Here is a 67500-nt window from a genome sequence, read left to right on the forward strand (position 1 = left end):
ATGTGTGACACTCCACTAGATTGGCAACGATGAGTCATTTGTTCCGACTAAGTACAAACCGTCGGTTGTCTAACAAAAGGATATCCGCGGGAACGCGCCGCCGCTACCGCATACAAAGAGTTCAAACTGAATCGCTGTACCTGGGTCTGGGGTAACTGCGCGGGTGAGCCCGGGCCAGCTTGGGTAGGTCATTGTGATACCATTCTTTTCGCGGTAGCCGTCGTGTCAACACCTACTCCTTCCGCCTTGACCCGACTTGAGATAAACAACGCATGACCGCCGACTGTAGTCTTTCTTTATCGTGATATATCTTTGACATCCTGTGCTTGAGTGCTTCCCCAGGCCCTATTCCTATCCTTTTATTTATCCTTTAGTATTACCTAGCATCCTAACTTCCCTGTAAGTATGGAAGGCGGATCTATGGTGGGTTTTTCGGGAGGATTTGTGTGTGTGTGTTTCCGATGGCATGCGTTGCGGTACATCTTTGCCTTCGCCAACCTCGGATCCTCATCTTGGTGTATTGCTGTAGGGGTTTTGAATGTTCCCCTGATGCATCGTGTTCAACCTGTGCGCAGTGGAATAATGATCAGTGGAGGCTCTATTATGAGGCGCATGAGAGTGTTTCAGTGACGCTAATGTTGATGCCGATAAGGCCTAGGGCCTAGGCCGACTACTGTGGGCCTAAGGCCGTGTGTGAGGGGGATAGTGCCCAATTGGAGAACACTAGGCCTAGTAATCCTTCCTCCTTATTAACGGGGGACCTAGTTAGTGAGCCTAGTGTCCTTCCCAAGAAACTTAGGCTAAAGAAACCTTCGTCGTCGGGGGCTAGGAAAGCAGGTAAGAGGAAAGAAGCTACCTTAGGGGCTGGGATCCATGTTCCTGCTCGAAGCGTAACAAGAAGGGGTCTTCAACCGAGAGCTTGTTCCCGCCTAGCCTAAAGGCCGAACTATCTAGGTATGACCATAGCAGTACCGAGACACAGCCGGGTGCCAAGGTAACCCCCTGTTCCTCTCGGGCACAATCAGTCCAGCCCCAAGAGGGATGCCGGTGACGGACCTGATGCCTCACCCTCCCATCCTGAGGACAGTGCTAAGGAGCCCGGAACGGGACCCAACTCGCAGGAGCCGGAGGCCCCCTCCCCTCCAGAAGTTGCGGCAACCCGACGCAAGAAGCCAGCCAGCCACAACGCTCGGAGGAGGAGCATCAATGGAGACCTTTCGATGCCGCAAGGCCTAGGTCGCGCTGAGAGACCAGTGCCAGCGTTGATGCCCGAAAAAGCTAGGCCTAGGCATGAGCCTAGTACCTCCGCACCACCTCCATCAGTTAGCCTAGGTACAGTGGGGGCCCAGGTCCTCACTCCCGCACTGGACATTGCGAACCTGGTCAAACAGGCGGTGGAGGACTACTTAAGCTCCAAAAAGGAGGTTTCCCAGCAAATGGAGAAGAAGAACACCAGTCTAGAGGAGTCTGCCCGTAGGATGGAAGAAGCCAGGAAGAAGTTCCTTTTGGAAAAGAAGTCAGAGGAACTGTTTCCAGATTTGGGTGACAGTTCTGACTCTGATTCCGAGCCCGATTCATGCTCCGAGGGGGAGCCCGATTCTGACCCCGATTCGGACGGCAGTCAGACTAGCCTCACCTGCGGAGCCCGAGCCCTTATCATTCAACCAGATTCTGTCGTTGATTAGAAGCGCCCAATATGGCCCTAACAGAAACTGAGGAAACTGAACCAGGAGTTTCAGTTCAGAGCGTGCATAAGGTGCTCAACCTGAAGAGAATTCACAGCCCCCCTCGTCAGCCTCCCCTGGAGCAACCAGGTAGGTCTAGCCATGGCTAGAGCGTCCCGAGAAGCCACAAAGACTTCACCAACTAGGGTATCTGAGAAACAGAGGTGGCTTCCTATCCCTGCTCAGGGGGCCAGCAGGTATTATAGGCCAACAGGTGACAAACTAAGGAGTCTACATATTCCAGGACCTTGCAGATCTCTTAGATGTCAGTCTGGACGCCTTCAGAAAAAGCACCTCTTGCTCTCTCCCTCAGAAACCGAAGGACTCATTCGCGCTCTAGCTCTGGCCCTCGCTACGAATTCGTGGATGGAACGTCTACTGGCAGCACTTCCGCAGTTCTTACCCGAGCTCCAGCCTCAGCAGCAGCAGAACTTGTCTTCGTTCATGCAGTGTGGGATCAAGACACTCTCGCACCACGCAGACAACTTAGCGGTCCTGTGGGCTAATATGGAGGTGAAAAGGAGAGAGAATGCCTTCAAGGAGGCCAAATCGCCAGTGGTGAGAGACCTCCTCCCGGACTTACGGAAAAACCCGCTGTTCCAGAAAGAACTTATTCCTGCGGAAGAAGTTCGCAAGGCAGCGGAGAAGAAGGAGCGATCTCTCCAATCTAGGGCTCTCTCCAATTCCGCAACCCCGGGCCATAGACCACGGCCAAGCACCAACAGATTAGCCAACAGGTAAGAGAAGCGCAGAGACCGGCTTTTCCCGTGCGTAGGCGAGAGGAGAAAAGAAAACCTTACTCTGTGCGAAGGACAAGTTCCATAGGGAGAAGACTCGTCCTTTCCCATCAAAGGAGCGGAAGCAGAAGGGGCAACAGAAGAGAGGGAGGTCCCCCGCAAGAAATTCTAGGCCTTAGATCCTGCCGTCAGGGAAGGTAGGGGGTTGCTTGGCTGCCAATTGGCAAGTGTGGCAGCAAGCAGGAGCGGAAGATTGGACCCTGCAGGTTATCAAGTCAGGCTACCGTCTTCCTTCCAGTCTACACCCACTCTATCCCCTACCCCCATCCAAGTCCCTACCTATCGACCGGACTCGGACCGCGGACGGGCCCTGGAGGAGGAAATATCCAAGCTACTTCAGAAAGGGGCGTTTGGAAGAGTTCAGGATCCAGGTCCAGGGTTCTACTCCAGACTCTTCCTGGTAGAAAAGGCAACAGGGGGTGGAGGCCGGTCATTAGACCTTTCACCCCTCAACAAGTTCCTTTCTCTGACAAAGTTTCGGATGGAAACGGCAGGACTCCGTTCGAGCTTGTGTCAGGGAGGGAGACTCATGGCCTCAATAGATCTTCAAGATGCCTACTTCCAAGTCCCTGTTCACCCCTCCTCCAGAAAATTCCTCAGGATTGTCAGCAAGGGAAAGACTCTGCAGTTCACCTGCCTGTGCTTCGGCCTCGCCACAGCCCCACAGGTGTTCACCAGGGTCTTCAAGATAGTGTCAGTTTGGGCACACGCAAGAGGCATCCGTCTCCTCCGCTACCTGGACGATTGGCTCATCTTAGCCGAGACGGCTGCGCAGTGTGCGGAGCACCTTCAGCTAGTTTTGTCATTCGTTCAGGAACTGGAGTGGTGGTGAATGTCGACAAGTCGGATTTCACTCCCAGGCAAAGGATGGTGTACCTCGGAATGACACTAGATTCATCCCTCATGAAGGCCTTCCCTCGGAGAACAGGGTCTCCGGCCTAGTATCTCAAGTGCGGAGAGCTTTGGGGCCCAGCCCTCCCACGGCAAAACTCTGCCAGTCCATCTTAGGACACATGGCCTCAATAGAGAGACTAGTGCCTCACAGCAGAAGGCGTATGAGGCCGCTTCAGTGGCTGTTCAAGAAACAATGGTCTCCTCAGGAAGGGGACCCAACAACAGCAAAATTCTTCTCTCCCAAGAAGTAAGGAAGTCCTGAGTGGTGGATGTGCCTTCCACCTCCAAGGGGGCATCTCTCTCAGTCCGAGAACCCCAGAGATTCTTCTCTTCACGGATGCATCAAAAGAAGGGTGGGGGGCGCACCTGACGGAGGAAGAAGTGAGCGGCCTGTGGTCGAAAGAAGAGAAAGCAGCTCACATCAATGTCTTGGAATTGAAGGCAGTCTTCCTCTCCCTTCAGGCACTTCCTGTCTCAACTCCAAGGGAAAACGGTGGGGCCTAATGTCAGACAACTCCACGGTGGTGGCATATCTAAACAAACAGGGGGGCACAGTCTCACTGGATCTCTGTCGCCTGGCAGTACAAATCCAGGAGTTAGCAGAGGAAATGGACATCACCCTCAAGGCAAGATATATTCCAGGCAAGAAAAATGTTTGGCGACCATCTGAGCAGGAGGGGACAGATAATCAAACACAGAGTGGTCCCTCCATCAAGAGTAGCAGATGGCCTGATAAAGAGGTGGGGCTCTCCGTCGATAGACCTCTTTTGCCACCGCATGGAACAGAAAACTGCCAGTGTTCTTCTCCCCACTCCCAGACCCGCAGGCAGCGGGGGAGGATGCCCTCCTGCAAGATTGGAAGAACCTGGACGCTTACGCCTTTCCGCCTTTCCCCCTCCTCCAGAAGATCCTTCAGAAGATTCGCTACTCGCAGAACCTGCGAGTAACCTTAGTAGCTCCTTGGTGGCCGGAAGCCCCTGGTTCCCAGAAGTGCTGGATCTTCAGTTAGAGGACCCGGTAAGCCTACCAGACAGAATAGATCTCCTCGCCCAAACCCAACAACGGATGCCTACACCCAAATCCGTCGGCCCTCCGCTTACACGGGTTCAGACTGTCATCAAAATCCTCCGCGATAGAGGTTTTTCCAGGCAGTTAGCTGAGGCCATGGCCAATCCTGTGAAACCTTCCTCAGGCAGATTGTACCAGGGAAAGTGGCGACGGTTTCAAGATTGGTGTCAAGATAAAGGCATTGTCCCCAGACGAGGCCACCATCCCTCAACTAGCGAGTTTTTCCACCACCTCAGGAAGGATAAACGACTATCCATATCGGCAGTGGAGGGTTATAGAGCGGCTTTAAATCAAGTATTCGCGTTGAAAGGCATGGACCTCGCTGCATCTCCAGAAATTTTGTTGCTCTTCAAGCACTTTAGGAAGACCTGTCCCCCGAGAGAGCTACGGACTCCCCACTGGGATGTAGCCTTAGTCCTGGAATCCTTGAGAGGTCCTCCCTATGAGCCCTTACATTCAGCTTCCTTGAAGAAACCTCACCTTGAAGACCCTTTCCTCTTAGCCTGGCATCTTCGAAGAGGGTCAGCGAACTACACGCGCTGTCCTACGAAGTGTCCACACACCAGGCGTTGGAGGGAGATGGGGTTCTCGTTTGTCCCTGGCTTTGTAGCCAAGATCAAGACCCATACAAGCCAGAGGAGATGTTTTCCTCTTTTACCATTCCTTCCTTGGGGGATTTTACCGGCTTTGACAAAGAGGAACTGATTCTATGCCCGGTCAGAGCCATGAAAGCCTACCTCAAGAGGACGAGACAGTTCAGACCGGCTATCAAACGGCTGTTCGTGGCCATGGGCAAGCATCCGAAAGAGGTGGCTAAGAATACCATCTCCTTCTGGATCAGACAGGTTATAAGAAGGGCCTACGAAACAAGGAAGTACCAATACCAAAGGTGAGGCTCACGAAGTTAGGGGCATAGGCTCCTCTATGCTCTTCAGGAAGAACCTCTCAGTGGGTCAGGTATTGAGAGCAGGCACCTGGAAGAGTCAAACCACCTTCACCTCCTTCTACCTACGAGAAGTTACGTTCAAATCTCTAGAAGTGTTCTCTGGGCTGGGCCCCATTGTCGCAGACCCAAGAGATCCTCTAGGCGTTGGTCACCCGCACTGCGTACCTCAATTTGGAAATACACACACTCACACTCCCAGCAATTCCCGCCTAAGTCTGGCCGAATGTAAGGGGTATGAGTGAGTTTTCCTGGTAATATCCTACGTATGACTGTACTGTCCATGACACGACTTGGCCACTACTGACTTACCTGGAGAGTAGAATGATGGCTAAGAATCCTTCAGGAACAGCTCTCTGAGTGAGTATTAGTACCATAGGTTAGGACAACAGCCGGAGCCCCTTGGGTTCTCCCCTATTGAATCCTTACCGTGTAAAGTGTCATGAGGAGTAGGGGGTCTGGGTTAACATCAGGTCATGTGAAGTTATTAGGCGGCTCTTCAAAACAAGGGTACATTCAGGTCACTCACCTTCCCATCCTCAGTTCGAGTCTCCTTTTGTTAGACAACCGACGGTTTGTACTAGTCGGAACAAAAGTAATTTTGTCGAAAAATTATTTTTTCCTATATACAAACCTAGGTTGTCTAACAGATTAATGGCCCTCCTCATCCACCCCTCATTGAGTTATGGCCCCCATTTTGAAGAGTGTCTGTTTAGACTAAGTATTCTAACGGCTCAAAGAATGGTATCACAATGACCTACCCAAGCTGGCCCGGGCTCACCCCGCGCAGTTACCCCAGACCCAGGTACAGCGATTCAAGTTTGAACTCTTTGTATGCTGGTAGCGCGGCGCGTTCCCACGCGGATATCCTTTGTTAGACAACCTAGGTTTGTATATAGAAAAAATAATTTTTCGACAAAATTACTTTTTTTGTTTCCTAGCATCGTCTGCTCGTAAAGTATACATCCGAAATATTTGTAATTTGGGGTTTGGGGGCTACTTTGGTTGCAAAAAAGGGATAATAGACATGAATTAATGAACATTTTGAATTAAAGTTAAACTAAATAATGAGTAAAGTAAACAATTAAGGGAATAAAGCTTGCACCCATAATCAGTGTTGTCGTCTGCTGCTCGTAACTGTGTTTGCGGAGTGAGTACTTAGGAACCAAGAACAGCAACGTGGTTCAAGTGCAATGTGGAGTGAATTAAGACCAAAATGTGTAATACAATCAAATAAGTACTGTGGAATTTCAGTTGTGATGGCAGTAAGGATAAAACCACTGATTTCAAGGTAAAAATAAATTCACTTCAAACCATGACCCCAAGAATGAAAAGTTTTCATACTTTCACTAATATAGGCAACAAATGTTTTATTGTGCTGATTACAACTGCAATCTTGAGTAGGATCAATAATCGTTACATATATACGCTAACATGTTCAAATGAGTGCTGGGAAAGATGGTGGATTGTCCGGGGTTAGACCGGCTAGCCACACGATGGCCGCCATATTGGATTTAAAAACTGCCTTGAAAACATATTTTACGAAGAGCGTCACATGCTTATTTTAGTTTGTATGGGGTTTTCATATATCACATTATGTTGACGAAACTTCAATCTTTTAAATGGTATGCTTAAAGTTGTAATTGTATTCTTGTTTCACCAATTAAATATCGAGTGAATAAGGCCTGGCCAGCGTGATGACGATGGATCGTCCGTGACTGTTTACCCTATTTCCGCCCCTCTTTTGCCACTGCCATCAAATAACACACTCACTGGCAATATTCCATTTTACTGGTGTAATTCCCAACTTATTTTCATATACTAAACAATTCTTTAGTATCCATAAGAAAAGATTTTACTTTTGGCAATAGCTCTCTCTAAGTAAACATAAACCTGAATTACCTTTTGTAAGTTTTCAAAGGCCATTCTTCCCCAAAACTCAAACACTCACATAATTTTGTGAATCCAATTCTATAGGGTAAAACACTGCGTGGACTGGCCGGACTCACCGACTATACCACGTCTAGGCCACCCTCCCCCAGGCCCACCCCCCTCTGAAAAAGTACTTTTGAAACTTTTAACGCGTCCTGACACTGGAGATGGTCATCAGTCACGAGTTGTTGTTGTGTTTGGAGAGAAGGGAGCTAAAGACCTCTACTCTCCTTTCGAAGTAAGTATTTTCTCCAAAGTTAGAAATTAAGGCCATACCACCAAAACGCTTTCAAAATTTTTACTTGCGATTAAAAAACTTTAGAAGATTGACGCCATCTCGATGTGTTTGCGGAGTCGCTTTGTGTCAACAAATTCTCATTTCCTGTGCTAAATCCGCACACCACTTGTACCCATAGACGCTGGGGCACTTTCAATCACAACAATCGTAGACACGGTCCCTTGGCCACGACGTTTTTTAAGGAAACTACGGTTTTTGGTAGAAGACGACGACGAAGCGTCGACTAGATAATTATTTAAATAAATAGTAAAACATCAATATTTTACATATGTATGATGATTAATTTTAAAATATTCATTATTGAAAAAGTAACTCGATTCCTGACTTAAATTTAAGTAATTATTTTTCGGAATTAGAACGTTTTTTTGTCCTGTATATTGATGTCACGACATCTTGACTTTCGTACCAATTGTAAATGAATTTGCATACTCAACTTTCTTGTAGAACAGTTTACCAGTTATTCATGCAGATTGTTATCAGCTATTCATGTAATTTTTATAATCATAATGCACATATATATCTTTATTATTTACTTTTTGGATATATGAAGATGTTTTACTACCGGATTACCGCTGTAGTGTGACGCAATCGCTTTCGCTCCCTGGGCTTCTTGTCTGTTTTCGCAACATAAGAAATTAATGAGGCCGAAATTTGCAATGACCAGAAAGTCGTTAAAAGAGGAAAGTTAGCATTAAGGAGCATATGTTTTGATTGAGAAAAATAAAACAATTTATACAATAGCTAGCTTGTAAAAAATACTTGATTACAAAAAACTTGATTGACAACTAAGCAGCATACGTACTATGGGTTTCAGAGACAGTGCAAGCACGTTTTTGGGCAATATTTCTGTAACAAACACTCGTATCAGAACGAGATTTTGCTATAGTGTATTACACCCAGTGCTGTAATTTATAAGGGTATCGTGAATCACTAATCGTAAAGAATAATGACCTATATAATGTGGTACGGATTTAATAATAAACTGTAAGTCCCGTTGCTAAGTAACCAATTGGTTCCTAGCCATGTAAAAATATCTAATCCTTCAGGCCAGCCCTAGGAGAGCTGTTAATTAGCTCAGTGGTCTGATAAAACTAAGACATACTTAACTTTTTTACATCATGTGGATTAGATCCCCACTATTATACATACACATACACACACACACACACACACACACACACATATATATATATATATATATATATATATATATAATATATATATATATATATATTATATATATATATATATATATATATATATATATATATATATATATATATATGATATATATATATATATATATATATATATATATATATATATATATCATGCGTGTGCGTGGATATAAATTGAAATGTGAACGTTGCTATAATTTGATTCAGCAGTCCCATCATTGCATCTGATGCGTACTTAGCAGATCGTTTTTTGTGATTATATCAGCTATTTGTTCGCCCAGGGACAGAGCAGAGATTCGTTCGCATATAAAAACTGAAATTCATCGTTTCGCGAACGTTCACCCCTGTCTGATCACTTCTCGATGCGTGACCGGAACCATTGGAGACTCTGTGTGTGTGTGTGTGTGTGTGTGTGTGTGTGTGTGTGTGTGTGTGTGTGTGTGTGTGTGTGTGTGTGATCTAGCGACCTTCCTTGAGTGATGTATTGTGTGTAAAACGTAATCTTCCTAAGTGACGTCAGGGTAATATTTTTCTTTCTCCCAGATGTGGTATGGGGAACGTGGATGAGTTTGTTCGTCACGGCACGTTTCGCTGTAAAGCAAATGTGTGGAAACTATTTATTCTGGCGTTGTTGTTGGAGATTAAGCTGGCCTTATGCCAGCCCGAGCTCTTGCTCACAGAGCAGCCCGTAGACATTCTGGAGGCACGACCTTTTGTTGACGCTCTCTCGAGCTGTGCGACCTACCTTTGAGGGGGGGGGGGGGGGGGGGGGGGGATCCTCCATGTTTGCTGGGAGTGTGTATTCTGAAACTTTTTGTTTCATTATACACTGTGGATTTACAGGTCCAAATGTAATCATATTTTCCTTCTTTGCTATTTTGATTTTACGTTGTTTTTCGGAACCCATTTGTTTGGATGCAATCTTTTATTAGCATGTTTATTTATGCCATTTCAATTATTCTTTTCTGCTTGTTTATGTGGCGAGTCTGTGAACTCATGATACAAGGCTCTGGGGAATGAGCATCAAACAAAATAGTGGTGACGAAAGATCCCACTACAAACATCGCTGCCCAATTTAACAAATCAGTCAGAAACCAAAGGGGAGTAATAAGAAGAACATAGAATTACTAGAGCCATTGAAGATAATCAATCCCTCTCTCCACTATTTTTATGGCCTCCCAAAAACTCATAAAGATGGGATTCCTCTACGCCCCAAAATATCTAGCAGGGGCTCTTTCATGTATAAAAAATATCCAAATGGTTTGCAAACCTGTTATCACCCTTTCTAGGAACATTCTCATCCTCCCACGTTAAACATGGTGAGGATTTTATACAAAAATTTAACAGTTTAAATATTCCCGCAAATAACATCAAATTCCTCAGCCCTCACGTCGAATCATTATTTACCAAAGTCCCCATCCCCAAAGTGTTGTCCTTTCTAAAGAGGACGTTACAACCAATTAAGAACATTTTTATGAAGAACATTTTCCTCTTGGTATTGACAAAACAATAAAACTAATCAACCTCTGTGTAACTAACAACGTGTCCGCTTTCAATGGTAATGTTTATAAACAAAAATTGGGTTGCAGTATGGGCAGTCCTCTACCCCCCTCAGAAAGCTAACCTATACATGGAATATTTCGAAACAGAAATTTTGTCTTCTATTAAGCCCCGCAATATTATCTGGCTTACATACGTAAATAATTTACTTACTGGGATGATAGCTGGGGAGATTTCAGTGAATTTTTCAATCAACTAAATTCGCTAGTTCCCAATATAAAATTTAAAACAAAATGGGAAAAGGACGGAAATTGCCGTTCCTAGACGTACTAATCATAAGAGAACAGAATAGATATGCGTTCACAGTTCACAGGAAACCCACTTTCGTTGTTTCATATATTTATTCTTCAAGTTACCACGATGTATTCCTATCGATCATAGTCGTGTGCAACCTATTCCTCAGGGGGCATAAAATATGTTCAAATGAATACGTAGAAAAAGAATTCAACTCGATCTGCCAACACCTAATGCAACTGCTTTACCCACCATACATTATCCAGAATGCTATAAATAAAGCGAATACAATATATTTACTATTGAGGTCCCACTCACAACGGACAAATAGACTTCAACAATAAAATAAACATCCAAAAAGCCACAGAACACCTCAGGTCTAATAATCCTTCATTTTCCATTATCCCAAATCAATCGGGAGTTCTCTCATTAATGTATACCAAATAAAAGAGAAGAAGCCGGAATTTACAATTGTAATGATATTTACGTTGGGGAAATTTGTAGACCCATCTCGCAAAAGATTAACAGAAAACGAAAGATCAGCGCGATATGCATCAGACGACTCGGGTCTTTTCCTACATATTAGGGACAAAGGCCATACTATTTATTAACTGGAGTGGGGCGGAGCTGGTTTTCAAAAGTAGCTGTCCGTTCAAAAGGAGAATGCTGGAATCTGCTACCAACAATATGAACCTGTCAGGAGGACATTGGAAATCGGATGACATCGACGAACTAATCCTTAGGCCGCTCCTCTCAAGCAGGTGTCCAAGAACATAGACCACCGGACGAGTCGCCAGATGGGAGTTAATGAGGCCGAAAATCATGAGGGAATAATTTAATTTCCACCCTTCCTGGGTCAACAACTGAGACTTACTGCCACACCTACATATGTTTTGTATATATACTCTACGTCGATGACCTGAGTTGTTGTGACGCCGTGGTACATTTTTGCATCAATCAATCATATATATACTCTTGTAAGACATCCTATGTCCATACTTTTACCAGTGATAAGGAGCACAGAAGGAAGTGCAAACGTTCAAATGGGTGTATGGGAATATATATATATATATATATATATATATATATATATATATATATATATGAATAACTTGATCACGAAGTATATAAAACGTGATGCTATGTATAAATAAAGGTTTTTTCTTTCGTGGCAAAAACCATATATATATATATATATATATATATATATATATATATATATATATATATATAAAGGTTTTTGCCACGAAAGAAAAAAAAAAACCTTTATTTATACATAGCATCACGTTTTACATACTTCGTGATCAAGTTATTCATATATATATATATATATATATATATATATATATATATATATATATATATATATATATATATATTATATATCCAAAATCAGCAGAACGTTTTGACAGATTTATTCCGACGTTCCGCAATACATAATTTCATCCTCAAGGAATTTTACAATAGAAACAAATAGAAGGATTTTAAAAGACAAAAAAAAATTTAAAAAATTAAAAATAATAATTATCTATAAGTCAACTTAACAGGAAACCAGACTTAAAACACACAATCAGTTACGTTAAAACACAAGTTACAATAAAAAAAAGTTATAATAAAATTGAACATTAATCTACACATACACAAGGTTTATTGACAAGGTTTTATTTGAAATAAATAAATACATAACTAAAGGAATAGAGGAGCTAACCTGCCAGAGCAAAGTCTAGACTAAAACTAAAAGCAGAAACGAAAAGTAACCAATAATAGGCGTTGAAAACAACAAAAAAGATAAAAAAAAAAGTTGAACAGCTGAGGACTGGGTGTTTCAAACAGGAACAATTGTTTTCTTTTCAACTTCTCTAAAATAAATAGGTCTTTAGAGTTGTTGACCTGTCTAATTATTGAGAAAAAATCTTTGTATCGATGGTGGTTCTACATTTTAAAGAATGATTTTTTATACGTATCTGATGCATCTGGGTTGGACAGGCGACATCCCGTTCTGTGACTAACCATCCCCACCCCCTTTGAGAGTCGACTCGTACCCTAAGAAGACGCTTCGTGGATCCCACATAATCTTGGCTACATACAAACTCCTAATTATAAATTAGCTAAATACCTTGTCCCATTAGTGGACCCTCTCACTAAGAAGAAATATGCTCTGCCAAACTCTTAACAAATTTAAAGATTTAATATTATCTCAAGACCCTGACTTATTCATGGCCAGCCTTGCTGTTGAGTCCCTATCCACTAACGTGTCTGTTAAAGAAATTATTAATATTATTTTAAATAAGTTATTTTCAGATCACGAATCTAAGTTTTGTCATTTTAATCGCGTTTCTTTCAAAACTTTTTTTTTTTTTCTAGAATTGGCCGCACTGGTAACGGCTTTTGTTTTTAACGGATGGTGGAATCCTTGCTTGATGATTGCCCATTCTCTATCCGTCCCTTATTTTATGCTCGATACGTGGACGACACTCTTGCCCCCTTTCAGGAGTGAGTTCCACTCTGATTCTTTCCTTCGATTGGCTAACTCACGTCACTTTAATATCACGTCTAGTATCGAAAAGGAGCAAGAGTGTCGTTTACCTCTTTTAGACGTTTTCGTAACTAAGGATAATAACCGTTTTAACACCACTGTTTCTAGAAAAACATTTACAGGTCTGGGCTCCAATTTTTATAGTTTTTGTTTTTATAACTTCAAGTTAAATTATGTTTATGTCCTTATCCATAAACAACTTTTCCACAACGAAATTTCCTTCCTCTACAAATATTTTAATGACAACTCTTTCCCTACAAAGATCATTCATTAACAAGGACATACAGAAATTACTCAGTAAAATGTTCGGTATTTCTAAAGAAGCAGTCCGCACGGACTGCAAGGAACGTAACCGCGGATACGACATCGACTATGGATTGGGGCGTCCAATGTATTTCGCCGTGGGGTTAATTACAGTCGTCCGAAAAAATATTAATTAAAATTCTTGTTCAGTAGGTAAAACTGCATTGAAAAATCGCAACTGCCATAGTCTAAGCCGCCGCGGATAGCAAGTACCCTACCAAATGTTCTTTAACAGCTCTTTGTATTTTAACGCTCCAAAGAAAACATTCTACGCATCTTTTCCTTACATAAACTGACAACTTCCGTTCAGTCTTCACTCAAATAATTAGTGAACATTATTTAATGCCTTTAATGTCAAATGGATTCCGTCCCTTTACAATTGGCTCCCTTTTCAGAGTAAAAGACCGACTCTGCCCTTTGGCGACGGCAAATGTGGTTTATAAGTATACTTGTCCCAGATGTGATATGTGAAATGATGTGGGATCCGCGAAGCGTCTTCTTAGGGTACGAGTCGATTCTCATAGGGGGTTTAGCCACAGAACGGGATGTCACCTGTCCAACCCAGATGCATCAAACATAAGAAATTATTCTTTAAAATGTAAAACTAGCATCGAATACTAAGACTTTTTCTCAATAACTGGACAGGTCAACAACTCCAAAGACCTATTTATTTTAGAAACGTTGAAAATAAAACAACTGTTCCTGTCTGAAACACCCAGTCCTCAGCTGTTCAACTTTTTTTTTTTATCTTGACTTTGATGTTGTTCTCAACAAAGACTTTGCTCTGGCTGGGTAGCTCCTGTCTCCCTTTTGTTATTTATTTATTTAAAATAAAACCTTGTCTACAAAGCTTGCTTAAGTGTAGATTAATGTTCAATTTTGTTATAACTTTTTTAATGTAACTTGTGTATCAACGTAACTTATTTGTGTTTTAAGTATGGTTTCCATTCAAGTTGACTTATAATTATTATTTCTAATTTTATGATTTTTATGATTTTTTAAAGGTCTCTAAAAATCATTCTATTTTATCTATTGTAGAATTCCTTGAGCATGAAATAATGTATTGCGGAACGTCGGAATAAATCTGTCAAAATGTCAAATTCCTGTATGTTCCTGCCTGCCTTCATCTATATATATGTGTGTGTGTATATTGTATATGATTACTATATTATCATAAAATGTATTAGGCAGTTTTCATCAACTTTATTTACTTGTTTTACCAATCTCATCAAGCATAAGCAAAGCATAAAAGAACATACCGCATTAACAAAGACGGAACTATATCGGAAAAGCTGTAAGCCTCGTTTTCTCCTGGAACTCCCGTAATGATCTCTCAGCAAGTCTTCGTTAATGCCTAGGATATTATTATTATTATTATTATTATTATTATTATTATTATTATTATTATTATTATTATTATTATTATTATTATTCAGTTACAGCACACATTAGAAGATCACTAGGACTAGGAGAGACAGACGAAATGTACCGGAAAGCGCGATCCTAACATTCGCAGAATCATCCGAGTCAAGAGTACAAGTTTGGGAAAATGCTTTTTATCGACTCGTTAGCGAACACTGTACAAACTTTCCGTCCGATATCCCCGGTGGGAAGGCCAATAACTTCTATACAGATGAGACGAACCTTCTACAATTTGAGGATAAGAGGGTACTACTACGTACAGCGTGCTCAAAAGTTGCAGACCTTAAAACATCAACACAGACCTGAGATAAGTTAAACATTTCGTAACCTTTTTGCTGTGTTCATTAATCTAAGACACCGGTTTGCCACAAAGAAGCGATTACGAGAGTCACGAACAAGCACGAGCAAAAAGGGAAATACAAAAGTCGTCAAAGGCCTTCAATAATCTGGGTCATTAATCAGTGCATCTTCAGGACTAAGCAGCTACATTATCATCCCAAAAACTGGGTGAAGATTTCGTTCATAATCACAATAAATCAATCTGAAAAGAGCGCTCGAGCTTATAACTCTGAAGAACGACTGAGATGTTCAACTTGCACACTCACCATAGTACAGCTTTGGAACGTCTTGATCCACTTGGAAAAAAAAACTCCAAATTCCAGAGAGGGCCGAAATGCAACAGGTTCTCGGGACACGGCCTGAGTCAGACACCACAGTTGACACTAACCAGTAACCACCACCACCCGATTGACCCACCTCTAAAAGTCCTCGGAGGCCAGCCACTAAAGGCGTGGTAACAGCTTCAACCAAAACAGAATTTGGCGATAAAGACCTATTTAGGAGCTGGTTAACTAATCAACTTAAGACATAACAGAAGCGTCACAAAAATATAATTGAATATATTAAATCAAATAATCCATTTTCAAGACGCAGAAAAGTAGCGTTGAACGCAACTTTCGCTCAAGAATTCGGACGCGCCACAATAGCCAGGATCGATAAAGCGACAGAAGGAAAGCCAGGATATGGTGGGGGAGGAGGAGGGGGAGGGGGAGGGGGGCGGGGAAGGCGGTGGGACTGAGGCAAGATAGGGAATATTAACTTGGGTGATCTGAGACACAACTGAGAAACACAGGAAATGAACGGAAAACGAATTACAACCCTTGTTCTGATATTTTTTAATTTTTTATTCAGTCGTACTACAAAATGTAGTACAATAAACCACCGCAGGTGCGGGGAAGATGAGCAGGCTGGACTACGTCAAAGTTGGGGCAAACTTCATCCTTAGTACTACAGTCAAACTTCATTCTTAGTACTACAGTCAAACTTCATCCTTAGTACTACAGTCAAACTTCATCCTTAGTACTACAGTCAAACTTCATTCTTAGTACTACAGTCAAACTTCATCCTTAGTACTACAGTCTCCCGACTCTTCTAACAAAAAGGCAGTCAAGAAAATCAATCCAGCTCTTTGAATATATATAAAATATAACAAGACACTATACTTGACATTTGACGAGAGAGAGAGAGAGAGAGAGAGAGAGAGAGAGAGAGAGAGAGAGAGAGAGAGAGAGAGAGAGAGAGAGAGAGATTCATTATCTTAAGCACCATTTCCTTGCGCGAAAGAACATGTTCATTTCAATAATAACATACTCAAAAAACATAATCCCCCCCAAAAAAAATTTATAATTATTGGAAAAAAAAAAAAATACTACTTAATACTCTATATATAATATATATATATATATATATATATATATTATAGATATAGATATAGTATAGAATATAGATATAGATATATAAGATATAGATATAGATATAGATATAGATATAGATATAGATATAGATATAGATATAGATATAGAATATAAGATATAATAGATATGATATATGAATATAGATATAGATATAGATATAATATAGGATATAGATATAGATATAGATATAGATATAGATATAGATATAGAGATAGATATATATATATATATATATCATATATATATAGTATATCTATATATATATATATATATATATATACATAGATATATATATATATATATATATATATATATATATATAATTATTGTATATATATATATATATATATATATATATATATATATATATATATACATCTATATATATACATATATATTAAATTAATATAATTATATACATATATATATAGATATATATATATATATATATATATATATATATATATATATCGATATATATATACGTATATATATAAAACTGTGTGTTCATAATATGTCGCATTAAGTTACAAATTTTGTCCTTTTAATATCTAATTCGCTCTTACCTCGGAATTATTATTTTTCATATATGTTTAACCCCCAAAAGAAGGGTGTTTTTTTAGTTGATAATAATTTCGTTGGTTCCCGGGCGCGAACCTAGGAAACAAGAAATCAGGACGTACAGTGGGAGTCATGTGTTGCGGGATAAGGAAATGGATTATGAATGAAGTGTGGAATGGTTCCTGTTAGAAGGTGAAACAGCACAAAATGGGGATAGAGAAGAGTAATGCAGAGTGAAAAGTTCATATCTGTAAAAAGTAATGCTAAGTGAATATGAGACGGGGTAAGATTATGACGGTAACTAAAGGAAGATGAAGCTATGAATGTTAGTAGTATAAATGCTGCAGAACAGAAGTGCTTGATTTACTTGACAGCAAATGTGTGAAATACACAAACAAAAGAAGTAGTTTTCCCCTACAGAATTGACTATTCACTGAGTATGAAAAAGACTTGTTTGCAACGGAACGTTCCCCACACAGCAGGATGAGCGAAGTGCTTCCTAGGGAAGATATGGCAAGGATGGTAACAGGGTCTACGGATAACACTTGAAAGAGAAGATCAGAGAGTACAAAAAGTTAAGTATATCTTAGTTTAACCAGACCACTGAGCTGATTAACATCTCTCCTAGGGCTGGCCCGAAGGATTAGATATTTTTTACGTAGCTAGGAACCAAGTGGTTGCCTAGCAACGGGACCTGCAGCTTATTGTGGGATCCGAACCACGTTAGATCGAGAAATGAATTTCTATCACCAGAAATAAATTCCTCTGGTTCCGCGTTGGCCGAGCCGAGAATGGAACTTTGGACCACCGGATTGGTAGCCGAGTGCGAAATCCACTCATCCAACGAGGAACTTCAGAGAGTAGGTAAGCAAGTAAAAATGCATTGTTAATAATGATCATTTCAGTAGATGAAACCTATTCACAAGGAACAAGCACACCAAAGGGGCCATTGACTTGAAATTCAAGCTTCCAAAGAACGCTGGTTTCACCATCCCACATCAGACCCCACACTGCAGCAGTCACTGATCATGATAGGGAGCAAGTGAATTCTCATCGCCCTACGGGAGACGCGAGCCCGGTACAACTGAGCGGCATGCCATGGCACTAAGCACTAGCAGACCAGCATGATTGGATTGTTGAGCAAACTCCCTATACTACAGAGACGTAGCGCGGATGCTGAATGCGAAGGAGAACCAAGAATGGAGCTGCTGAGGAGAGCCAAAAGGGCCAGAGACGTACTAAGATATAAAAAAGGGACAAAAAAGGTATAAGAGAAGCAGAAAGCTGGACCAGAGCCTTTAAAGATGGTTTGGTCCCATATAAGTAGGAGAGTATGACAAGTTACAGAACAACGTTCCTCATTTTGATTCGGTATTTCCCCTTGTGTATTATTATGTTCCTCAGTTCCTTCGATAGTTCCTCGTTGGATCTCACGGTCCGGGTTCGATTCCCCACTCTGCCAACAAGGAATCAGAGGAATTTATTTGTTAATAGAAATTAATTTCTCGATATAATGTGGTTCGGATCCCACAATAAGCTGTAGGTCCCGTTGCTAGGCAACCAATTGGTTCCTAGCCACGTCAAAATATCTAATCCTTCGGGCCAGCCCTAGGAGAGCTGTTAATCAGCTCAGTGGTCTGGTTAAACTAGATATACTTAAGTTCCTTCCATGCATTCCCAGTCTTGAACCATCCACACCAGCATTACTGCTCGACCTTCCCGCTTCGTTTTTCTCCTCTTTCAAGCACTTTCACTTGTCACTGCAACTTCTCTACACTATCCCCAAAAAGTACTATATTTCCACTTGCCTTAAGGGAAAGGTGATGATTGGGACTCAGTATTTTGGGGGCATAAATTCATTTAGCATGAAATGGACGGTGCATGGCCAACCTGTGATTGCAAAGGAAATACAGACAGTGACAGAGGAAGAGAACTGTGAGGTTAGACAAGGAGGCTCTTGTGCAACAAGTCTGGGAATAAGAGTAAAAAGTTGTATATGATAAAAATGATCCTACAAAAAATAAAAAAATAAACCTGCAACAAAGTTAAAAAGACGCACTGCAGGCCTGAGTTTTCCAATTACTTTATTCTAATACCCCTAGGAGACCGGTTAGCTTCTCTCGACAATTCCAGCGCGAGCGCAAACGCACACACTAGATTATATATATATATATATATATATATATATATATATAATATATATATATATATATATATATATATATATATATATAGATATTATATATATATATATATATATGTATAAAATCACCAAAACTTCGTTTACGTCTTCAGTAGAGTAGTTAGCAGAGGAACTAACCTTTCAGTTTTAGCCAATTTGAGATGAAGTTACTAGCCCCATATATATATATATATATATATATATATATATATATATATATATAATATATATATATATATATATATAGTGTAACTGTAATAGCCACAATGCCCTTCAAACTTCTCGAACTCCTCGCGCTTTTTTGGATACGCTTGTCACTACAAAGCCCTTAAGATCCTCCAAGTGCAAGTTAAGAGAGCATTGTGGCTATTACAATACGTACACATAAAATAACCAGATGATTCTACATATATATATATATATATATATATATATATATATATATATATATATATATATATATATATATATATAATATTTCAGCCTTAAAAGCAACATAAAAACGACTGCACACTTGGCTAGGATGGTGAGAATGGGTCTACTGCAGCTCTAATAAGTACATTAGAAAAACGACAGGTATAGGTAAGTATGAGAAGCAATAGACTTTTATCCTTCTCGCGGTCAGGTCGGCACCGTGACCTCTTCGTAATTATGGTATCACGGGTTCGTTTCCCGCTACCGGACATCACCATTTCTTCATATATCTTACACTTGGGTCTTAAGGCTTTGTGGTGAAAAGAGCATCCAAAATAGTACTAAGAGTTCGAGAAGGCGGCACTGTGGCTATTACAATTACATATGCATCTAGTAAAAGAACACCAATAGATTCTACACACACACACACACACACACACACACACATATATATATATATATATATATATATATATATATATATATATAATATATGTATATATATCTATATATATATATATATATATATATATATATATATATACTCATCCAGACCAAGGGCAGGAATTCAGAAGCAAAGACACAGTATCGATTTATTCCAAGCTTTCGTGATTCATAATCACATCATCAGGGATATCTACAACAATAAAATACAATATATTAATATAAAATTAAAAGAGCTATAATACAAGACTTTAATTTAAAAAGCGGACGAAGAAAACTGATAAAAACAGAATAAAAAGATAAAATTGTTAAGAGCAGACACACCCAAACAAAGACGCACTTGGAAGCAAAATAGTAAAAATCGGACCACGTACTTAAATACAGACACTTAAAAAAACAATTAAAAAAATATAAAAAAACACTGAAGGTTAACCTACCATTACAGAGGATAAGGACGCACTATGAACAAAACACAAAAATTTTTCCGAGAGAGGTAGAGAGTCAAGACAAACAAAAGGGAACAGCGGTTGTTTGACAGTTCAGAGAAGGAACTCGTTGTTTAATATTTAAGATTCCAAGAATAAGCAGTTCTTATGGGTTGCTTGTAAAACCAGTGATCTTAAAATCTTCATAGCTGATTTCCGTTTTGCATTTAATGGTGTGGCTACATATATTAGAGGTTTCTGGATTAGTCAATCGACATCCGGTTCTATAACTTATCCCCCTAAATGCAATTTTGGAAAATATATTGGATCCACCAGACGGCTTCTCAGGGTGAGGCCCGATTCCCACAGAGAGATAAGTTATAGAACCGGATGTCGATTGACTAATCCAGCATCCTCTAACATACGCAGCCATACCACTAAATGCAAAACGGAAATCAGCCATGAAAATTTTAAGATCACTGGTTATACAAACAACCCATAAGAACTGCTTATTCTTGAAACCTTAAACATTAAACAACGAGTTCCTTCTCTGAACTGTCAAACAACCGCTGTTCCCTTTTGTTTGTCTTGACTCTCTACCTCTCTCGGAAAGATTTTTTTGTATATATATATATATATATATATATATATATATATATATATTATATATATATATATATATATATATATATATATATATATATATATATATATATATATAGTGTGTTGTAATAAATAAAGTTCGGCACGAGGCAGTCGGCGCGAACACAGATGCCAAAAATTTATCCACAAGTGCTGTAAACCCTTCGTCTTTCACATAAAGAAACACCTGTGAAACTAAAAGCACCAGTATTTCTGTCACTGCGGCGGGGAATTGTCATTCTATATCTTTTATAGTACAGTATATATTTTGCTTCAATTGGTGAGATCATGCAAACACACAATCATATAATATATATATATATATATATATATATATATATATATATATATATATATATATATATATATATATATATATATATATATATATATGTGTGTGTGTGTGTGTGTGTGTGTGTGTGTGTGTAATTGTAATAGCCACAATGCCCTCTCAACATCTGAAATTCTTTGCTCTTTTTTGGATACGCTCGTCCACTACAAAGCCTTGAGATCCAACTTCAAAGATATATGAAGAAATGATGATGTCCGGTAACAGAAAACGAACTCGTGATACATATCACCACTAGCTCACCTTGTTGACCTGACCATATATATATATATATATATATATATATATATATATAAAATATATAATTATATATATATATATATATATATTGAAAACTTCCACCCTTCACCTTAAGCCTCATATATACATAGGGGGAGTACCGGCGCCAGGTGTCACTCTTCTAGTTATCGGCGTATCTTCCTCTTTTACGAGGCTACTACTCCCCCGTAATCCTCCGCGGCTTTCCAACGGCTTTTGTTTCGACAGCAACTGGCTTTTATCAGTGGTCATTCATTCAATATTGACCACATTTAATGTGACTTAACTTCCCTTTTTGACCTAACGACCTACGTCATGTGAAAAATGTATTTTGTGGACTATGGTTACGCCAAACTAGTTTCTCTTTTTACACACACACTCATATATATATATATATATATATATATATACATACACATTTTTATATATGCTTAATTACTTATACAATTGTACTGTACATTCACACGAACACCAACAAGACCTCACTTAAAAATGATGAATGAACATTTCTGTTCGAAACCAGCCTGCTTAATTGAGATCATGTTATTCATTCACACACACACACACACACACACACACACACACACACACACACACACACACACACACCACACACACACACATATATATATATATATATATATATATATATATATATATATATATATATATATATATATATATATATATAATATATACACACACACACACATATATATATATATATATATATATATATATATATATATATATATATATATATATATATATATATATACACATATTTACTTTTAATTATAAAAAACAAAACGTCAACAATTTAGTCACTAAAGAAACAGGATTAACAACATGGTATGTACATGAGGCCTAACTATCTGTTCTCAGTAAAGGGAAGGCAAGGCCCGAATAAACAGAAGGAGACAGCTGGTAAAAAGATACAATCTCTCGAGGTTCAGTTTCAAGCCCAGGAGACACTCCTCTCAGTCTAGCCAATCACAGGAGACACTCCTCTCAGTCTAGCCAATCACACAGCAGTTCCATGAGACACTCCCCCGCGCCATCCAATCAGCAGAGAAGTTACCTGAATGACTTAGGAAGGACAGAGGGCGGATGGTGACAGTTTTTGAAGAATTGAAGGAGGTGTAAATACTTGTTACTTCAGTACGGATGGAAGTAAATTATATTTTTATACTTCTTACAGATAACGCAAACAGTCAGGTATCACACTATAAAGGCTCGATGTGTTATAACAAATGGTGTGTACGATAATCGAGTTCTCGAATGCCAGATGAGTGATGGTTTCCACATACGTACATACGTACTACATGTACACTTTGCCATGTTGGTTATCAGCACAAGTGTCAGTGATGAACGTTAGGGACCAGGACACAATAATAATGAAAAATGGAGAACCAGATGTTATCTGGCATACTAATAATAACTTACGATAGAAAATAAAAAGATACGATACAAAGTATACACGATTCAGCTAGTGATATTTTCGAAAATCACTAACGTTACCTCTGAAATGAACATCTCTGTTCGTCTTTAAATCAAAATGTCAATCCTAAGCAGGCATAGGGAGACAAGCATCTAACACTACTTTTCCTGGGGATACACAGAAGGCTGCGAACGACTTCAAACAGAACAGCTTATGATTCACATCATTTCTTTAATTAACGTCACGAAAGTCAAACGGAATTCACTCGCACAAATCCCTGACGGTAGAATACTCACCATTTTCCTCTTCGTAGCGTATGAACAGGACAACGGGAGAAAGAGATCCGAGGAAGGCCTGCCAAGCAAAGGAAGAAGACACCGTCCGGTGGATGGTCTGAGCAGTGGTCCTACTAAAGGCGCCAAACGCCTGGTAACCACGGAGAAGGAGGAGCAAGTAGCCACCAAGGTCGACATGTCCCTCGGGCTGTTGGTTGGGAACTTGGGAGAACTCGCCACAATCAGGTAAACATAGCGCTGCTGTCGTCACTCGGAAAACCTGGCAAAGTAAACAGGACCCGCAATGAGATGTCAATTTTCTATTTCACCGGACTCCTTCATTAACAGAAACTGTTCCTATCATTGCAAGCATTGGAGTGATTCAACCCTTATGACATCATCAAAACAAAATAAACCAAGTGGCAGTTTTCCTAAATAAGACAATTAACCACTCTGCACTGCGATCATATCAATCTCTTCATCAAGAAACTATTGTTGTTAGTCATTTTATGCGTATTTAGACATCGCAACATTTTTCTTTACTTATTTATTAACAAACGTTGACTCTTATGAAGAGGTACACAGACAGCATCATCAAAGCTTTCCCCAATTTTCATCGACTTGCTCTAAATGGTCTGCTTCCTTTACTACTATGGACAGGCAGAAAGATTTTGAAGTCAAAATACATCCATATATATATATATATATATATATATATATATATATATATATATATATATATATATATATATTATATACACACCTAATAAAAGGAGCCCATAAAAACACCAAAATATAGAGAGAAAAGTACTATATTTCAGAGACTGCTGTCTCCCTCTTCAGGTAGATGAATGAGAAAAGTTTACAGAAAAGGTCGTATTTATACCAAAAGGTCCATCCACAGGCAAACCAATTTAGGTCACCCCCGCTGATAATCTTCCTTAATTAATCTTCTTAAGCGTTGGATGAATGAAAACCTTGTCGATCGTATCTGAAAAATAGTACTTTTCTCTCTATATTGGGTGTTTTTATGGGCTCCTTTTATTAGATGGAATTCTGTTGTAACAGAACATTTTTACCAGTCATACACACACACACACATATATATATAAGTATAAAGACAGGATCAATTACTGAAGGATAAACGTATTGGAGTATGGAGACGCGTTCTCTCTTTTATCCATTTATTTAGCGCCGACGTTTCGTATCAGCTTGATACATTTTCCAGACTGAAATCGCGATGACACATCAATTGTGTTTAAGTAGTAAAAGATATACACCAAGGTCTTTAGAACTTGATATACACATAAGCTGATCCGAGACGTCGGCGCTAAATAAATGGATAAAAGACAACAAATCTCCATACTCATGTTTCCAGGTCCCATAATCACAAAGAGGTCACGTTGGTCAGGTCGGCAACGTGACCTCGTTGTGATTATGGGACCTGGGTTCGTTTCCCGGTACCGGACATCAGAATTTCTTCAAGTTTCTTTGAACTTGGATCCTCAGGCTTTGCATATGTATCTGGTAAAAAAGTGACCAGTAGATTATATATATATATATATATATATATATATATATAATATATATATATATATATATATGTGTGTGTGTGTGTGTGTGTGTAAATTGAATTGAATTTAGAATTTAGGCTAAAGGCCAAGCACTGGGACCTATGAGGTCATACTGCGTTGAAACGGAAATTGAGAGTAAAAGGTTGGGAAGGTGTAACAGGAGGAAAACCTCAGAGCAGTTTCACTATGAATCAATTGTTAGAAGAGAGTGTATAGCAAGATGGAAGAAAGAGAATATGAAAGTAGGTACAGTGAAAGGAATGAAAGTGATCGCAGCTGTAGAGGCCAAAGACACGCTGCAAAGAACCTTAATGCCTACAGTACTGACGGCACTACGCCCCCTACGGTTTACAAATGTGAGAGAGAAAGTACTTGCTTTAACAATCGTACTTGCTTTAACAATCTTACGGTTGTTTCGTAAAACATTTTAAGACTACTATGAGATTCAGAGCCTTTGTCTCGGTGTTTTTCCAGAATAACTTTTTTTTCTGTGCGTTTGACAAAGATATTACTTAACCATAGTTTACTTTACATCCCTACCTCATTTTCGGCAGCATTCTTTATTACTTATATTAGAAGAAAGTATATTCATAAGAGTAACATAATGCGGCCGAAGCCAGTAGCGGAACACTAATGTATGAGTTCAAAGTTATACGTGATGTAAACATAATGAGAAACAGGTCGCTTTGAAATTCTGAATGAATATTCGAACCTTGTCAAGGCTTCAAGAATGGCGGCTATGATAAGCCATTATCCCCGTGTTTATAGGACAGCTTTTGTGATTCGACTTGCACAATTGCTTAGAAGTGAGGAGTCCCGTGGCTAACCCTACTTAAACTTGAACAGGTAAATGAATAATAGGGCCCTTTTTTGGGTAAGGAGTACACCCGGACATCCAAGGCTACCAAGTTTTCGTCATTTGTTGACTTCCAAAAGGTGTAGAAAGCTAATTATATATGCTCTATAAAACAATAGTTGTTGATTTCTTAGTAAAATATAACTTGCGGAACAACATTAGAAGTTGCTTTGCTAAAAAAAGAAAAAAAAAAGTTCATGGGTTATAATACATCACTGAATGACCTCTATAGGTCTCAGTGCTTGACTTGAAGTCTAAAGTCTATAATCCAATCTAACCCTATGCAATAGTCTATTTATTACAATGATCGTCACTATCATATTAGGAAAAATATCAAAGGAGTTACGACGAATGCCAAAGTTTCCTTCACTTTGTTAATTGATTTTTAATAATATAATTTTTCAATGGACAAGTAGTGATAGAAAGTAATTTCTTGTATTACTTTTAGCCTTTTCTTCAAGGATTCTAGCACTCGACCTCATGGTATAAATCCTATATACTACACTACTACTACTACTACCACCACTACTACAAAGTGTACACAAGGAGTATTGGTTGTATTTCATCGTTGCCAGAGGGCGAGACTTTTTCACGAATAGGAGTAGGAGGCAAGATAATGACGTCATAAGTTACGTCACACTATCTTCGAAAGACATTCCTCTGAATTTGCTGGTGATGTCAACAAGAAGTCGGTGTTACTCTTATAATTACCAGAATTATGCAACTTTCGTAGTACAGAATACAGTCAAAAATTAGGCAGGGATGTAAGATACCCTGTGACAAAGTGTCATCTTTGTCAGGTACGTTGATAAAATTTTATTCCGGAAAAACACCGGGACACCGACTGTGAATCTCATAGTAGGGTTTACGTTACATTACTTTACAAAAGTTCAGTTTCATTACAAGATGACATGTAAATATAGACGACTTTTTGTTTGGCCAACAGGCCTGGAGAGCGAACTGCAACTTCCACTTCTCTCTTTCTCCCTCGGCCTAGGCCTAGGGTAGAACCGAGATGCGCAGATTTCCATCAAATCCACCACACAGATCAGGGCTCCTAGATTTTTCATCCTCTTACTTTCAAAAGTGTCTTCATTTGCTACAGCTAACTGATGTTGTGACTGTATACTCCGAGTAGAAGGAAACAATAGCAGGTTCATTTAAGGTAGATTCTTGGGTGAGCCCTATGCCTACGAGACGTTTGTTTAGCGGCCGCTGATTGGTTTGGGAGCTGCCTACCTCCCGGTACCAGCCAATCAGCGGCCGCCAAACAAACGTCTCGTAGGCATAGGGCTCATCCAAGAATCTACCTTAAGTGAACCAGGTATAGTTTCAGATTCCGTCAATATATTCACAAATAAGGCGGTTTTGTAGCGAAACTGAAAACCAGGAAAATTATAATATAGTGCAATACTGGTACACTGCACATTTATGATTCCAAATATGTTATTCCATTTCATGTGTTTGGGCTGTTTCTGTAATGTTTTCTGCGCTACTTGTGCCAGTTATCCAATACATTTGGCTTTGAGGGAGCTACGTAGGTCATCTGTTTCCAGTCGCTTCCAAAAGTATAATACTGCTGTTCCACACCTAAAAGATATGGCAGCTAGGCGCACTAAACTTATCCATTTTACTATGGATGAACTCTTATTTCTTGTGGTCCTGATTCTCAATGTTCGTAAAAGTTGCCTAAATCATTCCACAGTCGAGTAACCAAATGACTTTTTTGGGCATTTTGCTCCAATTACCGACCTACTACTTCATCGTTTTCCTGAAGGTGACAAACCCCTTGGTGACACTTCATCAATGGACACACAATGCATACACACACACACACACACACACACACACAGAGAGAGAGAGAGAGAGAACGTTATCGACACATGTGCTTCACAGAGGCAATTTTTCAGATTAACCTACACTTAAGTCAAACAAGTGGTAGAATCTAATACATTGTAAATTCCTATAATCAACACATACCGAAGCCAAAAGTGTACAGATGAAATAGCTTTAGAGCATTTAAGTCATTAAATAAGTAATTGAATACGTCAATCAGTCCAATTCGACTTGAAAATCACATTGCCTATTAGTTATTATACCGTTTATAATAACTACAAAAACCATGAATACAAAATAGTTATGAATTGGTCCTGGAGAAATTTTACCATCGAAGTGTATCAATATATATATATATATATATATATATATATATATATATATATACATATATATAACCTCGGCGTGCCAGTGCCATGGTATTTAAACAGCAAATTTTGGGCAATGTTTCCCCGAGAAGCAACAATTGTCTGGTTTGGAAGTTATGAAAAGTCGAGATATGAGGCACAGAACATTCCTACTCTTATTCATCCTAAAGTAATACCTGGCTCGTGATATCCAAGCAAATAAATAATTCAATTGTGAAGACACAACTAATGTGCATCAGACTAGATGATGGATTTACGCTGCACAAAATGCAATGTCTGTACAGCAATAACACAAAATCCTGCCTTAAAGTTTTTGTAGGCCTGTGTCTCCCTTGCTTGAAACCAGTCTATTAATAGATAGTAGTGTTGTCCCTCCTGTCTTCACAAGATAATTAGCTAAGACCTGCACAGTTATGCCTGCGCAAGTAAAACTGTTCTGTGGGTTCAGTTTTCCCTGCATAGGCCGACTGTGCAGGCACGTCCGGTGGGTAAAGCTGTAACTGGTCAAGAACTACTACTAGCCACTCTAACGCCAGTTGCCCACTTATTGTTGTGGAAATAAAAAGTTTTCTTGTTTTATATCATAATTCTCAGTTGACCCGAAAACGTTAGAGAAAAACGCCTGAAGTTTTATGGCAGGTAGCATATAGGTTAACTACCAAACAACAGCCATTCAACCTACATCACACACGATTTATTGTCCACATAAAAAACTAGGCATTCAGGACACTGAACTATCACTTCTACTATTAAACTAAAATTGGTTTATAAAGCTTAACAACTTTTTACACGCAACCAACGCACACACTGAAATTAGCCAAGTGGTAACTTATCTCATACCTCCCACAACGTAACTGATATATAATACATGGCCGCTCATACACCGCAATCACAATCATGTACAGATTCCATGTAACTTCCTAAATGAAAGCTCGTTTATTACCTCTCAAATGAGCGCCAGCCAACGGAGGATATCAAAGAATTTTCTTCCGTACTCATACAGTTATGGCATTAGCTAAGTTTACCCTGGAGAAAGAAATCTAATAATAAATTACCGTTCCATGATGTTCTCGTCTCTAGAAATGAACTAGGTCTTTATATGGGGATTTATAGAAAACATACTTTTACAAGTTTGAGTACGAATTTTTATAGCTTCTGTCATTTTAATTTTAAGTTAAACTCCACTTCTACTCTCCTCCACAGGGTCGTTACACATTCGTCCAGTTGTTAGACCTTCCATGAAGAGGTCGTAACCCTGGCTAACTACTTTAGTAACAACTTTTTTCCTCGAAGGCTCTTCTTCGGAGCCTTAAACAAATTCTTAGATAAGAAAATGGAAATGCCCAAAGCTATCCATTCTGTGCAAAATATGAACATGTTTACAACATTCCCCTACATGATGACAATTTTAGGAAAAAATGTCTAAATTTACTTCAGAGAGAATTGCCTGGCTTGGATCTACAATTAATCCCAAAAAATCCTTGCACCATCGGGTCATTTTTCAAGCTCAAGGACAAAGTTAGTCCGTTATTTACATTCAACGTAGTTTATAAGTATACTTGTCCCAGGTGTAACCAGGGGACTAACGTTGGGTATACCAAAAGACTGCTAAGGGTACACATAGACGCCCTTGGAGGAGTTAGTTTTAGAACCAGAAGCAGATTGTCCAACCCAGAACATCCCAACATAAGGAACCATTCCAAATTATGCAAAGCATCCACAGATGACGATTTTCAAATAACAGGACAAACTCAGAAATATATATATATATATATATATATATATATATATATATATATATATATATATATATATATATATAGTAATTGTCAGCGTGCAACATGTTTAACCAAGCAGGTGTCTGTCAGTGTGAAAGATGCAAAGAAAGATGCACACACACACACACACACACACACACACACCCATATATATATATATATATATATATATATATATATATATATATATATATATATATATATATATATATATATATATATATATATGTGTGTGTGTGTGTGTGTGTGTGTGTGTGTGTGTGTCTGTATGTGTATGTGCCACATACACTTTGATGCATTGAACAATTTCAACAAAACTTGGTATGCATATAACTTAGCATCTGGGAAAGAATACTGTGGGAGTAAGACATCACTGGCACCAAATGGGGGGTTTAGGGAAAGGGGTGGGAAAGGAGTAAAATGTAAAAATAGTAACTGAAAACGACAGATATTAGTGTCTAATCGATAGTTTTTGAGGTTGCTAGGATTAACATTGACACTCCCAATGCCCTTTAAGTCCAAGTTCAGCCCCAATAAGGAGGGGGGCAAAAAGGAGTGGGGATGGGGTGACATGTGAAAATAGCTTAAAACAACAGATATTAGTGTCTAATTCATAGTTTTTGAGGTTGCTAGGATAAATAGTGACACTTCCTATGCCCCTTTAGCCCCGATAGGAAGGGGGTGACATGTAAAAATAGCCTAAAATGACAGATAATTGTGTCTAATCCATAGTTTTTGAGGTCACTGAGATGAATAGTGACGCTTTCATAGGCCTTCATGCCCAAGTTTATCCCTGATCAAAAGGGGGGGGGTGTGAGATAGGGTGGGTAGGAAGGGGATAACATGCAAAAGTAACTGAAAACAACAGATATTAGTGTCTAATTTATAGTTTTCAAGATCACCAAGATGAATAGTGACACTCCTGAACCCCTTTAAATCTAAATTCAGCCCTGATAGGAAGAGGGGCTGGGAAGGTGGTAACATCTAAATCTAACTGAAAACTACGGATGTTGTGACAATCCATAGCTTTCGAGGTCGGTAAGATGAACAGTGACACTCCCAAGGCCCTTCAAGCCCAAATTCAACCCCAATAGTAAGGGGGTGAGAAGGGGTGGGTGAAGAAATAAATGTAAAAAATTATGGATATTAGTATCTAATCCAGTGGTTCTCAATCTTTTTTTTTTTTTTTATGTCACCCTACCTAATGTAATTATTAACTGTGGCACCCATTCTTTGCCATCCCACCATATTGCATATATATATATATATATATATATATATATATATATATATATATATATATATATATATATAATATAATATATATGAGTGTGTGTGTGTGTATGTATGTATGTAGAATCTACTGGTCATTTTTACCAGGTAGGTATATAATTGTAATTGCCTCAATGCCCTCTTGACTTCTCAAATTCTTTGTTCTTTTTTGGATACGCTTGTCACTAAAAAGCTTTCAGAGCCAACTTCAAAGAAATATAAAGAAATCATGATGTCCGGTAGTGAGAAACAAACCCATGATACCATAATCACGACGAGGTCACCTCGCCGACCTGACCACGAGAAGAATAAACGTCTATTCCCTCTCGTACATACATATACCTGTCGTTTTCAGATATATATTTATTAGAGTTGGAATAGACACATCCTCACTATTGTAATCAAGTGGGCAATTGTTTTTATTGCTTTTTAGGCAGAAATATATATGTAGAATCTATTGGTCATATTTCTTTGAAGTTCCCTCTGAAGGCTTTGTAGTGACAAGTGTATCCAAATATTTTTTAAAGTAAAATTATATTGTTAAGATACAATAAAGTTTTGTACATACTTACCTGGCAGATATATACTTAGCTATAGACTCGGTCGTCTCGACAGAATTTCAAAACTCGCGGCACACGCGACAGGTAGGTCAGGTGATCCACCATTCCCGCCGCTGGGTGCGGGGTCTGGAAACCATTCCCGTTTTCTAAGCCATAATTTCTCTTCCACCTGTCTCCTGAGGGGAGGATGGGTGGGCCATTAATCGTATATATCTGCCAGGTAAGTATGTACAAAACTTTATTGTATCTTAACAATATCATTTTGTACATGAAAACTTACCCAGCAGATATATACTTAGCTGATTGGCACCCTTGGTGGCGGGTAAGAGACAGCTAAAAACAAAATAATAATACTTAAACTAAATACATTAAAAAAAAACAGGGAAAAAACAACATATGTTCTTGGATAAAATAATCCATGGTTCCTACCTGATTGGGCTGAAGACTTCATGACTACTGTCGATGAGTCTGCCTGCCTCAAGAGTTTCAGCGAGGAATGGACCTATGGCTGAATAACTCTTTGGATCGTGTCAATGGGGGCTAGCCCGCTTACGCGACAGAGCCTATTCTGGATCGTACCAATGGGGGCTGACCCACTTACATGGTAGAGCCTTGACCTTTTGTCATATCAATGGAGACTCGCCCTCTTACATGACAGAGTTAAGGTTACTATAAGTAATCACAAGGAGCACTGAAGCCAATCCCGATCACCTGACCATGTTAGTACTGTTATAATCTATGAATTGCAAGAGGGTTCCCTATTCCCTCTGACAATTAACCAATAAAAACAACCACCAATAAAAGATAATTTAAACACTAAAGTAAATTACGAAGGATTAGCCTCAGCCCCTTCTCCAGCACTGAATTCGCCGAAACATACGCTCCCAGAGCAAAGCACTTTTTTGTACGAAATTTTTTACGTCTCTTAGGTAATTCGAGGCAAAACACAGAATTACATCTCCAAAACGTAGACTCTATAAGTGCCTGCAGAGACCATGTTTTGTGAAATGCCATTGACGTAGCTATGGCTCTCACTTCATGCGCTCTTACTCTGAGAACCTTAAGGTGCTCTTCATCGCACTTAAGGTGAGCTTCCTTTATTACATCCTTTATGAAGAATGTAAGGGCATTCTTAGAAATCGATCTTTTCGGATCTCCTTACAGAGCACCAAAGACTTTCTTCTGTACCTCCTAGCAACTTTTTCTTCTTCAGGTAGAACTTGAGTGCCCTGACTGGCACACAAAGTCCTCTCTAGTTCTCCTTCCCGTTAATGAAGAGAGTCCTCTTATCTCAAAGCTTCTTGGCCAAGGTTTTGAGGGATTTTCATTCTTTGCTAGAAAAAGTGGTTTAAAGGAGCAAATCGCTGAATCCTTCTTAAAACCCCACTTTACCTTCCAAAGCTTGCAACTCGCTAATTCTCTTAGCTGTTGCTAACGCAAAGAGGAATAAGGACTTTCTAGTTAAGTCTCTAAAAGAAGCTGTGTGAGACGGTACGAATTTTTCCGACATTAGGAACTTGAGGACCACATCCAAGTTCCAGCTAGTTTCTTGATTATATGGTCTTTCGTGGTTTCGAAAGACCTTATAAGGTCATGGAGATCTTTATTATTGGTCAGATCTAGTCCTCTATGTCGAAAGACTGAGGCCAGCATACTTCTGTAACCTTTCACTGTTGATACTGCCAGGTTACAGTCTTTTCTCAAATATAGAAGAAAATCTGCGATTTCAGTTACAGAGGTACTGGAAGAGGATATTTTCTTCCTCTTACACCATCTTCTAAACAACTCCCACTTCGACTGATATACCCTAGAGGTGGAGACTCTTCTGGCTCTTGCAATAGCCTTCGCCACTTCTCGTGAAAAGCCCCTTGCTCTGACAAGTCCTTCGACAGTCTGAAGGCGGTCAGACTTAGAGCGGGGAGGTTTTTGTGAAACCTGTTGAAGTGGGGTTGTTTGAGAAGATCGTTCCTCAGTGGAAGCGATCTTGGAAAATCTACTAACCACTCCGGCACCTCTGTGAACCAATCGAGAGCTGGCCAGAAGGGAGCGATGAGGGTCATTCTTGTTCCTTCCGAGCAAGCGAACTTCCTCAATACTTCCCCTACTATCTTGAAAGGAGGGAAGGCGTATGTGTCCAAGCCCGTCCAATCTAGCAGAAAGCTGTCTACTGCTACTGCTTGTGGATCCGAGATCGGGGAGCAATAGTTCTCTAATCTGTGATTCCTGTTGGTCGCGAACAGGTCTATATTGGGCCTTCCCCACAGATGCCATAGTTGCTGGCAAATCTGAGGATTGAGGGTCCATTCCGTGGGTAGGACTTGGTCTTTTCTGCTCAACAGATCTGCCCGGACATTTCTCTCTCCCTGCACAAACCTTGTGAGAAGAGATCTTCCTTTCCTGAGCCCAAATCAGCAGATCCTTTGCTGATTCGTACAGGGAAAAGGAATGCGTCCCCCCTTGTTTCTTTATATAAGCGAGGGCTGTTGTGTTGTCCGAGTGGATTTGAATCCCCAGACCTGAGACCTGCTCCTCGAAATGAACTAAAGCTAGATGAATGGCTGTTAGTTCTTTTTTGTTTATGTGCCAGGACACTTGTTCTCCTTCCCAAGTGCCTGACACTTCTTCCGAACCTAGGGTCGCTCCCCACCCTGAATCTGAGGCGTCTGCAAATAACGCTAGGCGAGGGTTCTGTAAGTGAAGGGAGATTCCCTTGCTTAGTTTCTGTGGATCTAACCAACAGCGGACATTCTCCTTGATCCCTTTTGAGATTGGAAAGGCGGTTTCTCCCAGATTGTTGGACTTCCAATCCCATCTCTCCTTCAGATAAAATTGAAGGGGTCATAGGTGTAGTCTTCCTAAGAAAACGAACTGTTCCATCGAGAGAGGGGTCCCCAGTAAGCTCATCCATTCCTCGCGGAACAATGTTCTTTCCTTAAGAAGACTGCCACCTTTTCTAAGCAACGTTCTCTCCTTTCCTGCGAAGGATACGCTAGAAAATCCCGAGAATCCATCTGAATCCCCAGATAGACAATATTTTGCTGGGAGTCAGCATGGATTTCTCGCGATTGACTAAAAGTCCTAGGGACTTTGTCAAATTTAGAGTAAATAAAAGGTCCTCCAGACATTTTTTCTCCGATTGGGCTCTTATTAGCCAATCGTCCAGATATAAAGAGATCCTGATCCCTTCCAGATGTAGCCAATAAGCTACATTCCTTCATGATGTCCGTGAAAGACTTGAGGGGCTGGCAGTCGAAAGTCCGAAACACATCGCTCGGACTGGAATACTTTCCCTTGGAACATGAATCTCAGATATTTCCTTGCTGCCGGATGAATTGGCACATGGAAATACCCATCCTGAAGGTCCAGGGACACCATCCAGTCCCCTGGACGAAGAGCAGACAGAACAGAGGAAGACGTCTCCATCGAAAATTTCTTCTCCAAAACAAAGAAATTCAGGGCACTGACGTCTAGAACCGGTCTCCATCCCCCGATGCTTTCGGTACCAGGAACAGCCGATTGTAAAATCCTGGAGACTGGAGATCTTGAACCAGTTCTACCGCTTCCTTGGAAATCATCTGTTCCACTGCCTGCAAAATAGCAAGCTTTCGGACCGGATCCGAGTATCTTGCAGTCAACTTCCTTGGAGTTGTCGTCAAGGGAGGATTTTCCCTGAAGGGGATCAAGTATCCTTTTTTCAGGATCGAGAGGGACCAAGAGTCCGCTCCCTTCTGCGCCCAGACTTTTGCAAAGTGGAGTAGTCTGGCGCCTACTTTTGTCTGGAGGACTCCCTGCTCATCTAGACTTCCCGAAGGACCTTCTAGATGGTCTACTCCTTCTATCTGGTCTGCGACCTCTAAGAGAGGTCCTAGAAGAGGAGGCACCTCGAAAGGGCTGTATAAAAGAGGGTCTCTCTTTTTTCTCGATAGGCACGGCCGGCTAAAAACTTCTTGGCTGATGTGAGTGAGGAGATCCTGAGTTGCCTTCTCCGTAAGAGATTTAGCAACCTCTTTAACAGTCTCCTGTGGAAACAGATGAGGGGACAAAGGTGCAAAAAGAAGAGATGTTCTTTGTAAGGGTGATATGGCTCTTGCTAGAAAAGAGCTAAAGACCGATCTCTTCTTTAAGACTCCCGTTCCGAAAAGTGAGGCAACTTCTACGGAACCGTCCATAACCGCTCTGTCCAAGCAAGCCAGGACGCTTGAAAGTTCCTCCATGGAGACAAAGTCAGTGTCCTGAGCTCTCTTAGCTAACGCTCCCAAAACCCAGTCCATGAAGTTGAAAACTTCCAGGGTCTTAAAGAGGCCCTTTAGAAGGTGGTCAAGCTCACACATGCCCCATGTTGCTTTAGCAGAAAGCAAAGACTTCCTCCTGGAAGAGTCCACTAAAGATGCGAAATCCGCGTCTGCGGATGAAGGGAGGCCTAACCCCATTGGTTCCTTGGTCTCGTACCACCTTCCTGGTTTACCTGTTAACTTGGAAGGAGGGCAGGAAAAAACTGTTTGGCTCGCTTCCCTTCTAGAAGTCAACCACTCTGAAAAGGTCTTTAAGGCCTTTTTCATACAAAGAGCAGGGGGCGCATCTTGACGAAGGAAGACGACTTGTGAGCTTTTGTGCTCGAGGATCAGCAGGTGAAGGAGGATCAGCAGGATGAAGGGAGTCTCCGAACTCCTTGAGAAGCAAAAGAGAGAGCCTCTTGTAGTCAGAAACTGCTACATCTACGGGCTCCTCCTCTTCCGATACTTGTTCCAACGGATCCACTGAAGGAGACCGTTTGGGAGTGATCGGGCTCTTCCCGGGAGAAGAACTCCTTTCCCGAGAAGGGGAGCGCTGAACGCTTGAACTTCTATATGAAGAATGAGGCTCCTGTCGGTCCGAAACACTCTTGCGCCTACTAGACTCTTGTTGTCTAGGCCCTTGCGTTTCGCCAGACTCGCGGCGTTTGATAGGCTCCTGACGCCCTGATTCAGGGCGGTTGAATGGATCCCTGCTCCCTGAATCCTGACGCCCTAACTCTTGACGCCTAACGTACTCCTGGCATCCTGACTCCTGGCGCCCTGACTCCTGGCGCCCTGACTCCTGGCGCCCTGACTCCTGGCGTCCTGACTCCTGGCGCCCTGACTCCTGGCGTCCTGACTCATGGCGTCCTGATTCCTGCCTTCTAGCAGACTCCTGACGTCCTGAATCCTGTGGTTTGAGAGGCTCTTGACGCCCTTTCTTGCGTCTCGCTGCCTCTTTGCGCCTGCCTGGCTCCTGGTCCTGTAGTCCCAAAGGATCCTGATACCTAAATCGGTTTAGTTTCTCTTCAGGTTCCTTGAACCTAAACCGATCGAGACTTCTGCTCGATTCACGGCGTCTCATAGGAGAGAGGCTACGTTCTTCCTGTCTACCAGGATTCAAAGCCTTACCCCACCGAGGGCGCTTTGGAGAAAGAAAGCCTATAGGGCGAAAGGACTCTCCTCTCCGGAGAACAACTCCTCCTCGGACGAGTCTCTCGACGAATGGCGATAAACGCCCTGGAGATTGTGAGGGTCTCTCCTATACGAAGAGGGGCGCTTAGCGGAACTCTTAACAGGGAGCGAAACATCTTTCCTCCTTGCCGAATCCTTAGCGAAGGAGCCTACTAAAGAGGCTAACTGCTCTTGCAGATTTATCAGAAACTTCTTCGTAGGATCCTGAAGAGAGGGCTCCTCTTGTCTCGTCTTCTTAGGCACCGAGGGCCAATTCTCGGGAAAACGCTCTGGGCTGGAATCAGCCGCGTCTCCTTTTGGCGCCTTCCAGGCTCTCTTCAAAGGGCACGATAGAGAGGCCGAACTCCATCCTCGTTTAGGAGAGGAAGAGTCTGAGGCCAAAAAACACTCCCTTAGGACGCCTTTTCTGCGGCAATCCGAGGCAGCCTGGGACTTTACAACAGGATCTGCCGAAGGGACGCCTGACCGTTGGGGATGTTCTGCATCCTCCCTGCGGCTTTCGACATTCCTTCTTCTCCCCTGGTCCCTGGGAGTTTGGAAGAGGTCTAGGCCTAGGAGCAATGAGGAAACCGGTCAGACGCCCCCCCCTCCACTGCACTGGGGACACTGCACAAGTCACTATCACCACTCTTACCTTCATTTAGAGCTCGTAACTGAGCTTGAAGTTTCTTGATGGAAGCTTTTACATTTTCCCTCTCTGAAGAAGAACCTTTGGATTCAGCACAGGGAGAAGCAGCTGAGGCTAAGGGAAAATCATTAGTAGGAGAGTTAACAACTTCTTGTTCTAGAGAACAAGATCTACTAGATGACCTAGCTGAAGCCTTCCTTACTCTATCTCTCTCAAGCTTCCTAACATATGAAGATAACTCCTTCCATTCAAGCTCTGTTAGGTTTTTGCACTCAATACAGGTGTTATTAAAAGAACATTCATTCTCTCTGCATTTAGCGCAAACACTATGAGGATCTACTGCCGATTTCGGCAGCCTAACCTTGCAACCTTCCCTACTACAAACTCTAAACATAGGTGAAGCCTTAGCGTCAGACATCGTGAAAGAGTAGCCAAAACCAAAGTCCACAATAAGCGTATGCCAAGCCAGAGAAAAAACAGAATACGTCACCAAAAAACCAATCCAAATTCTCGGCAAACGAGTTGAAATCCAAGATGGAGGAACGAACAATAGGTGTTGTCCGTTCAACCGACAGAGAAATTATGGCTTAGAAAACGGGAATGGTTCCAGACCCCACCACCCAGCGGCGGGAATGGTGGATCACCTGACCTACCTGTCGCGTGTGCCGCGAGTTTTGAAATTCTGTCGAGACGACCGAGTCTATAGCTAAGTATATATCTGCTGGGTAAGTTTTCATGTACAAAATTGTATTTTTCCTAGCTATACAAACCTGAGGTCCTTAAAGATAGGAATAACTTGAGGTGTAGCCTGGACATGGCTGATGAATTCTTTAACAAAGTGGTTCAGTAGTTAAATACCGGTCCAGTCATTGGTAGTCCCACCGACCAGATGTAAACATTCCAATTAGCTTTTGGCCCAGGTAGCAGATTGAGTGGTGGCATGAGGACCTCAGGTTTGTATAGCTAAGAAAAATACAATTCACTTTCAAAAATTGTGATTTGTTCCTGTGTGATATACAAACCCTTGGTCCTTTACAATAGGAAGACTCACTGATTGGTGGGTAGAATTTGAGTGATCTCCAAAACCAACTGGGGTTAATCCTACCTGAGATTTCCTTCCTGGTTGTAAGAGCAAGGAAGGGACTCCAGCCACTGACTTCTGATCAGAGTTAGAGAACAAGATCATAGTCAGTCTTCTGGGTTTACTCATAAGGGGGAGATTATGTGTCCCCTTAAGAGAAAGCTAAGAACCGTTGTGTTGAAGAAAATAAAGCAAATACAAGTTATGGGTTTGTCTTATGTCCAGGTCCCACTTCCCTGCCTTGTGAAGGGAAGGGGTGGATATTTACCTCTATTAAATGATCAAAGAAAATAGATAGCTTACTCCAAGGAGTGTCTTACCTGCATCGGCCGCTCAGTCCTGCATGTACGGTCCACACTACTCTCTACCCAAAGGGAAAACGCAGGATGAAAGCGATGAAAGGAAAGCCAGTCACTCCACAGTCATGCTCATTCATACTGTAAAACAAGGTGAGATGCAATTCTGTCCAGTTAGAGGAGCTGGGTAAGCTACACAACTTGTTCAACAGCCACCACTGGTACCAAGGAAAAGGTGTCTTAAGGACCTGTGTGTAATATCCCGAAGGTAATGAGAGGTTAAGGTGGTCTGGCATGCCCTAACCCCTGTCTTCAAAACATGATGAACCAACAGGTTCATATGCAAGGGACGGGGCAATGCCCCTGACCTCATGAGCTCTAAAACGAAGTGTACTGGTGTTGTTGTCAACACCACAGTACGCCTTCCTGATCGTCTCACGAAGCCAGAAATAAATAGTGTTCTTGGACACCTCTTTCTTGGAACCACCGGTGCTAATGAAGAGTCATAAACACTCAGGCTGGAAATGTTGAGTTCTCTTCAAGTAGCATCGTAGCTCTAACAGGGCAAAGCAGCATCTTGTCTGAATCATCATCCACGAAGTCACTCACGGAGGGGATGGTGAAGGAATCGAATCTAGTGTCAGGGACCGATGGATTCTGAGTCTTTACTATGAAGTTCGGGACGAAGTCGAGTGTAACCGATCCCCATCCCCTAGAGAGTTTTACATCATAAGACTCCTACCGGAGAGATACCCCATCTACAACACCAACCACAGAGGACGGCCAACTTCTGGTATACCGCTGCAGCCCCTGCTATCTCTGCTGCTCGAAGAGAAAAGCCTCTCGCTCGCAAGAGATGGTGGATAACCTCCAGCTGTGAAGACACAGGGACGGCACTGCTTGGTGATACTGTTTGACGTGTGGCTGGCACAGCAGGTACTGGCAAGGGGGAATCTCTCTCGATGCCTCGGAGAGGAGAGCCAGAAGGTCAGGATACCAAACAGCCTGAAGCCATTTGGGTACCACCAGAATCACCCGAAGATTCGGAGTGATAAGCTCTCTGCCAATCACGGCTCAAATCAGAACAGGGGAAAGGCGTAAACTTCCATGTTGTCCCACAGATGTTGGAAATGTCCTCTGCAGCAGCCCATGGGGTCCAGAACAACTGAGCATAAGGTCTCTAGCTTCCTGCTGAACTGCATGGTGAATAAGTCTATGTCTGGACGCCCCCATAGACTGAACAACCTTACAGCCACGTCTTGGTGAAGGGACCACTCAGTCCCTATCACCTAGTTCTGGTGGTTGAGCTTGTCTGCCACTACATTCCTCTTGCCTGGAATACATCTGGCTGACAGCTCTACCGAGCTTGCTACTGCCCACTCGTGCACCTGCACTGTCAACTGATGAAGCTCAAGAGAGTCGAGTCCCCCTTGCTTGTTGACGTATCCCACTACTATGGTGTCACTCATCAACACCACAGTGTCCCATCACCCATTCCTGAAACTCTTGGAGAGGCAGGAAGGCTGTCTTGAGATCCAGGACACTGATGTGAAGGTGCCTGTCATGAATGTCCCACACTCCTGTAATCAGCAACTCTTCCAGGTGTGTGCCCCATTTCTGTGTCGATGCATCCAAAAACAGAAGCATGTCTGGAGGGGGAGTGAAGAGATCCACTCCTATTACGAAGTTCCTGTCGTCAAGCCACCTGTCCAAGTCTTCTCTCACCTACTGCGAGAGGGGGGGCAAGAAAAGACTGAGGGTTGTGGGACTGAGACCAGTGCTCCCTCAGTCTCCACTAGAGAGACCGAAGGTGAAGCCGCCCATGAGAGACCAGCTTCTTCAAGGACTACAGGTGACCTATCATGACCTACAAGAGCAGAGGACAGGAACCACCTCACTCCCTCCCTGAATCTGCCGATACAAGAGTCCGAGGGGAAGACTCTTGCTGCGACTGTGCCTACCAGCATGCCCAGGTACAATGTCCTCTGCTTGGGCTCGAGATCAGACTTCTCAGGATTCATCAGGATCCCTAGATCCCACCAGAACTCAAGGAGACTATCCCTGTCCTGTAGCAACTGCAAGCGGGAGCTCGCCAGGACTAGCCAATCGTTGAGATACCTTAAAAGATGTATCCCGTGTGAATGTGACCAAGCTGAGACCAGGTTGAACACTCTCGTGAACACCTGAGGAGTGGTCAAGAGCCCAAAACAGAGTGCCCTGAATTGGTAGACTGTCTCTCAGAGGACGATACAGAGGTATTTGTGGGAAGACTTGTGGATGGGTATCTGGAAATACGCATCCTTCAAGTTCACCATAAGCATGAAGTTGTTCTCCCTGATAGAGGCAACCACTGTTCGTGTTGTCTCCATCTTGAACCGAGTCTGGTGAATGAATTGGTACAGGGGAGAAAGGTCTATGACCAGTCTCCATCCCCCTAGAGGTCTTCTCTAGGAGAAAGACCCGGCTGTAGAATCCTGGGAACCAGTTTGACACGACTTCTACAGTGTCCTTGCTCAGCATCTTATTGACTTCTCCCATTACGTATAAAGGTAGCCGGACCAGGTGGTTGGTGAGGGGTGGCAGAGACTCAAAGGGGAGTAGATATCCCTCCTGAAGACGTTTACAACCCAGATCTCTGCTCTATGTTGCTGCCAAGTTGCCCAGTGACTCAACAGGCATTCCCCCACCAGTAGCAACAGCTGGAGGGGAACGCCGACCCTAGTGTTTCCGCCACTTCTTCTTACCCTTTCCCCTCTTTCCAGAAGGCAAGGAGGGTTGAAAGGGACGTGACATTGCTCCCTTTGAAGAGGATGAGGAAGGCTGGGTAGTTCCTCGGGTTCCCTTAGAAACATTAGTCTTTTTCAGGGCCGAGGAGGTGCTAGCTAGACTCGAAGGTCTAGTCGCAGTGGAACGCGAAGAACCAGAGGTCTTCGCCACTGCCTGGTGGACAAGCCGGTTTTTGTCGTCATCCCTGCACTTGTCCACGGCAGCGTCCACCTATTCTCTGTTGAAGAGAGGGGTGGAACCCAGCAGCGGTCCGTTACGTAAAGCCTGTACCGACTCTGAGCCGAGGTACCTTGTGACTCAAGAAAGGACATCGTCGCATCTCTTAAGCACCAGGTTTGCCCACAGGTTTGCCATCTGGTGGGCCAGGTATGAGATAGCTGTACCACCAGACTGGCACAGTCTCCCAAAAGCCAAGTCTTCCCCTGGGACGATGGACCCAGAGGAAGCAGCAACTCTAGACACTGTGAAGGACCACATGTCTAGCTGGGAGACTGCCTGAAAAGCTGCCATAGCAGTAGCCTCCAGCATCACTGCTTCCTGCTGAGAGATACACCCTTGCTTGTCAGGTGTTGCAGCGACAGACTGGGACCCAGGCAAACCAGGTCTGGGTCTACCTGTTTCATTGGTAAAGGCCTCTCTGGGAGCATATAGAAGCACCTCTGATGAGGTAGAGAAGGGGGAAGCAGCTTGTCCGAATTATTGGACCTAAGAGAATTTCCTTGCCCGGGGACAAGGCCATTCACCTAGTCCAATACACCTTCAGCCAAACCCGACCACGGCAGCCCTGTCGAGGCCTTCGGTTCCCTTTTGGGTCCCCAAAAGGCTTCGCGGTGAGAGGAGCATTCTCCACTAAAGGAGGTCGTGGTCTCTTCCCCAGATCATTATGCTGACATGTCAGTGCTACGATTTCTGCAAAGGTCCTCTGAAACTTGGGGTGTCCAAGTCTCTGGGCAAAGGACTTCAAGAGACCATTCCTCTCGATCAACTCTCCCCGAGAGAGAACCTCACCAGACCCTCTAGATCCTTCCTCAACAACACGGGCGTATGTCCGGTGGGGCCATAAAACCCCTCCAGGAACATGGGCCCCCAATGCTGAATCCCGAGGAGAACACTCCAAGGGATTTTTACTATTCGCCTCACCCCTCCCACTGTAGCTGGAAGAAATAGAGGGAATAGGAGAGGAGGAGATGCTCTCATTCCTTCTAACAGCATCAATGTCAGAGGGAATGAGCTGTGTCCTGGTGTCAACCTGCGATGATGACATGGACATGGGTATTGGGTATAGGAGAGCATGGTCGCCTCAGCGAGACGCTCTCCTGAGGAAAATGAAGTTGTTATAATAAAACTAATATTGTAATACTTACCTGAACACCTTAATTAGCTCTGGTCTCTGACCAGCCTGAACACTATCCCCACATACTTACCGAACATTTGGGTAAATTTTTAACTGCCAGCGTTACCAACGTTGCAGGTAAAAAAAGGAAATCTCCTACTGAGTTACCTGCACAAACCTTGGCAACACTGTCGCCAGGACCGGACAACAACGCGCTCCCCTTCCAATCGTTATAATCACTACTCATTGAAGAGGGGAAGAGGGTGGGAATCATTCCGGTGTTCAGGTAAGTATTACAATATTAGTTTTATTATAAAAACTTCATATTGCAATATACCACCTGAACACCTGAATTAGCCCGATTAACAACATTTAATTGGAGGAAGGATCAATGTATATCATCCCGACCCCTGCACTTTATATTTGCAGGTAACTTAGTTTCCCCTTCTATGTAAAAACTACCTGTGTGCTCACCTAATCAGTTCCTTTCATCGGTGAGGAGTCATCGGCGCGAGTACCTCAACTTCAGTCATGTCCCTCGAGTACTGTCTTTTTCTAGCTGACCTCCCATGTGGTAATCAAATACCCCACATGTATGGAGGGGAATGATGCCTCCCATGTGGCTATCTAGCCTCTCATGTATGGAGGAGGAGTTGCACGAGTCAACTTCTTCCGGTTGTCCATTGTTTGCTGCCGCTGAAGAATGTCAGGAGCTGTTCACAATGTATCGCATAGCCTTTAATAAAAAGGACACCACACCCGATCTAAGTTAATTCCCTAAAACCAATTTACTTAGTACCCTTTACCAAAATTACTGTACAACCGCGTTGGCCGCTACGAACGTACCTAATGAGAAACCCTCTTCCGACTGAAACCGCACATCTTTCAGATAGAAAAGACGTGAATACCGATACTGACTTCCAAGTAGCCGCCTGTAGGATCGCTGAGACTGAATAATTCCTGAGAAAAGCCAACGAGGTAGCAATCCCTCTAATACTATGCGCTTTTGGTCGTGGTGCCATACTGTTAGCTCTGTATGAAGAGTCCAGACTCTTGCGAAATTACCTCCCGTAAGAAAAAGCGTTTTTGGATATAGCTTTGGAAGGGTTCCAAGGAGATACAATCAGTGACCGGGGTTGTGGTAGCAGTTTTGCCGTACGGGCCAAATATATCTTCAAAGCACGAACCGGGCACAGAAGCATTTCTGATTAATCACCCCCAACGAACTCCTCTAGTGAGGAAACTTTGAAAGTTCTCAGTAGAAGATTGCACTCTGACTCCGATTTTGCCACAAATTCCGGCAGGTAGGCAAGGTAAATATCGTTACGTGCTGAAGAGACTTTTCTACTTACCACTTGAATTTCTCCTACCCTTCTAGCTGTGGCCAGCGAAACGAGAAACAGAACTTTCTTAGTTAACTCTCTTAACAAGAGGTCTTCCAAAGGTTCCAAAACCGGACAGCTCAGCAACTTTAGAACTGCCGCTAAATCCCACGAAGGGGCCCGAAACGGAATTATCTGATGCTCAGTCCTAGGTGATCTAAGATCATGTAACACCCTGCTTGTCGACAGCTCCAGCAGGTGAAACCTAAATGTGCTGCTCAACATAGATCAGTATCCCGTAATCATGGAGTATGCCAACTTTTTTTACTTTCTGAGAAACAAGGAAATCTGCAATCTTGGCAAAGGTGGGGTGAGAGATACAGTGGCCTTTCTGACACCAATTGCGGTACATTGCCCATCTGGCCTGGTATAGTCCAGGTAGAATGCCTTAAGCAGAATGAAAGCTGTCTAGCCACTGCCTTAGAGAGACCTGTGCTTTGTGCTGCTCGCTGGACAGTCTCCAGGCAGCTAGCTTCAGCACTCGGAGGTTTTGGTGAAAGTGATGGAAGTGTGGCTGTCTGAGTCAATCCATCCTTTCTGGAAGGATTACTGGAGGCTCTGTCAACATTTCAATGAGATCCGGGAATCAGGGTCTCTGCGGCCAACAGGAAGCTATGAGAGTCATCTTCTTGTTTAAGCTGTTCCTCAGCCTTATCAAAACCTGCTGAATCATGCCAAATGGTGGGAACGCATACACCTGTAGGATATCCCACAAATGCAGCATCGCATCCGTCCCGCAGGACGAGATGTATACCCGTAAACAGAAGTTCATCCTTGTGGCGAACAAGTCTACTGTAGCAGGCCATTTCTTTAATAAAAGGCGAACCTCCTCTTGAACCAGCATCCACTCTCCCCCAAGAACCCCCTGCGACCTGCTCAAAGCATCTGCCAAAACATTGAGTCTTCCTGCTACGAACTAAGGAAGGAGAGAGACCCCATGTCTCTCGCACCGACTGAGAACCCTCTGAGCCACTAGATTCGGAATTGGAGACCTTGGTATTGTCCGAAAACAATGCTATACTGTCTTTACCTCGATCAATTCTGAAAACCGATGTAAGGCCTCCTCTACTGCTTTAGTTTGCAGAAGTTTATAGATTCCTCCTAATCCGAATCCCTCCAAAGACCTTTGGCCTGAGATTCCTCTAAGGTTGCACCCCAACCTTGATCCGAGGCATCTGCATACAGCCTCTCCTGATTTCCTTTGTTTTGTGGATGTGAGAAAAGCATGTGACAGAGTAAACTACCTGAAGCTGCAGAAAAGAGGAACACCTCTATATTTAATTGGCATTTTATATTGCTGGTTCTCCACTCACCAATTCTGTGTCAAATGGGATAACGTATTATCGTACACCTTCGGCTCCCTAAATGGGCTTCAGAAAGTGGGGCATTCTCTCCCCCATACCCTTTTAATATGTACACAGATGCCTTGAATGTCAAACTGAACTCACTCCCAATCAGATGCACTGTCAATGAAACAACTATAAACAACCTCTATTAAACCAATGATATGGTTCTGATTTCCTCATCAGTGCAAGGTCTCCAACGACTCATCGAGACTTGCTGCAAATATGCAGAGGAATTTGATATCCTATACAATGAAACCAAGACCCAGTGCATGTCACTGCTCCCGAGATCGTTTAAGCATATTGCAGAACCACAAATTTTCCTCGGAAATCATCGGCTGGAATTCATGCACGAATTTCTGTATTTTGGTCACGTTATCACGAACGACCTAAAAGATATGGCAGACATTGAACAGAGGCATCGTAAACTATGTGCAACTGGCAACATGACTGCAAGGAGGTTTGCCTTCTGTCACCGAGATGTGAAACTGCTGCTCTTCCGCTCGTATTGCCACAGTATTTATAGGTGTTCCCTCTGGACGAACTATACCCGAGAGACCATGAGACGTATCACTGTTGTGCACAATAACATTCTGAGACACCTCACAAACACTCCTCGCTACCACTACGCCACACAGATGTTCATAGAAAACCTCCTGGACAACTTAAAAATCATTGTAAGGAGAGCAATGTCCAGTCTGATAACCTGAGTGAGAAACAGCAGCAATTTGCTCATACAAAGCATCCTAAGGAGTAAAGAAAGATCTAAATTGTGGGAGAGATAGGAAAATTAGGCCTTTGTTCCCTAAAGGACTCAATCTGTATTAGCAAGGTGTCATCTGCAGAATCTGTCATTATTATTATGTTTATTGCTGATATTTTACTTTTTCATTATTACTGTGAATACTATCAAGTTAAAGTTTTCTACATTCAATTTTTGTATTTAGCCCTCTGGACCTGACTATACTGTAACCACCTCAGAGGTCTCTGGCTGAAATTTAAGTTATATAATCTGTACACTATTATTACAGTACTCTCAATGCATTTTTTTTATCTCCAATATTATTATGTACTGTTATTACAAGTATTATGATTACTATCTTTTATACTACCTCAGCTATTGTGTGGCTAGTGCCGTTTATTAATTTATTTTATCATGTTGTCTCATGTATCTAGATTGTGTATCTTACTGTCTGTATTTTGTACATTCCATGTATATGGCCCTGAGCTGAAATAAAGGATATTATTATTATAATTTTTTTTTCTTTTTTTTTTTGCTCTATCACAGTCCTCCAATTCGACTGGGTGGTATTTATAGTGTGGGGTTCTAGGTTGCATCCTGCCTCCTTAGGAGTCCATCACTTTTCTTACTACGTGCGCCGTTTCTAGGATCACACTCTTCTGCATGAGTCCTGGAGCTACTTCAGCATCTAGTTTTTCTAGATTCCTTTTCAGGGATCTTAGGATCGTGCCTAGTGCTCCTACGATTATGGGTATGATTTCCACTGGCATATCCCATATCCTTCTTATTTCTATTTTCAGATCTTCATACTTAACCATTTTTTCCCTCTCTTTCTCTTCAATTCTGTTGTCCCATGGTATTGCGACGTCAATGAGTGATACTTTCTTTTTGACTTTGTCAATCAACGTCACGTCTGGTCTATTTACACGTAGTATCACCCTATCCATTCTGATACCATAGTCCCAGAGGATCTTTGCCTGATCGTTTTCTATCACTCCTTCAGGTTGGTGCTCGTACCACTTATTACTGCAAGGTAGCTGATGTTTCTTGCACAGGCTCCAGTGGAGGGCTTTTGCCACTGAATCATGCCTCTTTTTGCACTGGTTCTGAGCAAGTGCCGGGCATTCGCTTGCTATGTGGTTTATGGTTTCATTTTTCGTATTGCACTTCCTCCATATGGGAGAGATGTTATTTCCGTCTATCGTTCTTTGAACATATCTGGTTCTTAGGGCCTGATCTTGTGCCGCTGTTATCATTCCTTCAGTTTCCTTCTTTAGCTCTCCCCTCTGTAGCCATTGCCATGTGTCATCGCTGGCTAGTTCTTTAGTCTGTCTCATGTATTGTCCGTGCATTGGTTTGTTGTGCCAGTCCTCTGTTCTGTCTGTCATTCTCCTGTCTCTGTATATTTCTGGGTCTTCGTCTACTTTTATTAGTCCTTCTTCCCATGCACTCTTTAGCCACTCGTCTTCACTGGTTTTCAGATATTGCCCCAGTGCTCTGTTCTCGATGTTGACACAGTCCTGTATACTTAGTAGTCCTCTCCCTCCTTCCTTTCGTGTTATGTACAGTCTGTCCGTATTTGCTCTTGGATGTAGTGCTTTGTGTATTGTCATATGTTTCCTCATTTTCTGATCTATGCTGCAGAGTTCTGCCTTCGTCCATTCCACTATTCCTGCGCTGTATCTGATTACTGGCACTGCCCATGTGTTTATGGCTTTTATCATATTTCCAGCGTTGAGTTTTGACTTGAGTACCGCCTTGAGTCTCTGCATATATTCTTTCCTGATCGTGTCCTTCATCTCTTGGTGTTTTATATCCCCTCCTTCCATTATTCCCAGGTTTTATGCATCCAGTCTCATCTATGTGTTTGATGTTGCTCCCATCTGGTAGCTTTATCCCTTCAGTTCTTGTTACTTTGCCTTTTTGTATGTTGACTAAGGCGCATTTTTCTATTCCAAACTCCATCCCGATGTCCCCAGATACAATCCTTACAGTCTGGATTAGGGTATCTATTTCCTTGATGCTCTTACCATACAGCTTGATGTCGTCCATGAACATCAGATGGTTGATTCTGTTGCCTCTTTTCTTGAGTTGGTACCCGGCATCCATCTTCTGTAGTACTTTTGTCATGGGAATCATGGCTACTACGAAGAGTAGTGGGGACGTTGAGTCGCCCTGGAAGATCCCTCTCCTGATATTAACCTCTGCTAGTCTTATTCCAGAGCTTATAAGTATTGTATTCCAGTTGCGCATTGTATTTATGAGGAAGCTGATGGTGTTTTCCTCTGCCCCATATATTTTCAGGCATTCTATTAGCCATGTGTGTGGTATCATGTCGAAGGCTTTCTTATAGTCTATCCATGCCATGCTTTGGTTGGTTTTCCTTCTCCTACTGTTCTTCATTACCATTTTGTCTATCAGGAGCTGGTCTTTTGTGCCCCTACACTTCCTTCTGCAGCCTTTCTGTTGGTGGGGGATGGTCTTTGTTTCCTCTAGGTAGTTGTATAGCCTTTCACTGATGATACCTGTTAGTAACTTCCACATTATTGGTAGGCAGGTGATAGGCTTGTAGTTACTGGCTATATTTCCCTTACTCTTGTCTTTTTGTACTAAGGATGTTCTTCCTGTGGTCATCCATTTGGGTGCATGGTGATTTGAGATACAATGCTGGAGTTGTTCTGCTATTCGTGGGTGTAGGGCCTTGAAGTTTTTGAGCCAGTATCCATGGACTTCATCGGGACCTGGGGCTTTCCAGTTTGGCATTTTCTTTAGTTGGTGTCTGACTGTGTCTGTCGTGATCTCTGTGAATCTTTGTTTTATTCTCCCTGTTTCTTCTTCCTTGACTTCCTGGAGCCATGTTGCATGTTTGTTGTGTGATACCGGATTGCTCCATATGTTTTCCCAGAGTCTCTTACTTGGTTCGGCTTCAGGAATTTCTTGGTGGTTGTCTTCCCCTCTTAGTTGGCTGTATAGTCTTTTCTGGTTGGTTCCAAATAGTTTGTTCTGTTGGTATCCCTTATTCCTGTTCATGTACCGTTGGATCTTATGTGCTTTGGCCTTAAGCCTCTGTTTTACATCTTCTATTGTGTTGTTTAGTCCCCTCTCTTGTACTTTGTATTTCTCGTTGAGTTCCTCCCTTGTTTTCTTGCTTCTTAGCCTTTTTTCTGCCATCTCTTTCAGTTTACTCAAGTCAGATCTCATCACCATGATTTGCTTTTCCAGGTGCCTTTTCCAAGGAGGTTGCTGTTTTGGTTTCTGTTGTGCTGGTGGTGTTGGTGTTCAAATCCCCATCAGTTCTGCTACTAATCTTGCTCCTGCATATGCCAAGTTATTTGTTTCTGTGATACTGATGGTGTGTATTATGCCCATTATTTCATTGACCTCACTTGTTTTCTCCCTTAATTTCTTGGTGTTGTAGGCTTTCATGGAGGGGATCTTTGTTCTCTCTGTATCTGGCTCCATCCATTGTCTAATCTTTTCTACCCATTCCGTCCTCTCTGTTACTTCGTCGGTGTTTCTTCGTGTGTCGTTGTTTGATACCTCATCATCCCTGTCGTCTTCTGTGGCATCGTCTTTCAGTTCGTCTTCATGTAATTCGTTGTCGTGTGACATTTTTCTTTCCAGTTCTTCTCTTTCTGTTGGGGAGAGCCAGTTCTTTTTCTTTATGTTCCTTACTTGGTCTGCCAGCCTCTGCTCTGTTTGGGGGGTGTTACTCCTCTCATTCCAGATGTTGACCAATCTTCTTCTATATCCTCTCTCTGTCGGGTTGCTTCTGATGTAGCATCTCCATATTTCCTTATTTTCTTCTCTTGTCCATTTCTTCCTTTGGTTTGCTTCTGTAGCTCCAATCTCAGGCTGTTGGTTACTGTCGTTGTGGTGGTCAGTTGCTGGATGACGACCTCCAAGTACCTGACCATCTTCCCCTTCAATTGGGTTGAATACCTGGCTGCCTGACGAAGCTCCTCTGTTGCCAGAGGTTCCATTTACATCGTTGTCATTTATTCCTTCATTTCTTAACATCATTGCTGAGTTTTGCTATTTAACCCTTAGCTGGACCCTACCCCATCAGGGATAGGTACTCATTTACAGCTGAGTAGGCTAAGGAAATTATGGTAAAGATCCTTTCCCAAGGAATCAACGCCGAGGAGAGCGGTCACCCATCCAACACTTGACCAGCCCCAATGTTGCTTAACCAGTCCATTGACGACCTAACCCACTCTGCCACGGTGCCACTTATTATTATTATTATTATTATTATTATTATTTTTATTATTATTATTATTATTATTATTATACACACTATCACAGCAATCAACACAAAGAAAAAGGAAAAAACCCACCAGGATTGAAAAGAAAACAGCAATAACAGTCGGGCAGAGAGCTGTGAAGAACAAGTCTATCCACATCAATGGCCAAAAGCAAATTGGAATGCATACTTCCATCTTCCAGTTGGAAGGACTCCCACCACGGACCTGGACTGGTAGTTAACAAACGAACCGTTCGCCTTGTTGAAGATTTCAGCAGCCATATCAGGCTAGTAATTCCTACAATAAAGGACTGAGGGTTTGTATACTTCATAGGAACAACTGTATTTCTTAGTAATTGCGAAGTTTTCTTCAAACCTACTTTTACCTTGTAAATTTGATTTTTCCTCAGTTTTAGAAGTTGTTTTGTGTTAGTCAACTATTAGTATTTGAGCATGCCCAGAATTTTCTACCTAACCACCCCCTCTTTTAACTCCTTACCTTCTCTCACCCTTTGGTGCAAGTAGCCCCCTCCTACTATGCCTCTGCACCCATGTACCTCTCCTTCCCTTAGCTTCTCCCTGGTTGGAACATAGCTATGGCTCCCTGACGATTTTCATATCTGTCGAACTTTTCCAGAAAACAAACATGGCCACTCTGTTGAAGTGTGTTCTCCCCCACCCAAAACCCCAATCTCCCAACATCCTCCATCATTGCTGGGTAGAGATAGGAGGTAAATAGGTAACAGTTGACCGCCAAAAGATAACTAGGTACTTCTTCATCAGAAACACTAAAACTGTAGGAAAATTAAATTTCCAAGATAAAAGTACGGGCAGACTTAGGGCTAGGTATATACCTATTAGGTAATAGGCTACTTAGAAATTAGCATATAGCCTACCACCTAGTTATAAACATCGAGCCAAAATGCTATCGTCTACGGAGCATAATGACAGACCGACAGCTTCTTGCACATTTTAGCTAGGTTTAAGTTAAATTGTTGATTGGCAAATATAGGGGGAAACACCGCCTTGGTCCATTGTACTCAGGTGGCTCAGCCATATTCACTCGATATTTAATTGGTCAAACAAGAATACAATTACATCTTTAAGCATTCCATTCAAAAGATTGAAGTTTCATTAACATAATGTGATATATGAAAGCGCCATACGAACTAAAATAAGCATGTGAGGTCTTCGTAAAATATGTTTTCAAGACAGTTTTTAATCCAATATGGCGTTGTCCGCCTCCGGTCCCTTTCGTAACCCGCGTGGTCCTCACATCCTTCTCAGCACTCATTTGAACAATATTAGTGTATACAGTGGTCCCCCCGTATTTGCGGGGGATGTGTACCAGACCCCCCCCCCCGTGAATAGTTAGAATCCGTGAATGTTTGGAACCCCTATAAAAATGTTAAAAACAGCCTATATTTTGTTAGTTACAACTCAAGAAAAACCCACTAAAAATTTTCCTACATGGTTTTTTTAATAGTTTTATCACAAAAAGTGCATTTTATGATGAAATCCATCAAAAAAACCAGGAATTTGTGGATATTTATCATAGAAAAATACAGCGAATGCGTGAATTTTCCGCGAATAATGCAGGGAAACGTTCCCGAGAGAAATCTGCGAATGTGTGAGTCCGCGAATCTGGAGAACGTGAATACGGGGGGTCCACTGTATATGTAACGTTTATTGATCTTACTCATGAATGCAGTTGTAATCAGCACAATAAAACAACATTTTGATGCCTATATTAGTGAAAGTATGAAACTTCTTATTCCTGGGGTCATGGTTTAAACTGAAATTCATTTTTACCTTGTAATTGGTGGTTTTATCCTTACTGTCATTACAACTGAAACTCCATAGTGCTTATTTGATTGTAATTCTACACATTTTGGTCTTAATTAACTCCAAATTGCACTTGAACTACATTGCGGTTCCTGGTTTCCTAAGCGCTCACTCCACAAACACAGTTGCAGGCAGCACACGACTACACTGTTTATGAGGTGCAAAGCTTTATTCCCTTAATTGTTTACTTTACTCATTATTTAGTTTAACTTTACTTTATATTGCTTCAAAAATGTTTATTTTAATTCATGTCTATTATCCCTTTATTACAAACAAATCAACCCCGAAAAATTACAGATATTTCTAAAGTAGATACGAGCAGACGGCGGCAAAATTTTATCATTGCCAATTTAGTGGAGCTTCACACATACGCCGATGCATTTACAAACTGTTTCCATGAATTCTACTTGTCATAGTAATCCAATAATGATAAAATTGCTCTAAAATGTATATATTCTACAAATAGATATGCTAATTTCACTTATTTCCCTGGTTTTGTGTAAGTCTTATATCCAGTTTGGAGGGTAAACACATATAAATTGGCAACACTGATAAACAATAGGAGTGTGCAAAAAACACTGTAGGTACTGTTCACAGCAAAACTGTTGATATTTGAGTCAGGAATCTAGTTACTTTTTCAGCAACGAATATTTTCAAATTAATTATCATGCATATGTAAAAAATTTATGCAATCCATGACCTTATACTGATGTTTAACTATTTATTTTATCTAGTGCACGCTTCTTCTTCTTTCCACCGAAAAATTGTGAGTTTCCTTGGATGTGCCAGATGGATGGTGCCATTGTTGACGATTGTTGTGAAGAAAGTGCCCCAGTGTCTATGGGTACCAGTGGTGTGCGGATTTAGCACATGGAATGGAAAGTTTATTGACACAAGTGATTCCGCAAACATCGAGACGGCGTCAATCTTCTAAATTGTTGGTGTTTTAAGTGAAAATTTTGAAAGCGTCATCGAGATGGCAGCAATCTTCTAAATGTTCTGAGTTATAAGTAAAAATTTCAAAAGCGTCATGGAAGTAGTGTGCACTGCTAGGGCCAGACTTTTCATTACCCTCTGTTTAATCTTAAGGTAGATCTATATTACTATTCTGCGGCGGCCTAGACTATGGCAGTTGCAGTTTTTCTATGCAGTTTTCCTCCTGAACAAGAATTTCAAGTAATATTTATTCGGACGACTATAATTTACCCCCAGAGGCCAGTACTAAACATGGCGAAATACACTGGATGCCCCAATACCTAGTGGATGTCGTATCCGCAGTTACGTTCCTTGCAGTCCATGCGGAATTATTCTTTAGAATCACCAATCTTAAAATATGGCCTTAATTTCTAACTTTGGAGAAAATACTTACTTCGAAGGGAGAGTAGAGATCTTGAGCTACTCCTCTCACCACCAACAACTCATGACTGATGACCATCTCCGGTGTCAGGACGTGTTAAAGTACTTTTTCGGAGGGTGGCCTCAAATGTGGTAGTCAGTGGCTCAGCTAGTCCAGTCGGTTGTTTACCATACTTACTTCGAAAGGAGAGTAGAGGTCTTGAGCGGTTGCTCTCACCACTGACGACTCGTGACTGGTGCCCATCTCTGGTGTCAGGACGTATTAGGGTAAAAAACCGCATGGTACAGGGGTGGACCATGTACGATCAATGTGTACAACCCCAAAAAAAGTACATTATAACGCGTCCTGACATCGGAGATGGGCATCAGACGCGACTTGTTGTTGGTGAGAAACGGAGCTAAAGACCTCTACTCCAGTGTCAGGACGCGTTATAATGTACTTCTCTTGGGGTTGTACACATTGATCGTACATGGTCCACCCCTGTACCATGCGGTTTTTTACCCCAGCTTCAGTACTTTTTCGGAGGGTGGATCCACACGCGGCCAAAACTGGATCAGCTAGTCCAGTCGGTTGTTTCCCCTAGTAGTACCTGGGTATACCTAGGTAGGCTACCTAAGGTAACTCTCATTCAAAAGGCAGATCCTCTATCCTAAGGCCACCATGAGGCTCCTCTTATCAGCTGTGCGCTACTAGGTAGGTAGGTATAGGCTAAGTACAAACATAGAGATACATCAAGAACTAACACTAGCATAATCGGTTCTCACCTGTGATTATTAGTTCTACCTTAGATTTATTTTTCTATTTTTTTCTCCAACAGGTAGAGTTGTAGTTATGGGTCGAGGCAATGAATTTGACGTTTGGAGTCGGACGGACAGGAGCAGTAGTAGTAAAAGAAGAGTCGTGTCTTTGAAACGGCTCCTGTTTGAATGTTCATTCGTAAGAGTCAGGTTGATGTCCTCCCTTTGTAACGGTGCATCAGATGTTGGTGAGGTATTTTCCTAGTGTTGGTTATTTCCTTCATTTATTTTCATCCACATATGCTACAAGATTCTTTTCATTTTTCAAAATTACTCTCGGAATAAAAACTTTCCAACTACTGTATGTGGCCCCTTCAAATAGTTGCTGTGCATCACCTACTGCATTTCTTTATTTTCTACATTCCCGTATCTTCTCGATATCTGATCACAGTGACCAAACAAGTAAACTATATTTTGTAGTATTTTCTCAGACATTCCAGTTGGTACGTCCTCCTGATGCAGAAGTGTTGTATATTTACTCATATAGTTTCTCTTTTCCATTTCCTGTATATTTATAAATTCACTTTACTTTACATCTTATTTCCCTTTGTAGTTACCCATTGTCTAGTTTCGGAGTTTATTTCTTTTTGTAATTTCCTTTTTTTCCTTTACTCATTTTTATCTTTTGCCTCTACAGTATTATATTGCTGTTTTCCATTATTTTCCTTCCTTTTCTTGTATGTACATGATATTTTTTTTCATTTGTTTTGCTTATTTACTGTACTGTCTACATACTGGAGCTCTTCGTGTACTACTGCCTTTCTTTTCATAGAAGATGCTCCTTTCTCTGCCGTCAGTGTAACAATAGTTGTATTTTCTGTGGTACCTACCTAGTATTTTCCTTCGCCCATTTTCAATCCTTTGAAGCTTTCAAATTTTTATTACTGACAAATTTATTGCATTATTACCACAGAGAATGGCAGGAGTTACAACGCCTGTTAGTTGACAGGCTGGATTGGAATTGGAAGTCCAAAAGCCAATCTTGACGTCATTCAGTGCTGAAACATTAGTTGGGAGAGGATGGAAAGTAAGACGGCAAGAGAATATGAACGGGGGTACAGTAAAAGAAATAAAAGGAGTTGCAGCTAGGGGCTGAAGGGATGCTATGAAGAACGTTAATGCCTACAGTGCACTGCGAGAGGTACAATGACGGCACGAACAGGACCCCCTCCCCAAGCATACGAGGTCGAATTCTAGTTTTGACGGTACCTTGAGTTCTTTGCCTTAGGTTTTATCTTTACAACGTCCCATCTCACAGGCTTACCTGTATTTTTTTTTTAATACAAAATGCCGTAACCCAGAACCAATTTTTTTATGAATACATTTGAAAAAGCGCTATAGGTACGTAATGCTGTAAGTACGACCCACAATAATCTGGTAACTACCACCTCTCCTGAATTATCCATTTGGAAAGCAGTGGGAAGCGCCCACAAAGCATAATTTTGTGCTGCTGTCCTTGGCTCTTCAGCAGCCAAGGTACAGCCTGTACCAAGATAAGTGTTTAGTGGAAAAAAAATAAAAGCTTATAATTTGTAGTTATAACTCATTAACAGGAGCCTTACCTCACAGCACATAACAACATGTTGCGTTGTAAAGCACTGAGCCTGTACAGAAACTGCAAAATTAATAGTCCGGTCAAGTTAAAGAATGGCTGAAATATTCCGCAACAGATGTGGTTCGAGAATTTGAAATTAATGGGAGAATCTATAATCTGGCCAAGATGCTGCTGCCAGATTTCTGGAAGATGTGAAGAAGTTGATTGGGGAGAAATGACACTTTCCAAAATAACTGTTTTGGAAATGGAGTTTTTCTGGAAAATATGCTAAATTGAACGTACATGCTCTAATATATTCAAGTTGGTACTGTGTTACTGGTCACATGATGATGTCGTATACTTCCTCACAAAAACAAAGAAATATTACAAATTGTTAATTTGTATTTTCCCTGGGATACAAACCTGTGCTTCCATAAATGGAGTCTCTTGAGTATGACACGCTTCGGCTGTTGAGGTGGATAAAATATCCTTTTGAAAGTGTATTGTTGTATCCTAGGAAAAATACAAACTACCTTAAAAATTTGAAACTTGTCACAACGGGAAAACAAACCTACACTCATAAATGAAGAATGACTCTTAGGGAGGGGGCCAATTTGTCCCTACTAACCCCCTGGCGGGCATGTGCCATGTCCTGAGGAAAGGCCGAAGCTATGAAGCGTACAGATAGGACATCCGTCCTGTAACTCACTACCAACTTCCGTCTCTTTGTTAGGTCCTCCTGTCTCTTCTGGCAGAGAACCTCCCTCAGTAAAGCTCAAGACCATTACACCACCTGGTGGGCTGCTACTACAAAGTGAAGATATCCAGGGACTTCTGTGCCAAGTCCCCCAGGTATAAGGAGGTGAGGGTGGAATAATAATAATAATAATAATAATAATAATAATAATAATAATAATAATAATAATAATTGGGAAAAGCTCTCATCCGCGAGAGTATATATAATGTTCTAAGGGGTCCACAATAATAAAAAATGTTGTGAGTTCGTGTATAATTTTAAAACTCTTTACAAAAAGCTTTCGAACCCTTCCCTGGGTTCATCTTCAGTCCTAATGAACAATTAGGCACACCATGTACTAACGACCGGTGTCAACAATCTTCAGCGACTCTTGTTTATTTTTATATTCACCTCAGTACATGGTGTCCCTAATTGTTCATTTGGATTGAAGATGAACCCAGGAAGGGTTCGAAAGCATTTTGTGAGGAGTTTTAAAATTATACACGAACTCACAACATTGTTTATTATTGAGGACCCCTTAGAACAACAACAACAACAACAACAATAATAATAATGAACCAAGGAACTCATGTAACGAGGCCATAATATTGATAATTAAAAGCCTCAGTAATGTTAAAAAAAATATTCATGTACAGGGTTAAAAATGACATGGAGAGATTTTCGGATACTGCTCCATATCCTTCTTCAGTCCTACTAATGGCAAAAACAATCGAGGGAGTGTTACAACAACTCAAGAAACTGTTCCGAGGTGGATTCTTCTAACAGTATTGGTCAAGTAACCCCTGTTCGATTGTTTCTGTTGGAGAGACGGCTAAAACGACGAAGTACAGGTGATTCCAGCTCAGCGGACTCTCCATTAGTGCCATGACTTTCAGCTATAGCAACGTTAGTCACCCGGGATAAAAGAGAGGTGGGAGCAACATCAGGGGTCTCACAATCACCAGAAACATGAATCTTAAGGGTAGGCTCCACTTTGGGGGTGGCCGATCGTAAAAAATATTTGCCAAAAATACACTAATCAAGACAGGCTAATGAAATTTTCAGGCATTATTAGCACTATAATAATGCATATTCCCTGTGAGTTTTATCATCCTACAGGGAAAATTCATGATTTTATGAAAAAAAATGTGAAAAAACGGAAATTTCCGGCCCCTCGTACTGAAGGTTATTTGGTGATTGGTGAGAAACTACAGTCTTGAATAGAAATTCGGTCTGACAGAATGTTGGTATATCCACCTGGAACATGCACAAAAAAATTATCAAAATAGAACAGTAAATAAGCACGTAATAACAAAAAAAAGAGCAACAACTTTGTAAGTTCAGCGAAAGCCCCGCCGAAATAGCAGACTATAGCTAGAAGAAATATTCAGGAAAAATTCAAATCTCGATTTAGGGACAAAACCTTTTGAGAGTTTGTAGTTAATATGTCACTTGATAGCCTAAAACATCTAAAAATTATATTATTTAGGACAATCAAAGAAAAAACCACACCCTTTTTTTTTTTTTTTTTTTTTTTTTTTTTTTTTTTTTTTTTTTTTTTTTGTTTTTTTTATTTTTTTTTTTTTTTTTTTTTTTTTTTGGAGGTGGGTTTTTCTTTGATTGTCCTAAATAATATAATTTTAGATGTTTTAGGCTATCAGTGACATAATAACTACAAACTCTCAAAAGGTTTTGTCCCTAAATCGAGATTTGAATTTTTCCTGAATATTTCTTCCTAGCTATAGTCTGCTATTTCGCCGGGGCTTTCGCTGAACTTACCTGAAGTTGTTGCTCTTTTTTTTGTTATAACGTGCTTATTTACTGTTTCTATTTTGATAATTTTTTTTGTGCATGTTCCAGGTGGATATACCAACATTCTGTCAGACCGAATTTCTATTCAAGACTGTAGTTTCTCACCAATCACCAAATAACCTTCAGTACGAGGGGCCCGGAATTTTTGCATTTTTTCACATTTTTTTTCATAAAATCATTAATTTTCCCTGTAGGATGATAAAACTCACAGAGAATATGCGTTATTATAGTGCTAATAATGCCTGAAAATTTCATTAGCCTGTCTTGATTAGTGTATTTTTGGCAAATATTTTTACGATTTTTTACAATCGGGACCCCTCCAAAGTGGAGCCTACCCTTAAAATCATCGTCAAAGTGCCCTCATCAGTGAAGTTTTTGTTTCCTTCAAAAACACACTCCTTTCTTATAGCAGGCCTTGCCACAAAGCGACCAACACCAACATCACCATTCTTAAATATGACAGAGGCACCATTCCAATTGATGATGTGACCTGGAACGAACAAATGAGAAACAAGGGCATTGTTTGTTGCATGGAGCTCGTAGGCCCTACGATGTTCAGAAAGTTACATCCAACCCCTACCCACTTTCTCCAAAGTATTTTGAGGGCAATTGGCGCAAGAGATTTGGTAAACACCTAATAGGTACCATGTTATTATCACACACTAACCTATTTCTAATTGTATTCTTAAAATTAAATGCAATATGAATATCCTTTTGACGATTATTTGCAAGATAGCAGGTATTTTCCAATTTCGGACTGTAAGCAATGGATAAATACTTCGTATCTTTTTACCACATTAGGAATACCTGTTGGACAGACACATCATCCCATCAGGCTACGGGGGTAAAATCTCCCAACGATAAAGGAAGCCGATTGATAATTCTATATGCAGGAAAGAAGAAGATGGTTTGTCTACAATGGTTAGGAATCAGTTGCTACCCAATATCCTTCCCAACTGTGCAATCGTGATGGACAACACGTCAGACCATTCTATTCAATAGAAAAGTATCCAACCTCATCTTGGAAGAATGAAGAGATAAAATATTGATTGATAAAGAATGGCAAACAGCCAAGTGATAATTTGCTGAAAATTGAGCTGTATGAAAAGCTAAGTGACATATTAATAACATGGGAAAAAGTATAAGATTGACAAATTGTAGTACGTTTACCACACTACCATTGTCAATACAACCCTATTGAACTCATATGGACTCAAGTGAAGTCTTGTGTAGCCAAAGTGGCATACCTTAAAGTATGAGTGCAAGAAGCATTGAATGATGTCACGAAGGAAAACCGGAAGAATGCAGTAGGGCCCATAGAGAAAATTTAAAAAGTGGATGCCGGCAAGATGTGGCAGTAGACAAGTTGGTTGACACATTCATCGTCAACATAGCTGACAGCTCTGAAGACAAGTTATCTGAATAAATGATAAAAAAAGAAAAAATAGAGAGGATTATGTTAGCCCACAGGAACCCGCCTTATGAATTATGTAGGATATTACCTTACATAAAGAGCTAAGGTACATCCCAAGGAGTGGCCACCTCTCCAGGAATATTGCATTCCTGATTGCCAAGAGCCCTGCTCCCTGGCACCTCTCAATGTTGGAGGCCTGGGCACCACTGAACCTCAAGGCTGTTACAAATTGCTGGGTCATAATTCCTGGGATAGCCTTTTTCTGTACATAATACTTGGATTGGCAGGGAGGTGGAAGCAGTAAAAGTTTCCCTGACCTGGGCAAGGCCTGAGAGTTCCTCAGTCCCACCACCAGGCTGTCCAATGTGGCGATGAGCCTGCACCAACAGCAAAGCAGGGAGATGGAAAGACTGCTTAACCCCCAGAATCATCTTGCCATCTCCTTGGAACACAAGTGCCATTCGGGGTTGTCGGGAACAGATGACAGAGGGTCTGCAAGGTCTAAATGACACCTGAAGTAGGAAACAGGTTTATGAATCCCCTTGTTGTAGAGGAGTAGAAGCTACTGAGAAGCAGATTTGTATGTTGTATGGAACATTAACAGTATGGCTGCCAAACTCACCAGCATCAAGCCAGTTCCAGCATATGATGTGTCTATCCTTCAACCCACTCGTAGGTATTGAAGAAAATAAAAAGGAAAAAAGGGAAAGAAAGAGACAGACCCATCATCTTACTCATTCTCTCTTCCACACTATCAAGATACGAACTGTCCCGCTAGGGGCACTGGATGAGCTACACAACTTGTTGAGCAGCCACCACCAGACCCAAGGAAAAAGTGTCCAAGGACCTGTGGGCAATATCCTTTAGGTAGAAAGAAGTGAAAGTGATCTGACGAAACCAGGAATCAGCATTCAAAATCCTATGAACAGACAAATTCTTCTTAAATGCCAGGGAGAAACTTATTCCTCTGATGTCATGTGCTCTTGCTTGTGCAGTATTAAGGTGGTCCCCGGTTATCAGCTGGGGTTCTGTTCCAATGACTTGATGATAAGTGAAAATCGCCAACAACTGAAAACAGGTGATTTTCAGCGCTTATCGGAACTGATAACTGGATTTTGGCACTGATAACCAGTTAATGGTGCCTCTATTAATGGCACAGATAACCAGAAATCAGCGCATTTGTGCGCTGAAAATCACCAATTTTCAGTGCTAGACAAGTGCCATAAAACCTGATCGCCGATAATCGAGGCTGCTGATATCTGGAAGTGCCTTATTGATGACAGACCTTGACAATGAGGACTAGGATTACTTAATCATGTCACATAGCCAAAATGAAATGGCATTCTTGGACACTTCTTTTTTGGCTCAGCCCATGCTAACAGAAGTCTACAACACATAGGTCTTGGGTGGTGAGTCCTTTTTAGATAACACAGTGCTCTGATGGGACAAGCAGTAATTCTTGAGGATCGCTGTTAACAAACTCCTTTAATGGAAGGAATGGAAAATGAGGCAAATCTGTCAACCTGAACCGAGAGATTTTGAATCTTAGCTACAAATTCCTGGACAAATTTGAAAGGTACAGACCCCCAATCCCTGGTGTGTTTTATGTCCTATAGACAATGGAGCTCTCCAACTCTTTTTGAGGAGGCCAAAGCCAGAAAGAAAACTGTCTTCAAAGTCAGTTCCCTGCCTGACGATTGATGCAGAGGTTCGAATGGCACTCGGGTGAGACTACTCAGCACCAGAGAAAGGTCCCACATAGGAGGTTTGAGTTCCCTAGGTGAACAAAACTCTCAAAGCTCTTCAACAACATAGAGATTTCCCAAGTTGAAGTGATGTCCACGTCTATCAGATGAAGAACTAATCCTAAGGCAGCCCTGTAGCCCTTGACTGCAGAAACAGAAAGATGTTTCTCTGTTCTGAGAAAGATCAGAACGTCCACTGTTTGCTGAACAGAAGTCCCAAGTGGAGAGAAACCCCATCAACGACATGAATCACAGTAGACGGCCCACTTGCCCTGGTACATGGCTGACGAAGATCTCCTGAGGTAGCCAGACATCTGAGTCGCTGCCCTGTGAGAAAAACCTCTTGCTCATAAGAGATACTGGACAGTCTCTAGCCATGAAGAGATAGGGACCTACCAATCGGTGGTACCTCTCTACATGAGGTTGGCAGAGAAGGTTGTGCCAAGGAGGAATCTCTCATCACTGCTTGGAGCCACAAAGGAGCTACTAGGGTCATCCTGAGATTCTTGGAACCCATCACTCTGTTCAGGACATCCTTGTCCCAAGGATGCTGAAGGGTGTCCTCCACCACAGCGAACTGAACTGGGACCACCGAACGGTAGACCTCGAGCTTTTTGTTGAACCTCGTAGTAAAGAGGTCTAATATGGGTTTTCCCCATAGATGGAATAACCTGTCCAGTATGTCATGATGCAGAGAACATTCCGTACCCAGAACTTGACCCTGACGACTTAGCTTGTCGGCCACTACATCCCTTTGCCAGGAATGTACTTGGCCATGAGCACCACCTAGTTGTCGATTGCCCACTGGTGTAATTCGACTGTTGAGTGAAGTTTGCATGGCACCAGTCCCCCTTTTGTTCACATATGCTACCACTGTGAGGTCTCTGTAAACTGCAAATTCCTTTGACAGTGCACATGTTGACAGTAGAGCACTTTATACATATATATACATAGCACAGTGGAACCTGAGATTTTGTACGTAAACCATTCCGGAACTTCTGATGAAGTCCGAAATGTATGTAAACCGAAACAGTAAGTCCCATAATTTGTAAAAACAATTAATGCATCTCAGATGCCCCCAAAAATATTAATAAATTATACATTTTATGGGGAATAAACACAGTTTTACATACAAAAAACAATGAAAAATAAATATAAATGAATAATGAAACGAATAATGAACATTTAACATCACTCTTACCTTTATGGAAGACTTTTGTTAGTGTATGGAAGACGGACAGAAGGGAAGAGGGAGGAGGAGAGGTTATTGTTTTGAAGGGGAATCCCCTCCAGAAGGACTTCAGGTATCAAGAACCTATCTGGGGTTACTTCTCTATGTTTTTTAGTGGCACTGTCTGGGCTTACTTCCCCTCTTCGTTTTTCACTGGCACTAGGACCAGCTTGAGTGTCACTGGACCTCTGTCCCACAGCAAAACTGTCCAGAGACATTTGTTTCTGATTTTTCTTTAAAATCTGCCTAAAGTGATACAATGCACTGAACATGTCAGTGACGTGGATTGCAACATCTTTGCTAGGATGGAACTTCTCAACCAAATTTTTAACATCACTCCACTTCGCAAACATTTCTTTAATCACTGAAGTAGGCACAGTAACTCCTCTCTCTTCCTCCTCACCCTCGGATTTCACATCTGCCGTCTGTTGCTGTTCCAGCTGAAGGTCTTGCTGCTCCTCAGTGGTTAGCTGTTCCCCGTGGGTGTCCACTAACTCTTCCACATCCAAGCTCATGGACCTCCACAGACACACAATAGATTCCACAAAAGGAGTAGGGTCGTCAGGGTCAGCCTCAGATCCTTCAAAATCTCTCTTGAGGTAACACTGGCCACAATTTTTTCCAAGCAGAGTTCATTGTCCTGGAAGTCACTCCCTGACAAGCCATATCTATCAGACTTATGCAATTAAAGATAATGAAGTGATCATTCCAGAACTCTCTTAGGGTCAATTCAGTGTCTGAGGTCACTTCAAAGGGCCTTTGAAACAGTGCATTTGTGTATAGTTTCTTGAAGTTTGCGATGATGTGCTGGTTCATGGGTTGGATGAGAGGAGTGGTATTAAGGGGCAAGAACTAAACAGTGATGAGAATTTAAATTCATCCAACAACTGGTCTTATAAGCCAGGAGGATGCGCAGGAGCATTGTCCATTACCAGGAGGCACTTGAGGGGCAACTGATTTTCCTGGAGGTATTTTTTAACCATAGGGCCAAATACTCCATCGACCCACTTGATGAGAATTTGCCTCATGACCCAAGCCTTTTTGTTTGCCTTCCACATCACAGGCAATTTATTCTTAATAACACTGTTTTTCTTAAACACTCGGGGGGGTTTCAGAGTGATACCAGTAGGGGCTTCACTTTTAAATCCCCACCGGCGTTCCCAAAGAACAAGAGAGTTAGCCTATCCTTCATAGGCTTGTGCCTGGCAATGAACTTTCCTCCTGCATGATGTAGGTCTTCTTCGGCATTTTTTTTTCCAAAACAGGCCTGTTTCGTCACAATTGAAGACCTGTTGAGGGAGGAATCCTTCAGCCTCAAGATATTCCTTGAATCCATCAACGAATTCTTCAGCAGGTTGTTTGCCGGAACTCGCAGCCTCTTCATGCCATGTGACAGTATGTATGCCCATATGCTTTTTTATTTTTTTAAACCAGCCTCTGATGCCCTCAAAATCACTGACAGCTGCATTTGTTGTTGGCATTTTTTTACTTAGATCAGCATGGAATATCCTGCCCGTTTCACAAATGATCACTTCGGCCACACTATCCCCCTCTAATTGTTTTTCATTGATCCACACTATAAGAAGCTTTTCAATGTCTCACTAATTGCAGTCCCTGTTTTTTTTTTTAAAGAAATGACCCCTTTCTCAACATCAGCTGCCTAATTTCATTTTTCTTTGCTAGGATAGAGCTGATTGTCAACACTGACTTGCTGTTACATTATAGCGAGTATCATCAATATGTGCACACTTTCATAATTTGCTACAAGTTCTTTCTTAAACTCTATCGTGTTTCTGACCTTTTTTACTGAAGGGCTGTCCCCTTGGAACTTTCTGTGGCCCCATGACGGCTTGTATTACAATCAGTTTCATTTGCAAAAAAACCACAAAACACAATGAAGACATGCAGTGATACAGACTGTACGCGAGGTGATGCTCATTCAATGAGAAACAAAGGAAGAATGGGTCACAAGAGAAGACGAGATGCTTTGTTTGGGCGCTCAGTAGAGGGACTAGTCACGTGGTGGGCCTGGCAGGAGCATTTCCGAGTTTATAAAATCTGAGGAAGGCGTTATACAAAAAACCCCGAGACCAAAATTTTGTTTCGTCAAAAAAAGTCTACAAAAACTGAATCCGTACGAAAACTGAGGTTCCATTTTACAGACAAAATGAGTCATCCCTGTGGCTTGCAAACCAAAAACAAGGGGAAAAGCACCAAAAAGACCTCATGCCCTTCTAAAAATGCAGCAAATTGCACAGCATTTACTAACTTTTGCTACATGACAGTGCTCGATATCACAGTCAGCAGCAAAGATAACGAATGCTAAGAATTCACGCACACATGGCAAGTGAAAGGAATCTCGGCAATTAAAATGGTAGAACATGCAGTATACACCGGGCAATACGACGGTTGAGAACAGCAGATGTGTTATGCCACCTCAGGTCGCAGGCCTATGCAAAACGATTTTCTTTTGATTGGGAATCAGTAATATACCTGAAATGGGCCTTGCATGAGAAACTCCATTTATGAAAGTGTAAGTTCACATTCCCGTTGAAACAATCTTAGGAGATAAACTATTGTAGCTAGATCTTTAGTTACGATGAGATACTTACAACGACCACATCATTACTCGAAAATATCGTAACTTGGAGGAAGCCTAGCCTACACTATATAATCTATACATAGACTGTACAATACTATAATGTTAATTCTTTTTTTTATTTTCTGCTCGAAAGTGATGGAATACCTCTACTTCATCACACCACCAGCAGGAGACACCCTTATGCGTTTGGAAGACATGATCTTACACAAATTTGTGTTTTAAGCAGTTTAAAATGGACAAAAATAATACACCATCGGTATCGCCATCTTAACTTTGAAATATCTTAACTGGTATTCCCATCGTAACTTTAAAATATTGCAACTCGACACATCGCAACGCAAGGACTACATCTATAATTCAGATTCCTTCTTATGATTAAAGATAAAGATGAAAATGTCAAGTTTGTATCTTTAACTTCCAACTGTACTGTAACTACAGCCTCCTGACCAAGGTATAATACAGTGGCCTGGTGTCTGACCCCTATCTGAATAGAAAATGTAGTGGCTATCACCTTTTGAGCTGCTATAAGATTAATTCAAGTTGCAGCTGATGAATCAAGACCATCATTATCACCACCAACGTATATCATGAGAGATGAATGATGATAATAGGGTGAATATAAATTATCTTTACATTTTTAAAAACTCAGAAATAGTGGAAAAATAAAGACTACTCTACAGGGTTTATTGGAAAACATAGGTGAATAAAGTTTCATATGGGATCCATTGGTTGCATGCAACACATCTAGTACATGGTGCTCACTTTCTGATCATGTGTGTCAGAGCATCTGTCATCAATAGTGGATATAATTTGACATGTTCTTGTCTCGAGATAACTGAGGCTGAGAAAACTGGGGTCTTGAACTTGTGTACAACAAACAGTCTTTAACATGTTACCCAATAAAAAAAAAAAAAAGTCTAGAGAGGTATAACTGATGACCTAAGCAAGCCACTGCATTGGATCACCTCTTCCAGTCCACTGGCTTGGAAATTTTTCATAAGAAACTCATGAACACTCAGCCACCAATGGGGTGGCCACCGTCTTGCTGGAAAATAACTGTTGGTTGCAAGTTGTGCAACTCCGGTAGAAAAAATTCTTGTCAAAGACCAAGGTAAGTGTTGGAAGTAACTTCTTCTGCAAAGAAAAATTGGCAAATCACTGAAACTTGAGGCTGCACCAAATACTGACTTTTGGGCCATTTCTCTCTTTTGCTTCTTGTGGGTTTTCCAGAGCCCATATCCTG

General features: G+C 41.4%; 1 long non-coding RNA gene across 1 annotated transcript; it reads right to left on the reverse strand.

The window, feature by feature from the left end:
* Positions 1 to 14704: 14704 nt before the first annotated feature.
* LOC135213410 (uncharacterized) lies at positions 14705 to 55306 on the reverse strand. The gene is made up of 3 exons (XR_010314110.1): positions 55151 to 55306; positions 23656 to 23914; positions 14705 to 14821 (listed from the first exon to the last, which is right to left on the reverse strand). It is a non-coding gene; the product is annotated as an uncharacterized LOC135213410 (long non-coding RNA).
* Between the last annotated feature and the right edge of the window lie 12194 nt (positions 55307 to 67500).

The sequence above is a fragment of the Macrobrachium nipponense genome, chromosome 42 (genome assembly GCF_015104395.2).
Source record: "Macrobrachium nipponense isolate FS-2020 chromosome 42, ASM1510439v2, whole genome shotgun sequence".
NCBI classification, from domain to species: Eukaryota; Metazoa; Arthropoda; class Malacostraca; order Decapoda; family Palaemonidae; genus Macrobrachium; species Macrobrachium nipponense.